The sequence below is a fragment of the Oncorhynchus gorbuscha genome, linkage group LG13, assembly GCF_021184085.1.
Source record: "Oncorhynchus gorbuscha isolate QuinsamMale2020 ecotype Even-year linkage group LG13, OgorEven_v1.0, whole genome shotgun sequence".
Taxonomy (NCBI): domain Eukaryota; kingdom Metazoa; phylum Chordata; class Actinopteri; order Salmoniformes; family Salmonidae; genus Oncorhynchus; species Oncorhynchus gorbuscha.
This window is the reverse complement of record NC_060185.1, coordinates 67,027,047-67,097,560: the sequence shown is the minus strand read 5'-3', so window position 1 is coordinate 67,097,560 and position 70,514 is coordinate 67,027,047. Positions and strand designations below refer to the sequence as shown.

At 41.8% G+C, this 70,514-nt stretch overlaps 5 protein-coding genes across 9 annotated transcripts; 4 read left to right on the top strand and 1 right to left on the bottom strand.

The window, feature by feature from the left end:
- The first annotated feature begins 12,984 nt into the window (after positions 1–12,984).
- On the top strand, positions 12,985–16,788 carry LOC123993380 (ras-related protein Rap-2c). 2 transcript variants are annotated; one of them, XM_046295478.1, is made up of 3 exons: positions 12,985–14,185; positions 14,570–14,888; positions 15,360–15,595. In XM_046295478.1, exons 1-2 carry the CDS (start codon positions 13,913–13,915, stop codon positions 14,846–14,848), a joined length of 552 nt encoding a protein of 183 aa, XP_046151434.1. In that variant the 5' UTR covers positions 12,985–13,912; the 3' UTR covers positions 14,849–14,888; positions 15,360–15,595. The 2 variants fall into 2 exon arrangements, with proteins under 2 accessions (XP_046151434.1, XP_046151433.1); XM_046295477.1 differs by lacking the exon at positions 15,360–15,595 and adding an exon at positions 15,637–16,788 and having other exon boundaries at positions 12,987–14,185.
- A 1,767-nt stretch (positions 16,789–18,555) lies between these two features.
- Positions 18,556–24,471, top strand: lg13hxorf65 (linkage group 13 CXorf65 homolog). 2 transcript variants are annotated; one of them, XM_046295480.1, is made up of 11 exons: positions 18,556–18,684; positions 18,868–18,923; positions 20,230–20,404; positions 20,512–20,644; positions 20,783–21,110; positions 21,661–21,731; positions 21,840–21,926; positions 22,514–22,636; positions 22,768–22,836; positions 22,974–23,086; positions 23,258–24,471. In XM_046295480.1, the coding sequence occupies exons 6-11, from the start codon at positions 21,707–21,709 to the stop codon at positions 23,345–23,347; spliced, it is 507 nt and encodes a 168-aa protein (XP_046151436.1). In that variant the 5' UTR covers positions 18,556–18,684; positions 18,868–18,923; positions 20,230–20,404; positions 20,512–20,644; positions 20,783–21,110; positions 21,661–21,706; the 3' UTR covers positions 23,348–24,471. The 2 variants fall into 2 exon arrangements, with proteins under 2 accessions (XP_046151436.1, XP_046151435.1); XM_046295479.1 differs by lacking the exons at positions 18,868–18,923; positions 20,230–20,404 and having other exon boundaries at positions 18,558–18,684; positions 20,783–21,731.
- Positions 24,472–29,834: 5,363 nt separating this feature from the next.
- LOC123993379 (sestrin-3-like) lies at positions 29,835–46,067 on the top strand. The gene is made up of 9 exons (XM_046295476.1): positions 29,835–30,042; positions 40,841–41,041; positions 41,266–41,448; positions 41,848–42,093; positions 42,204–42,315; positions 42,644–42,768; positions 42,975–43,141; positions 43,385–43,529; positions 43,745–46,067. Exons 1-9 carry the CDS (start codon positions 29,977–29,979, stop codon positions 43,832–43,834), a joined length of 1,335 nt encoding a protein of 444 aa, XP_046151432.1. The 5' UTR covers positions 29,835–29,976; the 3' UTR covers positions 43,835–46,067.
- A 4,334-nt stretch (positions 46,068–50,401) lies between these two features.
- On the bottom strand, positions 50,402–56,992 carry LOC123993378 (forkhead box protein O4-like). Its single transcript, XM_046295474.1, has 3 exons — positions 54,566–56,992; positions 52,889–54,339; positions 50,402–52,668 (listed from the first exon to the last, which is right to left on the bottom strand). The coding sequence occupies exons 1-2, from the start codon at positions 54,995–54,997 to the stop codon at positions 52,918–52,920; spliced, it is 1,854 nt and encodes a 617-aa protein (XP_046151430.1). The 5' UTR covers positions 54,998–56,992; the 3' UTR covers positions 50,402–52,668; positions 52,889–52,917.
- A 719-nt stretch (positions 56,993–57,711) lies between these two features.
- LOC123993377 (sorting nexin-12) lies at positions 57,712–69,883 on the top strand. 3 transcript variants are annotated; one of them, XM_046295473.1, is made up of 6 exons: positions 57,712–58,215; positions 59,333–59,428; positions 59,556–59,680; positions 59,846–59,936; positions 65,106–65,116; positions 67,756–69,883. In XM_046295473.1, exons 1-5 carry the CDS (start codon positions 58,051–58,053, stop codon positions 65,109–65,111), a joined length of 483 nt encoding a protein of 160 aa, XP_046151429.1. In that variant the 5' UTR covers positions 57,712–58,050; the 3' UTR covers positions 65,112–65,116; positions 67,756–69,883. The 3 variants fall into 3 exon arrangements, with proteins under 3 accessions (XP_046151429.1, XP_046151428.1, XP_046151427.1); XM_046295472.1 differs by having other exon boundaries at positions 67,753–69,883; XM_046295471.1 differs by lacking the exons at positions 65,106–65,116; positions 67,756–69,883 and having other exon boundaries at positions 59,846–59,948.
- The last annotated feature ends 631 nt before the right edge of the window (positions 69,884–70,514 follow it).

Below are 70,514 nucleotides of genomic sequence, written 5' to 3'. Positions count from 1 at the left end.
TGGAGGACAGAGGAGCCGCTTAAAGAAGAAGTTACAGGTCTGTGAGAGCCAGAAATCTTGCTTGTTTGTAGGTGACCAAATACTTATTTTCCACCATAATTTGCAAATAAATTCATTAAAAATCCTAGATCCTGGATTTCTTCTCATTTTGTCTGTCATAGTTGAAGTGTACCTATGATGAAAATTACAGGCCTCTCTCATCTTTTTAAGTGGGAGAACTTGCACAATTGGTGGCTGACTAAATACTTTTTTGCCCCAATGTAAATTGGGATTAGGTCAGGACTTTGACTAGGCCATTCCAAAACTTCAAATGTTTTGCTTTTTAGTGTTTTCATGCAGCCTTGATTGTGTGTTTTGGATCATTGTCTTGCTGCATGACCCAGCTAAGATTCAGCTCACACATGGATGGCCTGACATTCTGATACAGAGCAGAATTCATGGTTCCTTCTATTAAGAAAGCCAGAGGTTGATAACACAAGGTCGCAACCATCCAACTGCATTTGCCACAGTTCACACTCTAATGTGCTCCTTCCTGCAAGTTTCCATACAGCTGACTTCCTACAGATAGTAAAACCACGTAATGTGTCACATGCTGCGGTCACACCCAAACGGATATTAGCTTAAAAAAAACAGTATCTAACGAGATAATTCTCTCAGTAGTAAAAACAAGGGATAACATGACTAATTTTGTAACCCCCCCACACACATTTCCTCCCTTTTGAGACTAAGTCTCAACCTACTGGAAAATTACTTACAAGCATTTTCATCAAACATTAACATGATTTGGAAAGAGGGAAAATGAAATACTTTCTTACACTTAGAACATTACAATTTTAAGTGACCTCTGTTTTCATTGACCTCCAATGTCACATAGTGCAATTCATTCTTAGAATGGGGAAAAATGAACATTAATTAAACATCTGTACATGCTTCATCTCCGCACACAAGGCTATCGCTTCATTGACACTGTCTACATTGCCATGGGAGCACCCTTTACATGACCCGCTTTGTGGGCATGGCCTATGGACATGCTGCATCATTAACTCAATGTTTTTACCTTGGTGTTATGGATTATCATCATCTTCATCAGACGTAATCAGGCATAGGAAATAAATAATGTAAATAGGGTTCTGGGGCATCTCCTTCAGGGGTTAGTAATGGCATGGTGAGAAAAGTGTCAATGGTTTTGCTGTACAATTTCTTAACACAAGTTATAATAAACATTAATGCAAACAAGATAACTTAGCCATAAATCAACCAATTAAATATTGTAGCTCCCATAACACCAAACAATAACTGAACCCATCCTAATGGATTCTAATCGTAAATTCTATCCTAATCGATCTAAAAAAATGGCATTTTCCGATGCTCCATACCAAGGAATTAACCCGCGCCAAAACTTGTCAACTTCGATGATCGTCTTGACTCAACTGGAACGTCATTCAATTGTGAAATGCTTCTTCTAACCTGTCTTAATCTGCTTGGAATGGAGGAGTTGGTATTATGAATTACACAGCACCCAGTCCAATTTGTTGGTAAATAAAGATATGCCTTATCGCCACAGATCCAATAAATTATTGGTAAACGTGGTTGAGCCATATTGATGTGGAGAGTGAGTGTCTGTTTCAATAGTGGTGTGCCCTACATTCATTAACAGGAATGCTAGAAGTGCATGTTCAATTTATCCAGTTACATCCTATTGGGAAGACACTGTAATTAACACGTTTACATTCCCATTAATTGAGGTATTTTACCTTTATTTAACCGGGTAGGCAAGTTGAGAACAAGTTCTCATTTACAATTGCGACCTGGCCAAGATAAAGCAAAGCAGTTTGATACATACAACAACACAGAGTTACACATGGGGTAAAACAAACATGCAGTCAATAATAATAGAGTAGAAAAATAAGTATATATACAGTGTGAGCAAAAGATGTGAAACAAGGGAGATAAAGGCAAAAAAAGGCCATGGTGGCAAAGTAAATATAATATAGCAAGTACAACACCGGAATGGTAGATTTGCAGTGGAAGAATGTGCAAAGTAGAGATAGAAATAATGGGGTGCAAAGGAGCAAAATAAATACAGTAGAGGAGAGGTAGTTGTTTGGGCTAAATTATAGATGGGCTTTGTACAGGTGCAGTAATCTGTGGGCTGCTGTGACAGCTGGTGCTTAAAGCTAGTGAGGGAGATAAGTGGTTCCAGTTTCAGAGATTTTTGTAGTTTGTTCCAGTCATTGGCAGCAGAGAACTGGAAGGAGAGGCAGCCAAAGGAATAATTGGTTTTGGAGGTGACCAGAGAGATATACCTGCTGGAGCACGTGCTACAGGTGGGTGCTTCTATGGTGACCAGCGAGCTAAGGGGGGACTTTACCTAGCAGGGTCTTGTAGATGACCTGGAGCCAGTGGGTTTGGCGACGAGTATGAAGTGAGGGGCAGCCAACGAAAGCGTACAGGTCACAGTGGTGGGTAGAATATGGGGCTTTGGTGACAAAACGGATGGCACTGTGATAGACTGCATCCAATTTATTGAGTTGGATATTGGAGGCTATTTTGTAAATGACATTGCCGAAGTCGAGGATTGGTAGGTGGGTCAGTTTTACAAGGGTATGTTTGCAGCATGAGTGAAGGATGCTTTGTTGCGAAATAGGAAGCCAATTCTAGAATTAACTTTGGATTGGAGATGTTTGATGTGAGTCTGGAAGGAGAGTTTACAGTCTAACCACACCTAGGTATTTGTAGTTGTCCACATATTCTAAGTCAGAACCGTTCAGAGTAGTGATGTTGGACGGGCGAGCAGGTGCAGGCAGCGATCGGTTGAAGAGCATGCATTTAGTTTTACTTGAATTTAAAAGCAATTGGAGGTCACGGAAGGAGAGTTGTGCGGCATTGAAGCTCGTCTGGAGGGTTGTTAACACAGTGTCCAAAGAAGGGCCAGAAGTATACAGAATGGTGTCGTCTGCGTAGAGGTGGATCAGAGACTCACCAGCAGCAAGAGCGACATCATTGATGTATACAGAGAAGAGAGTCGGTCCAAGAATTGAACCCTGTGGCACCCCCATAGAGACTGCCAGAGGCCCGGACAACAGGCCCTCTGATTTGGCACACTGAACTCTATTAGAGAAGTAGTTGGTGAACCAGGCGAGGCAATCATTTGAGAAACCAAGGCTATCGAGTCTGCCGATGAGAATGTGGTGATTGACAGAGTCGAAAGCCTTGGCCAGGTCAATGATTACAGCTGCACAGTATTGTTTCTTATCAATGGCGGTTAAGATATCGTTTAGGACCTTGAGCGTGGCTGAGGTGCACCCATGTCCAGCTCTGAAACCAGATTGCATAGCAGAGAAGGAATGGAGGGATTCGAAATGGTCAGTAATCTGTTTGTTGACTTGGCTTTCGAAGACCTTAGAAAGACAGGGTAGGATAGATATAGGTCTGTAGCAGTTTGGGTCAAGAGTGCCCCCCCTTTGAAGAGGGGGATGACTGCAGCTGCTTTCCAATCTTTGGGAATCTCAGGTGACACGGAAGAGAGGTTGAACAGGCTAGTAATAGGGGTTGCAACAATTTCGGCAGATCATTTTAGAAAGAAAGGGTCCAGATTGTCTAGCCCGGCTGATTTGTAGGGGTCTAGATTTTGCAGCTCTTTCAGAACATCAGCTGACTGGATTTGGGAGAAGGAGAAATGGGGAAGGCTTGGGTGAGTTGCTTTGGGGGGTGCACTGCTGTTGACCGGGATAGGAGTAGCCAGGTAGAAAGGGTGGCAAGCCGTAGAAAAATGCTTATTGAAATTCTCAATTATAGTGGATTTATCGGTGGTGACAGTGTTTCCTATCCTCAGTGCAGTGGGCAGCTGGGAGGAGGTGTTCTTATTCTCCATGGACTTTACAGTGTCCCAGAACTTTTTGAGTTTGTGTTGCAGGAAGCAAATTTCTGCTTGAAATGCAATACAGCAGTACAACCCAAATCCCCCTCCCCTTGGGCAAAGACATGACTATACTTCAGTTGCAAAGTTTGTGATGCTTGTTCTTTGGTTGGTGTGAGGCCTGGCAGGGGTAGTTTCAACAGTTCATTAGCAATGGGGCTGGGGTCCGCAGTGTGGATGTGGACTGAAAACATTGTGTCCTATTTCCCCATCCTCTTCTAGGAACTCCTTCCTGTTTTCCCACTCAACTTCCTATTCTCCCACTACTTAAATTGGATTAAATGTTCTCAAGACTTACATAGGCTGAAGAGGTGCCCTCTTGGTTCCTACATTGACTATAGGGACCTGTGCTTTCCCATCCTTAACCCTTACCAATGTTTGGGACATCCGGAGGCCTTGGGCAAGTGCATATGATCCTGGCTGGAGTAGTGCGGTCCTAGCCGTGGCACAAAAATCTTGAGGGCTACTGACAGTGACAAATGTCAGACTACATGCAGGGATGTAGATGCTTGACTTCTGGTGCACCCTGACCTTCCTCTCTGTGATGCTGGTATGACTTTCCATGCTGTTGCAGAATGGTATTGTAAGCTTCTCGCCTGAGTAGGATTCCTGTGTAGGAGTGAACAATAACTCCCCTTTCTGGTCAAACAGTTCGTGATTCACCTTATGAAATGATGTCATAAGGTGAATGCACCAATTTGTAAGTCGCTCTGGATAAGAGCGTCTGCTAAATGACTTAAATGTAAATGTAAATAACACTCACTGATCTGGTCTTGGCTGTGTGCTGGGGCGTGGAGGGTCTCAGATTACCAATACTTCACATCTGGGGGTGTTTTGATTAAACACCTGAAAATCCAACTCGAGATAGCCAACATAGGGGATAACAAGACTGTTAGTCGCTTTGAGTGTTAACCACACACAATCATGAAGTGTGTGCAAACCCCAGGGCTTTAAATGTTGGTCAAAGATGGATTCTGTTACTGTGTTAACCATAGAGCCAGTATCTATCAAACAAGGGACAAACACTACCCCCATCAAAATGTCCATGACCAGACACTTGCCCCCTATCTGTTTGACTATGTTAGGACAGGCTACATCAATGGTAGTATTGTCATTAATAGTGGTCTCAATAGAGTTACTGGCAGTGGTTAAAGGATTTGTGTCCGTACCTGCTCTCTTTGGACTTATTTCCAATTGTAGCCTGTCCGATCTTGGGCGGTTGCCTTGGTAGCAATCTTAGATTATGTGGCCTTGTTTTCTTGCACTTGAGACAGATTGGGACACCATTCTCTGTGAGTTGAAGGTTAGCCATAGAGGAACCCCCTCATCCAATCTTTTACATATCATGTCTATTTAGGTTTGTTCTTTCAAAAAAATTCTATCAATGCATTCAAATAAAAAGGTTTTGGGGTTGTGACAGCATTACAGTTGCCCAAAGCTCTTTGCCATACATGCCATAGCAGTTACGTTCTGAGAATACACTACCGTTCAAAAGTATGGGGTCACTTAGACATTTCCTTGTTTTTGAAAGAAAAGCAAAAAATTTGTCCATTAAAATAACAGAAAATTGATCAGAAATACAGTGTAGACATTGTTAATGTTTTAAATGACTGTTGTAGCTGGAAACGGTAGATTTTTAATGGAACATCTACATAGGCCCATTATCAGCAACTGTCACTCCTGTGTTCCAATGGCACGTTGTGTTAGCTAATCCAAGTTTATCATTTTAAAAGGCTAATTGATCATTAGAAAAGCCTTTTGCAATTATGCTAGCACAGCTGAAAACTGTTGTCTGATTAAATAAGCAATAAAACTGGCCTTCTTTAGACTAGTTGAATATCTGGAGCATCAGCACTTGTGGGTTCGATATCAGGTTCAAAATGGCCAGAAACAAAGACCTTTCTTCTGAAACTCGTTAGTCTATTCTTGTTCTGACAAATTAAGGCTATTCCATTTCCATTGTCCATTTCCCTTGTGAAATGAAATATCAATCATACGTTCTGTTAAAGTAATGAAATACCAAGGTCGTGATTTATTTTGCATACAACCTTTCTGGGAATTGTGCAGGAGAGTTGCTTGGCTTTGGTCAATTTCCTTCAAATGTGCTGAGAATGTTCCAAAGCCAAGCAACTCTCCTGCACAATTCCCAGAAAGGTTGTATGCAAAATAAATCACCAAAGCACTAAGAAACATATGTTTCTCAAAATGTTATGTGCTAGTTGTGATTCTACTACAGGAGACATTCTACTACAGTCACATTCTACTACAGTCACATTCTATTATATTATACTAGTCACATTCTAGAATTTAGTCAGATAGAATAAGGGATGCAGAACATCCCCATTCTCTCACTACAGGACCTCCATCTCTCTGAGCCAAGGACAAAGTCCCCCAAAGCCTTATCTGAGTGAGTCAGGCAGGGCATTCCTCTGGGCTGAGGGAAAGGGCAGCTGGAGGGGAAAGGGCAGCGGTTCATATGGTCAGAAGGGCAGAGAGTGCGGGAGAGGGGTTGAAGGTGAGACCATGCCTGATGCTTGATGGTGGCACATAGCTGCCAAGTGTATTTGTCACGGTTATTATAGATGTGTGTTTTTATATTAGATTTAATATTTTTTTTGTATTTGAAATTCTGTTTAGTTTCAGTTAGTTTTCAGATGCACTTTCCTCGTTTTTATTAGGTTGAAGTTTTATAAACCCTTTTCCATTTCGTTTTTATATTATTTCGTTTCAGTTTTCGTTTTAGTGTTAGGGACAGAAAGAAGCCTGTGTGTGGGATGCTAGGGGCCAGTTTTTGTGTTTTTTTAAACCTAACCTATGACCTGACCCATCACCTGATGTATTACTGCCTCACAGTGGCAAGAAGTGACTCCGATCACACAGCCTCTGAGACAAAGAGACAATTCACAGAGATTTAACCCTATATAATTCTCTCTCTCTCTCTCTCTCTCAAACTATTGGGCATGGCGTTGGTGGCCATGTTACAGATTTAGAACCTTAATTTGAGCAAGTTTGCTACAGCATGAAAATAATCCTGCAGGAAATGTGGATTATAATTAAAACACATTTTGTATGGGTTGATACATTTTTCATTAGGGCAAATCAAGTCTGAAATTTAAAAATGGAAATGACAAACTTTAGAACCCTTTTAAAACTCAAATACACTACAAGTTTGCATTTCCTGCTTTGCAGCATAATTCTCAGCAACAAAAGTGTGATAAAATGAAGACCCTAAATCTGTAGTTATTAGTCTATTTGTCACACTCTGATCTGTTTCACCTGTCTTTGCGCTTGTCTCCACCCCCTCCAGTGTCGCCCATCTTCCCCATTATCCCCAGTGTATTTATACCTGTGTTCTCTGTTTGTCTGTTGCCAGTTTGTCTTGTCTTGTCAGGTCTTTCCCGTCTCCCTGCTTTCTCAAGTTCTGTTTCCTAGTTTCCCCGGTTCTGACTTTTCTGCCTGTCCTGATCCCGAGTCTGCCTGCCATTCTGTACCTTCCTAACTCTAACCTGTTTACGAACCTCTGCCTGTCCTGACCCAGAGCCTGCCTGCTGTTCTGTACCTTATTGACTTTCTTCTGGATTATGGACCTCTGCCTTCCCTTGACCTTACTATAATCTGCCTCTCAGTGTTCACTTCTTGCTCTCATGTGGGACATTTGATTTATGGTTCTGTGGCATTTCAAATCAAATCAAACTGTATTTGTCACATACACATGGTTAGCAGATGTTAATGCGAGTGTAGCGAAATGCTTGTGCTTCTAGTTCCGACCATGCAGTAATATCTAACAAGTAATCTAACCTAACAATTTCAAAACAGCTACCTTATACACACAAGTGTAAAGGAATGAATAAGAATATGTACATAAAAATATATGAATGAGGCGATGGCCGAACGGCATAGACAAGATGGAGTGGATGGTATAGAGGACAGTATATACATATGAAGTGAGTAATGTAGGGTATGTAAACATTATATAAAGTGGCATTGTTTAAAGTGGCTAGTGATACATTTTTTTCATTATTAAAGTCGCTAGAGATGAGTCAGTATGTTGACAGCAGCCCCTCAATGTTAGTGATGGCTGTTTAACAGTCTGATGGCCTTGACATACAGTGGGGCAAAAAAGTATTTAGTCAGCCACCAATTGTGCAAGTTCTCCCACTTAAAAAGATGAGAGAGGCCTGTAATTTTCATCATAGGTACACTTAAACTATGACAGACAAAATGAGAAAAAGAAAAAAAATCACATTGTTTTCACCAAGTTGTTTAGTCTGTCTGGGAGCAAGACATCGTGGTCCGCGACGGAGCTGGTTTTCCTTTTGTAGTCCGTGATTGACTGTAGACCCTGCTACATACCTCTCATGTCTGAGCCGTTGAACTGCGACTCTACTTTGTCTCTATATGAAAATGGTGTCACATATGAGACAAGCCCCTGACATTCTCACCTAACAACATCCAGCTGTCACTCACTTGTGTAAAAATGGGTGTGTCCTCGCCAATTGATTCATACACAAATGTGCGTGAGCACACACACACACATTCACGCACACACACACATTCTGCTACACTCGCAATAACACCGGCTAACAATGTGGATGTGACAAATACAATTTGATTTGACACATGTATACATAAACACACATATACACACAAACACCAAGGATGGGGGGACCGTCAGAGACATGACATAATACAGTCCCCGAGAGAGAGAGAGAGAGAGAGAGAGAGAGAGAGAGAGAGAGAGAGAGAGAGAGAGAGAGAGAGAGAGAGAGAGAGAGCGAGAGAGCGAGAGAGAGAGAGAGAGATTCAGGTTGGTTCTCCCCTAATATGCTTACTGTTTCCCTACTCACTATGGCCCTGTATCTAGACACACATGCGCGTGCGAGCACACACGAACACACACACACCGAGAAATGAAAAGAGAGAGAAAGGGAAGTGAAGTGAAGGAAAGAAGGAGTGAAAGGGTGATGGAGTGGAGAGGGCCAGAGGCTGAGGAGGATATCTCCCACAGTACACAGCTTAGGGTCTCTGTGGTTAATGGCTCCTGTGGGAGAGAGAGGGAATGAGGGAGCAAGGGGGAGAAAGAGGGGGAGAACATAGAGAGAGAAACACATTAGTGGTATGTTGCTCTTATCAAATACACAGCAATAATAAAGTCTACCTCAGAAGCAGCTCTCCCCCAACTTACATCTGGGGAATTACAGTGTGTGTGTGTGTGTGTGTGTGTGTGTGTGTGTGTGTGTGTGTGTGTGTGTGTGTGTGTGTGTGTGTGTGTGTGTGTGTGTGTGTGTGTGTGTGTGTGTGTGTGTGTGTGTGTGTGTGTGTGTGTGTGTGTGTGTGTGGATTTTAGCAAGGAGTAAAATATTTGTTTAGGAACTGTTACTGCATTGCTGCTAACTGTATGTACATGTAGGCCACTCAGCAAACTCAGCCGGTCATACCCATACCCCAGAGACAGAGGGGAAGAGAGAGAGGGGGGGGGGGGGGTGGAGAGAGAGAGGGAGAGAGAGAGTATAAGAGAACCTTCCTTGCCTTCTTAAATACACCTGCAGTGCAGACTGACTGACTATGCAAGCTCAGTCAGAGATGGAAAAACACAACATTTCACTAAGCAAAGTAGATCATGTGTGTGTGTGTGTGTGTGTGTGTGTGTGTGTGTGTGTGTGTGTGTGTGTGTGTGTGTGTGTGTGTGTGTGTGTGTGTGTGTGTGTGTGTGTGTGTGTGTGTGTGTGTGTGTGTGTGTGTGTGTGTGTGTGTGACCCAGCTGCTGTGTCAAGCTGCCCCTGCACTCCCCATGGAAATCTGAGGAGAGGCATAGTTCAATTCCATCCATTTAATTTCAAGTCTATTCAGAGAAATTAGGCAACTGAAATTCAATTAGTGAAGTAAATGTTTTTCAAAGAAAATGTACTGTATTTCTATTCGTTCCCTAAAGCAATAATATATACGTTTTAAATTAAAATGTCACTGTTAAAACGAGAAACCACGCAGACTATATTGAATGAGCTGCATGTCCTTTTTACTCCTTACTTGCCACTACTCATCAGTCTCTCCATTTATACTATCATAGGCAGGTCTCACCATCTAGTGGTGAAACTGAACAGTAACGCAGTACACGAAGGTGTTATAATTGCAAAAGAATACAATGCCAAAACAAGTCAATGGCGAATGGTAAGTAATCCTAATAAAACACTGCTTTAGCAATATGTCTGAAACTCAAAACAAATGGCAGCACAGAGTAGAAAACACTATTTAGCCAAAAATGTTATTAACGGCTACCAGCGCATTGCCTACCGGCATGCCTAAGAGCCTGTTTAAGCTTGATCCTAAAATGTTGTTGGAGGTTCCGTATGGAGGGTGTGACCCATTTGCGAAGCCTCCTGAGCACTGGCGATTTTAGCATGGAAATCTTGGTGGGCAAAAAATATAAAGGTTGAATGCATGCCAGCAAAGCCAGTATACAACACAACACTATACAATACATTAATTGCACTATAACGGTGACAAATGGTACCCACAAACTGTTAGTGCCTACATCAAGCTATCCCAACGGCAGTCCCAACATTTTAACAATTCTACACCTGGTTATCAGTAGAGCCTTGTCTGGCAGCGAAACAGTTCATTCAGCCTCATTTAATGCCTTAAAAAAACATAGCTGATATGGCTGAATTGCTTGACAATTGAGATGTACAAACTATGGCATAAGGGATTAGAGGCAATCCGTAATTTCGATTAAGACATTAATGAGTGAGCTACTATTTGTTTAGCACTTTTGAAATGTACAGTGACAGAATTCAGAACATGGGCAGTTGTTACAGTGTTCTCCCTGTACAGCAAGTCAGACCGTAGGATAAATAAAAAGGGCATATAAGCAGACGATGAAAGCGATGATTACATTTCTCTAAAACAGGTTATAGGCTACATGTGCACCACCAAGTCAGAACAGTAGGTAAATATAACAAATTATTAGGGTAAGGCACATGTGCTACTAACAGCTACATACACTTAGTATTATTTTCTTAGTTACTGTCATGTATTGTCATGTCTTGTCCCTGTGCTTTCTCTTCTCTTTGTTTCCCCCTGCTGGTCGTATTAGGTTTCTTTCTCTCTCTCTATCTCTCTCGCTCTCTATCGTTCCGTTCCTGCTCCCAGCTGTTCCTCATTCTCCTAACGACCTCGTTTACTCTCTCACACCTGTCCCCTCTTTTGCCCTCTGATTAGGTCTCTATTTCTCTCTCTGTTTCTGCTTCTGTCCTTGTCGGATTCTTGTTTGCTTTGCCCTTGTTCCGTCCTGTCGTGTTCTGCCTCTTCATCAGATGCTGTGTGTGAGCAGGTGTCTCTGTCCTCTACGGCCCGCGCCTACCCGAAGGGACCTGCAGTCTGTTGCCGCTAGTCCTGCAATTCTCCTCTACAAACTAGAGGATTTATGTTTTCCCTGTTTGGACATCTCCTGTAAAGATTGAGGATTTATGTTTTCCCTGTTTGGACATTAATAAACTCTGTTTCTGTTAAGTCGCTTTTGGGTCCTCACTCACCTGCATAACAGTTACAGTATACATATCTCCCTGGCATATAATATAATTTATGCTGCAGCATACAAGACATTTTTGGACTCACCTTGTTGTGCTGTGCTCACTTGAACAGGAAGGTGGTAATGTTGCTGTGTAATGTTGCTGTGTAATGTTAATGTCCAATGGCCGATGAGCACCGATATGTTTTATCTATCATTTCTCTTCATTATTTCTCTTAATGTGACAAGGATTAAAAAGGATTTGCCAGTAGATTGACGACTTGATTCATGATGATGGCTGCTAGCTAAGATTTTGGAAGTATGATGTTGACATGATCAGTCCAATCAAAGCTAATATACATATAACGTCATTTGACGTCATTTTACCTGTGGCCAATGACCTTGGGCCTTCATGGATGGGCATTTCTAATGTAACTCTATGGCAGCATCCAAAGGGTTAGAATTTTATAGGTCTACCCTTAGACTTGGCGGTGACGTAGTGTCCCCATGAGTGACAGAACACTGAGCAACTCACAGCACAACGCTCCATATTTTCTGCTGGCTTGCCCCACCACCACATAAAGCACTGAGCGAGGCTGAAACACCTTCCTTTTGGAGCTGTCTTACTCAAGAAAACAAAAAAAGAGACCATTTTTGAGACCATTATTAACTCAATGTTTGTTTGTTTTTTACATTGTTTGCAAACTAATATGTGACACATATAAATGCCAAAATGCCAAAATAACATTTAACTTTCTCTGTAACTTTCTCACTCATCACTATTCATGATTCATTCATGATTTTTCTTAATCATGGCATTATATGGATTGATTTTGAAAATTTCAGAAGCATCTTGTCTACTCACTTAGAAATAGAATTACTCCAGTCATCATTCACCATTCAGTTCCTATTGGACAAAATATATCCAAAACAAACTGCAAATACATCCAATTACTTTTTAAAAGTCACATGCTTGATGTAGTCATTGTGTGCTTGGAACATGGGACCAAATACTACATTTTTGACTACTTCAGTACCCTATAACTATAAATGAAATTTGTCCAAATACGTATTACATCTTCAAATGGGGGGACTATCTCTATGAAGTGCTTTAATTTATAAATGGTAAATCAGATATATATGAACAAAAATTATGCACAAGAATATGAGGTCCAAAAAAGCTGGAAAAAACACAAATTCACATCAGTGCTTTTGTTTGGAATCTCCTATTTATCTCGCTATGGAAAAGCTGAAGCACACTTAAAACACACACACAAATAGGACAAATCAGACAAATGATTTCTTGCCTATAACAATCTATAACATAGTTTATGTAAATAGCTCACTTAATGTTCACACTTCGATTATCAGCCATTATAAAGATGAATGTATTAATTTAATTACCACCCTCAGCTTGCAGCGAACTGAATCCTGTAAATTCCATTCTATGCAGCATATTTCTATGTGCAACGTTCAATACATTGCGCCCAACTGTCCCGCCTGAAGTTATATGTGAACCAATGGGAATGACAATAAATCTTCAAGGTGACCAATTACATTGCAGATTTTTCACGATGGTCTTTCCTTGACATATGGCCTGCATTTTGGACAACCATGTAGCGATTCAACGTCCCTGCAGAGGACTTAAATATATTAGTATTTGCACCAGCAAATTTGGTGCTCGTCATTTTATTAGATTTGTGAAAGAAAATAAGAGCTGGTTACTTACTAGGTTCCACAGGACATTGCAGCCCAGTGGTGGTCGCGAGGATGAGACAAAACGGATACTAGGGAGAGGCCGTGAGGACGAAATTAAGGAAGGGAGTGGGAGGTCTTTCCCTGTCGCGTACTAAACAGCAACCAAGCAGTGTACTGTGGACAGCATTGGAACTCCAACCCGAGGTTCCTAAACGCTATCTGGCTGCTGAAGTGCAGCTTGCCCGTGATAAGGCCAGGGACCAGCCGTGGTGGGAAGTGGCAGACGCTGGCATTGGGCTTTTGCGACACCGGTATGCTTTATGATGTGGTGTGAGCGAGCCACATTCACATGTTCTCCAAAAATGGAGACAATAAAAGTCATTATAATATTGTGCATCTTAACTAGCTAGCCACCAACTCCGGTAATGCACCGTTTTGGGGCAGATTACTGATACAAGCAACAGCCCATATTCATGTCAAGGTAACGTAGTTATGTTTACTGTCTGAAGGATTTGTCATAAGAAGGCTCCTTATCGACAGCGAGCATGGAGGGGCGTTGTGGATTTAGCCAACTTTGCTAGTTAGCTCAGTGCAACACTTCTGCTTTTAACTAGATTTTAAATTGTTTTAACTAAACGCATACATGTTAACATTTTAACTGGGAGGTTGATTTGTGCGGGTTTACAGAGTTGTGTTGTCAAGGTTTACTTGATTAATGTTGTCACGGGCTATAGCAATCCAGCTAGCTAACGTTAGCTAAATAACCCGGGTCAAACTCGTGCACCCTAATGAAGGAGTACAAAGTGGTTGTGCTGGGAAGCGGCGGCGTCGGCAAGTCCGCGCTGACTGTCCAGTTTGTCACGGGCACATTCATCGAGAAATATGACCCTACAATTGAGGACTTCTATCGGAAAGAGATCGAAGTGGACTCGTCGCCTTCGGTGCTGGAGATCCTTGACACGGCAGGGACAGAACAGTTCGCCTCCATGAGGGACCTGTACATCAAGAACGGCCAAGGTTTCATACTTGTCTACAGTCTCGTCAATCAACAGTCATTTCAGGTAAAGGGACTTTATCTGGTGTTACCTGCCAACATGTCAAGGAGCTTGCAACCTCTTGATAGAGTTGTAGCCATGTTTTAAATGGGCCTACTGAGCAATGCCTATTGTATTCATATCATTCTGAGTGCATCATTCCTAAAAACCATTGTTGACAGCCTAATCTCTACAATATAAATCCATAAACCTCTCTTCTACCCCATTTCCATACGTCCGTCCTCTACACACTGAAAGTTTAAGATCAACAGGTTAGAAGAGTGCTGCTACTTAACCCATTGATATACATTGAAGAGCAAGGCAGCAATAACTGTTGCGCAAACATTTCCCCACAGTTCCTGAGAATATCCTTATATCTATCCCAAAATTCCTCCCCCCTTTGCTCCCCAGGACATCAGGCCGATGCGAGACCAGATCGTGCGGGTGAAGCGCTTTGAGAAGGTGCCACTGATCCTGGTGGGGAACAAGGTGGACCTGGAGTCCGAGAGAGAAGTGGCAGGTGCAGACGGTCGGGCCCTGGCCCAGGAGTGGGGCTGCCCCTTCATCGAGACCTCAGCCAAGAGCAAGACCATGGTGGACGAGCTGTTTGCTGAGATCGTCCGTCAGATGAACTATGCCACACTGCCAGAGAAACAGGAGCAGTGCTGCACGGCCTGTGTGGTGCAGTGAGGAAGTAGGGGACACTGTCCCCTCTACACCTCTCCCCCAGGTAAGAGACTGGAGCACTACACTTTACCCTCCACACACATAGTAGGACAAAGAAGTGTAAATGCACAATAGGCTTGTCACTGACAACGGGCAAGAATTCACAGGTATGGTCATGGGTAGCAGAGGTGTAGAGTTCATAATGTGTGTACAGAAAATGTACTTGCGGAGGCAGGGAGATGAGAGGATCAGGGGTGGAACAAAATTACAGCTGTTAGATAAAGCAGACAGGGAAGGGGGTTTGCTTCTCAGATTGTTAAAACCATTGGTTTAGCCTGTTATCATTAGATCAGATGAAGAATGTGGTGTGAAGAACCCAACTGTCTGAGCAGTGAGCACAAGGGCAGAAAAGAAGAGTAAGAGAAGAGGCTGGCAGTGTAAAGGCAGAGGGACTAGACTTATGAGCCACAGAGAGGGTAGATCCCAGACAAAGGGAAACGCAGCATCCTGAATATAAATTGATGTTTCAAAACAGGAAGCAGATTTTCTGCACTGTGTGAGAACTACCCCCTGCCTTCCCCACACAAACTGCAGACACACATACACATTGAGGTATTGGTTGTTTTTAACTGGGTTTCACAGTTTACATATTGACGAAATGCTAATTTCCTTAACTGTGTAAAGGTCTTAATTTACACAAATATGAATATCTTCATACTGTCTCAACACCTAGTGGTGTCTTCAGTCTTTCCTTTCCTCTGTCAGTAAGTAAAATAGTACTTTTTTTGTTTTCCGTCATCATTATTTGGCAGGATCTCTCCCAACTGGTTCCTGCTTTGATGACCCAGGAACCACATCAGCTCGATCACATCTTTTGACCTCTCCAGCTGGCCGTGTTACCTACAGTACCAGAGAGCAGATTCTTGTCTGTCCATAATCTAATTCAAAGGAGTCTTGAGCCTGCCCAACCTTTGATATCCTGGAACACGTTCACCTGCAGACTCACTGGCCTTCATGGTGACCCGGCCCAGGGAAGACCCACTTTTCAATGTGTAGAGGATAACCTTTATGGGAATGAGGATGAAGGATTGTCTATGGATTTCTATTTTCTCATTTGGGGTTGGGGAGTGCTGGGGCAATGAGCAGCGATCTGTTCAGGACCACAGCAAAGCTTTTTGAAGCTGCTCCGTCATTAGTTCCCCTGGTTTTACTTTTTACTTGTATCGATTTATTAAATCTGGTATCTAATTTTAAAGTAATAACGGACATGCAGGTTGAGGACTCGGGTCAGAATTTAATCAAACCGTGGTAAATGTATGATTGCTGTGGTTTATAGGGCCTAAAACCAACTGTATGGTGGTTATAAAGCAGACCACCTTTCAACTTTCAATTTTTCGATGGGCATGGTCGAGCCAGGTCTCCAAGCATGAGACGTTCACGTTGAGCACTATGCATGTTTGTTTTCTGGTCACCGCTGTGTGGTTTGCTTTAAAGACAGGAGATACAGTTTCCTCTTAGTCATGCAAATGACTAATATGTTACATGGTTTGATCAAATTCTGACCCTAAACCATCTAACTTGCCCTGAACCACATGTTAAACATGATGTACTGAGGTCAGTGTCTGCAGGTTTGTATGCCACTCTTGTACTTTATTGATGAATTAATGTCAATGATTATTAAGGAACTCCACTCAACTGGTTGCCTTGGTCTTAATTGAAAGGAAAAACCTGCACACACTAGGCCCTCCATGGAATGAGTTTGACACCCCTGCCCTAAATGATCTAACTTACATTGTTACTTTTGTTTTTGCTTTTCTCATAGCCTATTTATTAAAATATCTAATTGCTTTGTTAGCCAATTATCAACTTTTTTTTTATATACTTGCTTTTGGGTTTGCTTTTGTGACTTTACAGTGTGTTTTTGAAGATGAGAATTAACAGAGCCTTAAATGATTTCAGTCTTACATTGGTTTCTGTGTGGTTATTGTCTTTCTTCCAACTTTTCAATGTAATTACTGCCATCATGTAGTACAAATCTGATACCAAGATTGAAGAACACTGGCCAGAGGGGTATCCTAAGAAGCAAGCTAGATCTACTCAGGGTTTTCTAAAGCTAACCAGCTTCAGTAAGCCTCACATTCCAGCTTCATCTGTACTAAGACAGTGGATGTAACTAGGAGGCTCGTAACTGCATGTCACACGTGGTTAGTCGAACGCCAAACTCTTCATTGAGACTGCTGAAACCTCAATGGATTGGGAAGTCTGACACATTTTCATTTGTGCTGAAATCAAAATGAAGGCAACGTTATCTTGCAAATTCAGCAAGTATATATGGAGATGACGCAATCTTTGTGTCTTCTCCTCTTAGTTCTGAAGGATTTGTTGCCGTAGAAATTTACCCGACTAAGGTACATTTGCATGACTGGTTACCTCGTTGAAGGATACCTCTCTGATCAAGTGTTCACACGTTTGGTGTCCTGAATCACTATTGGTAAGGACGTGTGCTTTTTTCTTGTTTAGACTTACATTATTACAGATGCTGTGATATACTATACCACTCAAAAGGTTGGACACCTACTCATTCAAGGGTTATTTTTTATTATATTGTAGAATAATAGTGAAGATATCAACTGTGGAATCATGTAGTAACCAAAAAAGTGTTAAACAAATCAAAAAAAGATTTGAGATTCTTCAACTAACCACCCTTTGCCTTGATGACAGCTTTGCACACGCTTGGCATTCTCTCAACCAGCTTCACCTGGAATGCTTTTCCAACAATTATTCTACAATGTCCAAACTTTTGACTGGTACTGTTTTGGGGTTTCAACTGGTACAAGGCTACCTTCGGAAGAGTCTTGTGAGGCTGGTGAGTGTCTTAGAGTAAGTAAGCCGAACTGTTCGGGCGGTACAGACAATTTCTTGAGAAGAATGAATTTTAGGATGTCTCATTGTCTGAAAAACACTGTTTAAACAGACTAATTTTAATTGGGACTTCTGTATTATGCTAATTTGATTTAGATGGGGGTGTGGACATCGACTCTAGGGGGATATTTACCATCCCTCCACATTGTAAATATGGCATTGGAATATGGCACTGGAACTGACCTTTATACAGTATTGTAATGAAACAGGCAGGGAGCAGGCCTCGAACCCTCGACATTCTAGTCCGAAGTCCAGCGCACCATCGGTGTGTCCCAAGAGCATGCTCAAGAATCAGAGTTGATATCCGTGCTTATAAACCCAGGGTCGTTACAGTATGTTATGCTTACTTACAGTACTTTCTCATGTTCTTATTTGTATTGTTTTTTGTTCTACGTTATGTTATTTTTAGTATTACTTTGCTATTGGATTACTACATCGTTTGGTTTAGAGCTTTCAAGAAAGCCATTTCACTGTACTTGTGCATGTGACATTAAAATGTGAAACTTGGTTTAATATTCAGATTAAACCACTCAAGTGGCCTTAAGGTTGGGCCATTTTGGCTGTGACGAGGCTACTTACTTTTACTTAGCTCAACATTCGTTTAGAATATGGTGTAGGACAGTTAAGATTTTCTATCATGTAGAAAGAATAGTGGCAGCTCTCTAATATACTGTATTTCTGTCTACAACGTTATGTGTGTTACACACAGTAAGGCCAAGTACTGTCACACAATCAGCCACGAGGGGGCAGCATTATCTTATTTGAAAGCAGATGTTCATCATAGTAGATTCTTCAGCATTTCAGGTGTCTAACAGATTTAAGTATTTTCACATCACTAGCGTAGTTTTCTAAATTGTCAGAGGGATACTACCACTGTTTCTACATTATTTCAATAATACCACACTTCTTATTCGGCGGAGAAAATGTCGAGGCTGCAGGTAAATCTCAAAATCTCCTTTAGGTGGCAGAGTGATGTATTATTGTGAGTTAAAAAAATGCGAACGTGACGTCAAGCTACTGACAGATGTAAACAAACAATCCATATATTTTGGTACAAGTACTGTAACATTTGATAACATTAGTTACATGCGTAACCATGAAGAGGGTATTTGTTACTGTAGGAACAACGAGCTTTGATGACCTATTTGAACGTGTTACTTCCCCTGAAGCTGTTCAAGTGAGTATGACCTGTGAAAATGGCTACGTAAGCTAGCCAGTTCAAATAGACGGTAAATGTTATTGAAGCAATAAGGCCTGAGGTGCCAGAATACAGCCCATAACCGTGGTATATTGGCCATATATCACAACCCCCTGAGGTGCCTTATTGCTATTATAAACTGGTTACCAAAGTAATTAGAGCAGTAAAAATAAATGTTTTGTCATACCCATGCTATATGGTTTGATATACTACGGCCAAGTACCCAATTGTCATAAATGAGTAAAAGTAAAGATACCTTTATAGAAAATGTGCTAAATATACTTAAGTTGTAAAAGTAGAAATAATTTCAAAATGCTTATATTAAGCAAACCAGATGGCATAATTTTTTATTTTTACAAATAGCAAGGGGCACACTTTCAGCACTCAGACATCATTTACAAATGAATCGTTTGAGTTCGACCAGATCAGAGGTAGTAGGGATGACCAGGGATGGATGTTCTCTTGATAATTGCAACCATTTTCCTGTCCTGCTAAGCATTCAAAATGTAACAAGTCATTTTGGGTGTCAGGGAAAATGTTTGTAGTAAAAAGTACATTATTTTCTTTAGGAATGTAGTGAAGTAAAAGTTGTCAAAAATATAAATAGTCAAGTAAAGTACAGATACCCTAAACAACTACTTAATTAGTGCTTTAAAGTATTTTAACTTAAATACTTTACACCACTGGCTCTAATGCTCTGACTCAACACAAATACCCTCTACTTTGCACACGATACAGTTTAGGAAACAATTGTAATATAAGCGAGAAATACTTGTTCAAATACAAAAGATACTTACTGTAAAAGCAGTTTAGGAAAGTTGCACCCAGTTGTATTTTGAGAAACACAGGAAATGTGGGATGGAATGGTCCAGTGGAAATGCGAGTGCACCGTAAGAGGATGTGTCTTAGCCAAGGCGCCGGGTGAAAACCGCCGGATGCAAGCAAGTGTATCTTTTGTATTTTAAAAAATTATTTCACGCTTATATGAAAGTTAAGTTCCAAAGGTTTGCAAAACTGTATCGCAAATTAGGAGTATTTCGGTTTAGACAGAGCTTTGAGATTAAACATATCATCGGGTTTGTAGTTCACTTGGGAGCCAGCTGTGATCAGTAACATCCGCTGAGAACCCAAGGGAGGGCCGGTTGTAAACTAGGTATACCCAACTTGGGTTCATGAGCTCTAGCTAGCCAGCTGGCCTCAAAAACTAGACAAGAATAAGTTGTGTAGATGTGCCATACCCTTTCATTGTTCTATTTATAGTAACGTTTCCTTATCTTTCTTGAAGGTGTTAAAAGCCCGCGGCTATCAACATTTGGTCCTGCAGGTTGGACGAAGCTCCATCTTCGCAGATTCAGACAGCTGTCACAAGCTCACGTTTAGAGGCCTTTAAATTCAAGGATTCCACTGCTGAAGATGTCAAATGTGCCGATCTGGATATCAGCCATGATGTTGTGTACAATGTCCGAAGAAATAAAAAAGCTAAACTACCAAGCCATTTTGCTGGTCTTTTAATGTTGATCATTTATGATAATTTCTAATAATGAAATTCCTCTTCTTGTATTCTCAGGGGAAGGTAGTTGTCTGGAGACCGTTGAGGCAGGCAAGCCACTATTAGTGGTGTTCAATGACAAACTTATGGACATTCACCAGCTAGAGCTGGCCAGACAGCTACACCAATAGCTACTGTACTTCACTGCCAGGTCAGTGTAAATCCTCATGTGCAACACTTTGTCAATCTAACATATTGTACATTTCTGCTAATGAAGTCCCAGAGTTGTCAAACTGATTAAAATTCATTGAGTCAACTTATAAATCTAATTTTGTCTCAAATTTCACAGCAATCTCACTGAGACCTTGAGGACGATGGACCTTTCGGTTCTCTCACCCTTCATACCTAGACAACCAAATAATTTTGCCACTTTCCTGGACAAGGCCCTTGGTGTTCAATGATTCCAGCGCAGGGAAATATCTGAGGTCGACTCTGTGTTCTTTTATGGTCTCTGGAGATGTTTTCACTCTGAAACTCTCCTCATCTTTGAGATGAACTGGCGGTGGGGTTGAACAGAGGGAAGCCTGGGCCCCAGGTTCTCCTATCAGCATGCAGAGCAAACGCCAGAATGCGACGTCAGTCTATGCAAGACTTTAAGATTAAGAGTTTGTTGAAAGGTCTGGCCATGTTCTATTTCATCTAGTTGAAGACAGGCTGATTAGGCATTAGATGCTGACTTTTTAATGTTGGAAGGGGTATGTTTTCAACTTCAAATGATAGGAAAGACACTCTCGGATGTAGATACAGGGTATTGTAACTCTAATTTCTATGATTTGTTATGAACAGAACAACTTAAAAATATGTATAATTTGATGTGCTGTTTGGTGTGCTGTTCATATATGCTGTTGTCTCGATTATACTGTTGTTGTTTGAAGTGTAATTAAGCTTCTCCTTCACTCCTCGTGACACTGGTCAGCACACTGTAATAAGGCTGGCATAGACAGCAGTGGGGTTGCACTCTGACATGAAAACAAACACCACATCCTGTTCAGATGGAGATTAGCACAGATGGAGAAAGCAGCCTCCAAAATTATAGGATCAAAGTTGTGAAGCCAACCAGAGAAGAGGGCACTCCTGTGAAATCACAATTCATATTATGACTTCATAACCATGTTTCCAATGATTCCAATCCATGGAATGTTTCTCAAAAAGCTTTCGTGACTTTAGGCTTCTCATTATCGCAAGTGACTCCGGTTCCTCAGCTTCCTGAGTGATGTTCATCTGTATTAAACATGGAGGTAAGGCCAAAGTTATAAAATGCATTCCGCTAGTGTCACATTTGATGTTTGCAGTGTTAGAAACTGTATTTCAAACCATTTCTTTATTCTCATCCTATCTCCTCACAGACAATGAGCAGTTTCTGGCCAACACCAACTGCCCCGTGGTTCTCCTGCTGCAGTACATGAGAGCTAAGATGGGCCTGCCGGAGACAGGTGGGAGTTCGGGGGGAAGGGGGTCATCAGGAAGGGTGGGATGGGGGGCCTTAATGATGACGACAGCTTCCTGATTGAAATGCTGCTGTGCCGATCGTCTCTTACAGACTAGGGGGGTCTTGAGTCTATCCTAAATTTAGTTTCACTGCTGTAACTAAAGCAGGGAATGTGGATGGAGAGCGCTGATGTGAGAGTCAGGGATTTGGTTGGGGGGGGGCAGCGGCATGTGAGTGGGGGTTCACCGGCTGGTGTTAAATATTTCACACTGCTCAACTCGAAGGGTGTCTGCTTACACCTGCTGGGTCCTGCCACACTTACCACTGTGTTGCCGCAAAGCCCAGAACCAGCGCCATGCACTAATGAAGCTATCTATCATTACCAATCTCATTAGCACTGAGATTAATGGGGCTTGCTGATGTGTGGGTTTGTCTACCGCAAGACTATCAGTAGTAAATCCTGCACTCTGGCTCTGCCCCTCATCAGCCATCTTTATGTTATGCTACATATTCAACCAGTTTTGGCTCTTTCTCTACATACAGATAGATTTGTCTTAAATGTGTGTGTTTGTGTGTGTGCGCGTGTTTCAGAGCTGGTGGATCTGTGTGATGACCGTGGGGCTCTGAAGCTTCTCTTTCTGTCCCAGCAGCCTCAGGAGTGTGCCAGCCGACTACTTCCTCCCCGCTGCTCCCTCACATTCTGCATTGTTAATCGTGAGTTCTATACATAATAGAAGTAGAACCAATGGAGTGGAGAAGGCCTCTATGAAACTATTCCTAGTTACCAAAAATATGTTTCTATACATGGCTCTTCTTTGTTTTGAAGTTTATGTTTATCTTATCAGGAAACCCAAAGGATGGTGCCTATATTTCTATCACCCCCTTAGTGGCCAACCCAGACCCTGCATTTCTGGGTAACAATAAACTATGCTTGTTAATTATGTGTGTGCATTCAGATAAAGTATTTCATGTGTGTCTTCTGGGGGATTGATTTGTTTACCCATTGTCTTAGCGTGTGTACATACGTTGTTCCTGTTTGTATGTGTATCAGAGACTCTGCAGACTCAGACTGACAGCCTGGAGAGGGCTCGTCTCAGACAGCTCCGCTCTCAGGAGGACCGCAGAGCCACGGAGGCGCCCTCTCAGACCCAACCCACACAAACCGTGAGTATGTGTGCTGTGTGTGCTGTGTGTGCTGTGTGTGCGTGTGTGCGTGTGTGCGTGTGTGCGTGTGTGCGTGTGTGCGTGTGTGTGTGTGTGTGTGTGGTGTGTGTGTGTGTGTACACTCCACCAATTATTTGGACAAATAGAAGATTTTTGTACTGTGTTCCACAGGCTAAGGGCCGGGGCCGTGCGGTACATATGGACACCCCTGATGATGAACCCTCCAATCGCCGAACTGGAGGCAGGAGGAGCAGGAACTGAAAGAACCTATCAATTTTACAATAATTGGTGTGCATATAAATTTTGAAATGTAATAAAGTGGACACTGAATCTATCTAAGTCTACGCCAGCCAATGGTCATTAGTGTTGAATAATACGGTGATCAAAATAGAAATATGACTAGATCTAAATAGAAATCTGTTATACAATCGCTACGCTCCCATGTCTAATACGCTTTATGTTCTGAAAGGAAGATAGTTTTAACATGGTCCCTTGAAGTTAAGCGATAGATGATGTCACCTTCTGCTTCTGTGATTGGTGGGTATGAATACCTGTTCCTTACCAAGCTTTACCAGTTGGGATAATTGGATGGAAATGACTGAATTGGGATAAATATATTTAGAAAGGGTGCGAAATCGTGACTGAAGCTCTGACATCAGTGTTTATTTTCCAAGAGTAAGAGTTATGTTATGTGTATTTTAATCTTGCTTTGCTCAACAGGTGTTGAGGTGTTGTTGCAATAATTATGTGTCTTGCAATATGTTCAACATGCACAATTTACTTTTGAAGGCTTTATCAGAATTTAATTTATCTTGAAATTAATTTCCCTTGACCAGTGAGGGATCTTAATTTAGAGGTGGTATTTTTGGGCTATCTGCCAGAGGGACTGAATGAGGGGTGTGACAGTGTGCCATTCTCTTTTCTGAAGGTTTATTTAGCCACCTCTGGTGGGTGGCCTGGCACTTTGAAACAGGACGTTGTGGGTTAAATGCCAGCAGGTGGTTCCTCCCAGTGTTTGTGGTGTACCATCTTCTAAATTATGTACAAAGCCTGGGTCAGATGGTTTTAATACCAGATAACTTCCCTTCCTAGAATCACTGGATTATTTTCTTAATGTATGTCTGTGGAAGGCCTAATAACGTTTGAGGAACAAAGGCCTTCGGGATTTTGTGATGAAGTTCCATTTGAAGTTTAGTTTTCATTTCATTTCAACTGGTTTTTACCCAAACTGAAACAAGTACTGTACTTGTTTGGTCCTTTCCAAAGTGATTACCTCAAGAAAAGGAAGAAGGAGGCATGTTATAAGTATTTGAATAGGGCCACTGTCAGGCCATACAGCTGTGTCTTGCAGATGGCCTAACCACTTGCTAAATACTGTGGACAAAATAGGGAAGAAAGAGAAACAGCTGAGCTGTTCTTGTAAAAGGTTACATTGAGAATCTAGACATCATTTAGAAAGTGGAATGCAATATAAAAAATACATTTTCCATGCCATTATCTAACTCGGAATGCTTGCTGTGTGATTCTTCTCTTTGATTGAGAATTGATTTACCCAATCTCTAGAACATCTACACTGTATATAAAAGAACGAGCAGTATACACTGAGTATAAAAAAAAACATATCGAGCACCCCCTTTTGCCCTCAGAAGAGCCTCAATTCATTACGGCATAGACTCTACAAGATGTTGAAAGTGTTCCACAGGGATGCTGGCCCATGTTGACTCCAATGCTTCCCACAGTTGTGTCAAGTTGGCTGGATGTCCTTTTGGTGGTGGACCATTCTTGATACACACTGGAACTGTTGACTGTGAAAAACCCAGCCTCTTTGCAGTTCTTGACACACTCAAATCAGTGCGTCTGACACCTACTACCATACCCCATTCAAAGGCACTATATATTTTGTCTTGCTCATTCACCATCTGAATGGCACACATACACAATCCATATCTCAAGGCTTAAACATCCTTATTTAACCTGTCTCCTCCCCTTCATCTACACAGATTTGAAGTGGATTTAATAAGTGACATGGATTCACCTGGTCAGTCTGTCATGGAAGAGCAGGTGTTCTTAATGTTTTGTACACTCAGTGTATATGCTATTTCACTTGTTATCCAGCAAATATCCATTCAATATTTCCATTAGCCTACTTTCTTGCTATAGTAAATCAGAACATTGTGTATGAAATCATGATTTAGCATGCCATGTAATAGTTACATCACTTCATGAATTTAGGAGATGAGATAATGGGGTTATTAACTATTCCAAGAAGTTTTAAAAGTCTTTGCCGTTTGCTGCAAAACAGCTTGGTCAGGTTCCTATCAGATTCGTTGAGACCACATGACAGCTTTATGCAGCCCTTTCACATCACAATCATTTAATATTTAGACTTGACCAATCATGGAATGTTCTAACGTTAAAAAAAATTAATGAAATTGCCCCTCCAGTTCAATTGTGGAAAGGTTGCCCTTTATTCTGATTATTTAGATTAGAGTTATCTGGTTCAGACTGGTCTTGCATGTCTGCCAAAATGGCTATCACATGATGTTTTTGTGGACATAACTGTGTGTTAATCTAGTATGTATTCAGGAGTTAGATTCTAGCAGCTCGGTTTTTCTCCTCTCGAGTTTCTCCAACAATTACAACTGTTATATCTTGCACATTCAAAGGATATTCAAACTTCTGAAAGTAAAGTCATATAAAATATGTCATGGTAGTTACATGTGCGAGGTTAAATAAATATTTCAGGCTGGTGCAATTTCAGTAACCAGCAGACCATAGCTCTAAGGGGTGTGCTGACAAGGCTGACTTGTCATTGCTCTGAGCTTGTTTTGTGTTTTTACCAGCTGTAGAATGAGAATGCTTGTACACCAGTCCCCTCTCCCAGTGGAACTGGGGCCACAATGACTGTAAGCTGTCATCATTAATGGGGGTGAATATTGGGTACTGTCTCCCTTGCCATTCACTGGCAGTTAATTGACTCCCTGAACAGATGACTCAGTCCATGGCAATAACTCCTGATATTATATAAGGCCCTAGACCTTAATCAACTCCTTGTTCTAGAAAAACAGGCGGACGCTGATGATATTGATATCGGTTCCCTTATGGGAGAATTAATATAGGCCTTCATGTGACAGCTAATGAACAAATGACAGTTAAACAGAGGTCCAGTGAAATGGGGTGGCCTCATCCTTCCAGAACATAAACCAAACAAAGGGCTAACTACAATTTCTAATGACTGTTGCAGTGACATACCTGGAAAATATTCAGACCTTGGATGTTTCCTTGGAAGTAAACGGTTGCCTTTCACACTCACACTCCCTGTAGGTCTCTCACCTCACTCTCTACCTCAGCCTTGTTGATTATGACGTATTGCTCCTGAGGGAGGCCAAGAGTGTGAGAAGCTACTTTTGGCAATAAAAACAAACCACATATAAAATATTTAGATTGAATTACATTTACCTAAATCAGAGTTTATTCCTTTTATGCACAGGATACGGCAGGTGTAGAAGGTACAATAAAATGCGACAATGACATACTTGCAAGCTCTCCTTTCAACATTGCAGTAACAGAAAACAAAAACTCAATTGTAGTCTTTTTTTTGTCTCAAAGGCCCACCTTTTTCTTTAAGACTGTGGAAATCTAATAGGAAGAATATTTTATCAACAGCAAATGTTACAGTGCATTAGGAGGGCATGTGTATGTCTGACAAATGGGTGTCTTTTGGGAATGAAAACATTGTACATTTTAGCAGGACATAATTGAATGATGGCCAGATGACTGTTTTAGGACAAAAGCACTATTCATTCAAGACCTGTGTGTGGACTGAGTTAGTCCAAGCTGAAAGCAACAGGGGGGCAGAAGGTCAATAAAATAATCATTAAATCAGAACGCAATAGTCATTAGTTGATATCACATGTTTGGGGAGAAAGCAACGATACTTGTTTTTTTCCAGACACCAACGGCAGGGAACAATGGAATGGCTGTGATTTAACCTGGCATTTACAGATGGGGCTCTCCCACTTCTTGGCCAAGTTGAAGAGGCAGGGAAAAAGTGTTCTAAGTCAGTGTTAGCTCTGTGGCTCTGATGACATATGTCAGAATCTTGGTCCACTCTCTCTCTCAAATGTGTTTACTTGAACAGGAAATATACATCGATTTTTTTACACAACAACCACTTTAAACTAGGCCTCTCATTCAGTTAAATGGATTGAGGACCTTGCTGCTGTAGAATCTTGATCTAGTTTGACAAAGATTGGCTCTTTTTAAGGGACTGATATAATTTATTGTCCGACCAAATAGTATAATCCCAGTGGTGCTCTAAGATATTGGTTTTCTCCAGGTTGGAGAGCACGTTGGGCTCTGAGACAAACTTCGTAACTACAGACAGGAAAGAGCACTCCTTGACTTGAGTCCCGCCTGGGGCCCTGCTGACAGTGCTATGAAATGGTGAGATTTTATGTAATAATTTAATATAAGAAATAAATGTATTACCCTGTCTATTGTTTTCTCAGCCTGTTTTGTTTCTCCAGGCATTTCCTGGGGGTTTGAATTATGCCAGCCATTATGGAGTTCTGGGCCAGAGTGAACCATTTCATGTTTCGGCTTCTGTACATTGTATACTGTATGTTTCCTCAGATGAAGGCTATTCTACTGTCAGTTAGATGGTTTGTTATTTTTCTATATCGCAAATATATTAAATTGTGTAGGAGGATAAATAATGATCTTCCTGGCACATTTGTATTGAGTCAGTGTGTATGAGGCAACTTCTACAGACAATGTTAGTCTATAAGATTTCCAGGCAAGCAAAAGGGGTTTGGTATCAGATTCCCCACAAGAGTAACATCGTTCCCTGGTCCTTTGCCCAAATACATTACCACCAATGAACCTATTAGACTTTGAAGCATCAGAATCTTGTAGTTTTCAAGTTACTGTATATCATATTGTCACAAGTGCAATCTCAAATGTGTTTCATTACTGCTTTTTAACCACTTTTGTGTTGCTCATTGTCTGTTTCTGTGACGTGGATTCTACGTGGAAAATAGTTTTGATTTGAAAAAAGTCAACTGTTGTTTTAAGGGTGATATTTCTACCACAGGGATTATGTCAGCATGGTAACCAAATTTGAGACAAACCTTGTATAAAATATAAAAAATGTGTACCTTTGAAACAATGTCAGTTCTTTACAGTTATGTACGTCGGATAAAAATAGTCCTCCTACTGGAGAGTTGATTTATCTGCAGCTACCCTTTGGTCTCCCATCAGGGTTTTAACCAAGCCCAGCTTTGATATTTGTCACTGACTATTACCAATGTGCTATCGTGAGAATGATTGTTGAGAGCTCTCCACTTAAAAACCAAATGTACACTGTTGCTATCAAAGTCATTTCAAAAAGGTAGGTTTAACAGAGCAAATGAAATGTGACCATACTTTTTATTTAACATATCATTAATGCTAGTCAGGCCTATATAGCATTTGCAACTTAAAAATAGGCAATACTATAGGCCTAAGGTTTCAAGCTCTGGATGTATCACGTTTCAGGTATGACCCTGATGCAAACAGTGTCCAAGAAACAAAAGTTTATTTCTAAAACAGGGGCAGGCAAATGACAGGTCAAAGGCGAGCAGGGGTCATTAATCCAGAGAGGGTGTAAAGGGTCCAGAACGGCAGGCAGTCGGGTCAATAATCCAGTTAGGTGGGCGTAAGGTATAAAAACGGTAGGCAGGCTCAGGGCAGGCAGAAGGTTCAAAACCACAAAGGACTAGGACCAAGAACCATTCAGGGGAACAACATGCTGGTATGTTTCAAAAACAAAACAAACTGGCAACAGACAAACAGAGAACTCAGGTATAAATACTCAGGGGATAATAGGAAAGATGGGCGACACCTGGAGGGGGGTGGATACAAGCACAAAGACAGGTGAAACAGATCAGGGTGTGACAGGATGATTTCAAAAGTAGTGATATTGAATTGTGTTTGATTGTCAACACAACCAAATATCCACATTTGAAGGACATATATCTTATGATTGAATAGTTCCATATTAATTTGTAGAAAAACTGGAATTAAAACCAGATTTAGGCAAGTTAACATGTTACAGATGCAGCGGAGAGCTTGTGTTTATAACTTGGTGATTATAACTTGTTTGCTTTCCTTTTCCTCAGAAGTGTCAGGGAATCGTTCCGTATGACGTTATCTGATGTATGCACATGTTCCCTTTTTAGTACAATCTTCTGTTCCTCTATTTTGTTTCCTACAAACACTATTTTTTTCTGATGAATTACTAGTAATCAAGTATCAGGATGGACATTTTTCAATTAAGGTATCTTTACTTTTACTCAAGTATGACCATTGGGTACTTTTTTACCACTGCACTCACCTACAAACACACCTGCTGATATACCCATACATATACCCATACACCACTTGCGTTTCTTTTTTTTTAGGGCCCTATATGAGAAAAATGTATTTTGGACCCAGTAGGTACTGGAGTAAGTCCTGTGAGAGGTAATTTTGTTGTGTGGCTTTCCTCTCTGTGGACTGTGGAAAAATAAAGAAAAACACTGCAAATTGATCTCAACGTTGAATGGATCAAATGTTTTTTCCCCCACCAGACCATAGCTAGCAGTAATTGAATTTCATATCAGGCTTTCAGTGAGAGTTGAAGCCTTAAATGCCATCTCTGTAAGTTGATTGGTCTTTAGCATTTGCACGGCCCCTACTCTCTACTCCGCCCCTTTATGATTTGATTGGACACACTGTTACTGGAGCTGTCAGTCCACTGCGAGTTTTTTTTTCACCTCAAGCCAAATGCCCAGACTTGTAGTGGCTCCGCTTTGTCAGGTGGACATCAGGAGAGACAGAGCCGTATCCATGCACTAATTAGTTGGAAAATGATCATCTTTATGGAAGAAATGGACTACCCTCTCAGAAACCAATGTCAGCGCGTCCAGAACCAGGTATTTGTCTTGACTTAACTACGAAAAAGCCAGTCAGCGTTCCAATTTATGAATAACGTTAGCTGGCTACTAATAAAGTTCCATCGACTGTCGTTCATTCATTTTGTCCTGAAAAACTTGTGGCAGGTTTTGTCTCTCTCGAAACTGTTAACTCCAGAACTACGTTAACTACTTCTACTTCTATCCCTTGATAATGGTGGGGGGGTTTTGTCTCGAGATTTGCTTTAGCTAGCTAACAAATGTAATGTCCGAGCTAGTTTGTCGCCCTCTAATGGCTAGGTAAGCTAACGTTAACTGCCTTGGTAACTCATTCAGACAACTGACTTGATAACCAGCTAGCTAACGTTAGATGACAGTTGACAAGGGGCAGGTGAGCAGCTACGTTAACTACCTTAACAGGTGGCTATTCAGTTAGCTAACAAGCTAGCTTGTTTACTAGCCAAGGCAAGTAACGTTAGCTAGATAACTACCGGTTATTCTGAGCCAACTGACCAAATAAATGGCCAACTAACGTTACCTAACTATTGGTTGTCATCTCTGAAATAGCTAGGTAAATCACGTTAACTAACTAGCCAAAGTACCAACAAAGCAATGCCAATGGTCATCGATTGTCATTTAATTTATATAGCTAGGGGCTTCTTGAAGGGACGGTAACGAGCTGTCAATAATTTTGATCTGTCAGTCAGTCAATGAATGAACATTTGCTGTTGTTGAAAAATGGTTTAGACATCTATTCAACTAAACTAATGGTGTTGAACGGTAACCTAGTCCTAGAATGTTGCCATAATGGATTGACAACTAGCTAACGTTAACTGGATAGTAAAAATGAATATGTTAATCTGCAAACTAGGCTGTACTTTTCTTCGTGATGTATTTGCATTATGATTTTAGCTATATTTGCAGCCTAGGTTTGATGGCCATCAGCCGCCTACTCTTTTCTCTTTTTGTGGGAGAAGGCAATAATGACAATCTCTAGCGATTTGCACGTACAGAAAAAGTGTCTGCTAATGCAATGTCATTCCATCATTTTGGCAGTCTCAGTGTGTTCTGACCAGCTGCAAAGAATCTAGTTGGCTTGCTAACAAACAAAGACCGTCGTTGACAGAGTTCAAGGAGCAGTTTTCCTGTTCTGTTTCAATCGGCCTAATGCATTGTCCTCTGTCATAATGTCAAACGTTTGATAAAGATATTTGTTTTGTGTGTATTTTTTCACTAAGATTTAGACCTTGTGTGCAGTGATGCTGGGTGCACTGCCAATCAAAGTTGTTTTTCTCATTTCTGTGCTGTTTTTCCATGTACAGCCGAGAGGGGGCAGTGCGGATAGGATAACTTGTTTACTGCGATTCAACATTCAGAAAGAAGTAGCTAGAACAATAGCGGAATGTGGTCAGTGACATGCATTCCTTAATATTTGATGTAAAATTATATTTGACTTGTACTTGCATATAGGGGTTTAGACCTAGGCTTTCTTCAATGCATGTCAGATGTGTCACATTTAAAGCCTGCACCAAACCTGTCATACATACAAATGTGAATAGTCATCCTTATGAGATTTGCACCAGGCGTTTGCAGATTTGACTAGACAGAAGCATAGGATGTATATTTTTAATTTGAATAAACAAGATCCTTTCTGAGGTTTACAGTTTTGGACATTTGTTGCAGCTCTGGTTAGAAAACAACAGGCATATTGTTGCATCATGCTTTTTGTTTGTTCTTTGTGCAGACCCCAAAGTAGGGCCCCCTCCGAGACTATTGCTCCCTTACCACTGTATATCCTGTCAATAAAAGTGCCATAGATAAATGTCAGGTGTTTAAAAACTGTCTTATCTGCTGGCATTGATATTAATTAGCAATTCTTACATGCACACATGTTGTGTGTGTGAGTGTTGCAAAATAAATGTACACAAGTGTTTCAATCATTTCACCCGCACCGCTCGATCACGTCTGCGTAGGACAGCGCTAAAATAGAACTTGGTTCTATTTGATACACGCAACACACTGAAAGTCCCTTCCTGTTGTATTCGGCGCATGTGAAAAAAATAAAGTTTGATTTGATTATTGAATATCAGGAAGCTACAAACCCTGGATGCTTGAAAGATAAAGGAGGAGAGATTAAAGAAAGCTAAAATCTAATTAGCGTAGAAACATAACATTTTGTATGACTGGGTCAAAATTCTGTGAACCAACAAACAAGAGGACCGTGTGCATGATGGGTAAAATAACAACCCAATGTTTATCTCCCAAGACAAACGAGCTCTCTGAATGTCCATGAATGTTTCATTTGTGTTTCGACCTGCCCCCAAATTATTAAAGTTGGTTTTGATATTTTAACCCGCGTGTCATGATCTCTGGACTGGTGTGTGCGGACAAAATCAACATGCGTGCAATCACTGCGATGGCGCATGTGTCTGTGGCCTGGTGTAGTCAGCATATTAGGCATGCTTCTAGTTTGAAAAAGAGTCAGAGAGAAGTTTGAAAAGGGGGTATTGTGAATGTAACTAACCAGGTTACAAAAGATGACTAGATCAAGCAAATAATGTAACCTGAATTCTGAAACACCTTGTGTGCATTAGCACTTGTTTCTTGTCTATGCTCAGCTGTCTGTCTCATGTCACCATATAATCTGGTTCTACCTGCCTGTCATGTTTTTTCTTGTTATACTTGCATGTCTCCATATGTAGCATGGTATGTTTGTGTGGGTCGTCCATGGCTGCTGTCCTGCCCAGCTCCCCACCCCCTACCCGTCCTGTGGGCTGCAGCTGGTTGTTTAGCACACCTCCCCCTGCAGAGCCAAAAACAAAGCTTGCTGTTTGTTTCCGATGAGGGACGAGTGTGTTAATGGTACGCAGCCGGGACTCGACACTAGCAGAGCAGCTAATGTCAAGGACAGACCCCTTCAGGCTCACTTGAAATGCAGATAGAATATCCCTTTATCTCCTCCTTCATCTGCAGCTAACCCGCTCCCTTGCAGCCCCCTGCACTACCTTATCCGCTCCCTCCCTCCCTGTCACATTTACCCTTTGAACCACTACTTGCATCATTTTTCTAGTCTTTGTTCTCCTTTGCTTGGTCATCTCTGCATACTTCCCATTTCTTATTTTCTACTCCACAATTTATCGGCCATTGTCTATTTAAGCAATAAGGCACCTCAGGTTTGTGGTGTATTGCCAAAATACCATGGCTAAGGGCTGTTCTTATGCACGATGCATCACAGTGTGCCTGGATACAGCCCTTAGCAGTGGAATATTGGCCATATACCACAAACCCACGAGGTGCCTTATTGCGATCATAAACTGGTTACCAATGTAATTGTAGTACAAATAAATTAGTATGTCATACCCGTGGTATACGGTCTGATATACCACAGCTGTCAGCCAATCAGCATTCAGGGCTGATTTGTTTCTTCTACCCCTCTTTCCCTCCCCTCACCACTGCCACTATGCTTTTTGCATCTCGTTTTTACCTTGTGACGTTCTCAGATCAATAAACAAATTGGTTTCCCTGTGCAGCAGAGAGGCAGGGACCAGGGTCAGGGTGGATGATGTGGTAAATCAATGGTGCTTTTGCATTTCAAATCATGTTAACCTCTGGGAGGGAGTTACAGGCCTTCGTCAGGACAATACTTTATTGAAAGGCTTTCAGCTGATTTACAGCCTCTCAACCTTCCTCACTTAATAGAATATAGCAGTCTGCTCTTGGAAACACTCTCAGTAATCCCTGTGCATGTTATTAGTCTCAGCCTTTACACTTTGATATTATATGCTGTTGCAATCAGTATGGCATGTCTCTATATAGGCCTACAGTTGAAGTCGGTTGGGATGGTGTTCTTCGGCTTGCAAGCCTCCCCCTTTTTCCTCAAAACATAAGTGGTCATTATGGCCAAACAGTTCTATTTTTGTTTCATCAGACCAGAGGACATTTCTCCAAAAAGTACTGTCTTTGTCCCCATGTGCAGTTGCAAACCGTAGTCTGGCTTTATTATGGCAGTTTTGGAGCAGTGGCCTCTTCCTTGCTGAGCGGCCTTTCAGGTTATGTCGATATAGGACTTGTTTTACTGTGTATATCGATACTTTTGTACCTGTTTCCTCCAGCATCTTCACAGGGTCCTTTGCTGTTGTTCTGGGATTGATTTGCACTTTTCGCACCAAGGTACGTTCATCTCTAGGAGACTTCCTGAGCGGTATGACAGCTGCGTGGTCCCATGGTGTTTATACTTGCGTACTATTGTTTTTACAGATGAACGTGGTACCTTAGGCATTTGGAAATTGCTCCCAAGGAAGAACCAGACTTGTGGATGTGTACAATTTTCTTTTCTGATATCTTGGCTGATTTCTATTGATTTTCTGAGATCTTTTATTTCAACTCAAGAAACATGGGACCAGCACTTTACATGTTGCATTTATATACATATTTTTTAAATGTAGTTTGTACATTAGCTACGTATTTTTATTTCGTGCCAACTTGTTAGTTGGGCTATACGTACACAAATACAAATGTGTTAAGAGTCAGCAGATTTAATGTGTGACTCATTGTGTCATTTCCTGCTTGGGACTGATGAAAGGATGTTGGTTCCTGTTTTAGTTTGACTAGGCTACTTCTTAAAATGGAACATGTTGGAGATTAATTTCCCTATTTGAGCATGTCAAGATGTCTGGGGAAACTAATTGTACCGTATAGAAAATGTATGCTGTTGTGATAGTTTAAAGTGTCTGACATTTTCTCGTCTGGTTTGAATTATTAGTGAACAATTGCACAATTCCAACCACGGTGAACAGAATGACTAGTTCCATGTCTTCTTAAGCAGGTCACTCACCCTACCTGTACGTGTGCCAGTGACACCTTCCATACAGGTTCTCTCATACTGTAACTTAAAGGGATACTTATGGATTTTGCCAATGAGGCCCTTTATCATCTTCCCCAGATTCAGATTAAGTTGTGGATACCATGTTTCTGTCTAGTATGATGGAAGTAAAGGTAGTTTTGCAAGCCATTGTTAACTAGCCTGTTGAGAGGTGCTGAACACATTTGTATTTTACTGCCACTCTGAGCCTGTTTTCTATCGGGCCCTGATGAACTACTATATATTTACAGGGCGAGTGGGACGTGGCCTCTGAGGCTCGTAGCATCTTGGTTGGGAATAGGGTACCATCTGGCTGACTGGTCTGGAGCATTGGCATTCCAGCTTTAACGCATCGGTCTGACACGTTAATAACACACACTAATAGCCAGGATGTTTATGATACAGCCTTTAAAGCCTGACTGAGCCCTGACTGAAATTTTAACTCTTGTTTAATTTCGCTTGTATGGAACTTGATTCCCAGAAAGACCGAGTTCCTGGAGAGTGGGACTTTGATTGCTCTCCAACATGGAAAATGTGGGGCCACAAATCAGCAGGCACAGAGTTGTGGGGGCATACATGTAGGGTTGTGTGAGTGACGTATGCCAGTGTCAAACACCTTTGCTAGACCAATGAGGCGCGTGTCGTAGAGTTGAGCTCCCGTGTTCCTTGAAAGTAGACAAGTGGGTCAGGATCCAAGTCTGCATGACTAGAGCTTTCTCTCCTGTTTGCTGCGGTCTCTGTCACTGAACCACTTACATGTTTTTCTCTCTTCAAAGGCCACACTTGACCATGCATGCTCAATATAGGATTACCATGACTATGACACATTGCAGTCAATATCTGTTGCATGGTGATTTAAAAAAGGACTAAAGTCATTGTGATTGAGGACTCGTGTATTGGAAGGCCATAGAAATAAAATGTCACATTTAGACAATGAATTCCATGGGCTGTCAGCTGAGTGGTTAAACCCCCTAGGCCTGTCCTGTTCCCCTTCTTGACATCCACCAAAATGTTGGAGATGTGTATTAATTTTAATATTGGAAAGTCTTTGTACCTAATGTTGGAGGAAGAGCAGCACCACCTGCTGGGTAAGGTGTGAAGTGAAGCGTTTTTGAGCCACAGAGAAGCCAGTGAGATATGCTAACACGTGGCTAAATGCCAAGGAGCTATTACGTGAGGTGTTACAGCTACATAACGATCATCGCAAATCACCATCGCTGCCACACACCCGTTGATATAGATACACCTTTGGTATGAGGGGAGCCATAACTAGTGGCTGTGGCAGTCAAGAAATTGTCAGCGGGGGATTGTCAAGCAAATAACTGTCAGTCTCACGGTAATTGACCAAAACACATTTAGGATCTCCTGGCTTCAACAAGCCATTTTTTAAAAGTCCATGTAATATAGCATACATTTAATATAGCCTACACCTTCACAATAAATCCATGATTTATTTTAGACAGGTCTAAAGAAGCATGATATGAAGAAAATGTAGTCTGTTTCAGAAGAGAAGAATAGTGTACTCTGAGTTGTCCTGATGTGGTTATACCAAATGGCTGTGGGTTACACTATTTCATTTAACAGACAAGATTTGCTTATAATTCCGTGGCATTATTTTAGAGTATGAAGAATACAATTTGAACAAGGCTGAATAAAATATAAATATAGTCTCCAAGCAATTTGAGGGAGTGCCCACATGCGACTATTCTGTTTTGAGCGGTTAACAAAGAAGTGGGTACTTCTGTATGCTTAATTAAGAGTGTATGGAACTTCAATTGTTATACAAAAGTTGGCCTTTGTGTTTTTTTGTGGGTTTTTTTTGTACATTGTAAGGTTGCATGATTAGACTTTAAAGTCATGAGCTCTGCTTTTGTACACACTCCAATAGTCTCTCATTCACAATTTGATTAGCACTTGATAATGCCTTGCATTTTTATGGTGGCATCCCCTTTGTGGCCGTAATGCACCCTAAAAAATCCATGCCTTTTTGCATCCTGGAGTGCTGTGTTGTTCTCTTCTCCCGGAGTGTGCTGTGCCCTCTCACTCACATGACTCTCTGTCCTTATCCAATTCAGAGGTGCATGTTGGAAGAACTGTTCACGTTTACTTTTCCGTCAGCCAACAAGAGGAGTAGGCTTAACAAACAGCAAAAGCACTAGCCTATGTCAATCTACTATCCCCCATAGTACATTAGTTGACCTATTCTGTGTGAGAAATAAATATTCCAAACATAGTCTAGGACAGTTGTGGGATGTGATAGATCCCAAATGAATACAACCACTAGCATCAAAACATGTTTTATGCAATGTGGCTGATGCAACAAATCAGAATGTTTAGCTTAAAATAGTTATTTCTTCCCATAAGCGCAGCAATGCATGAATGGTAGTAGGCTAGTGGGGCAAAAAAAGTATTTAGTCATCCACCAGTTGTGCAAGTTCTCCCACTTAAAAAGATGAGAGGCCTGTAATTTTCATCATAGGTACACTTCAACTATGACAGACCAAATGAGAGGGAAAAAATCCTGAATCACATTGTAGGATTTTTTAAAAAGGAATTTATTTGCAAATTTTGGTGGAAAATAAGTATTTGGTCAATAACAACAAAAGTTTAGCTCAATACTTTGTCATTGCCAACAAAGGGTATATAACAGAGGTCAAATGTTTTCTGTAAGTCTTCACGAGCTTTTCACACACTTGCTGGTATTTTGGCCCATTCCTCCATGCAGATCTCCTCTAGAGCAGTGATGTTTTGGGGATGTTGCTGGGCAACATGGACTTTCAACTCCTTCCAAAGATTTTCTATGGGGTTGAGATCTGGAGACTGGCTAGGCCACTCCAGGACCTTGAAATGCTTCTTACGAAGCCAATCCTTCGTTGCCCGGGCGGTGTGTTTGGGATCATTGTCATGCTGAAAGACCCAGCCACGTTTCATCTTCAATGCCCTTGCTGATGGAAGGAGGTTTTCACTCAAAATCTCACAATACATGGCCCCATTCATTCTTTCCTTTACACAGATCAGTCGTCCTGGTCCCTTTGCAGAAAAACAGCCCCAAAGCATGATTTTTCCACCCCCATGCTTCACAGTACGTATGGTTTTCTTTGGATGCAACTCAGCATTCTTTGTCCTCCAAACACGATGAGTTTTTACCAAAAAGTTATATTTTGGTTTCATCTGACCATATGACATTCTCCCAATCTTCTTCTGGATCATCCAAATGCTCTCTAGCAAACTAGAGACGTGCCTGGACATGTACTGGCTTAAGCAGGGGGACACGTCTAGCACTGCAGGATTTGAGTCCCTGGCGGCGTAGTGTGTTACTGATGGTAGGCTTTGTTACTTTGGTCCCGGCTCTCTGCAGGTCATTCACTAGGTAGTTCCCCCATGTGGTTCTGGGATTTTTGCTCACCGTTCTTGTGATCATTTTGACCCCACTGGGTGAGATCTTGCATGGAGCCCCAGATTGAGGGAGATTATCAGTGGTCTTGTATGTCTTCCATTTCCTAATAATTGCTGCCACAGTTGATTTCTTCAAACCAAGCTGCTTACCTATTGCAGATTCAGTATTCCCAGCCTGGTGCAGGTCTACAATTTTGTTTCTGGTGTCCTTTGACAGCTCTTTGGTCTTGGCCATAGTGGAGTTTGGAGTGTGACTGTTTGAGGTTGTGGACAGGTGTCCTTTATACTGATAACAAGTTCAAACAGGTGGCATTAATACAGGTAACGAGTAGAGGACAGAGGAGGACAGAGGAGCCTCTTAAAGAAGAAGTTACAGGTCTGTGAGAGCCAGAAATCTTGCTTGTTTGTAGGTGACCAAATACTTATTTTCCACCATAATTTGCAAATGAATTCATAAAAAATCCTACGATGTGATTTTCATAGTTTAAGTGTACCTATGATGAAAATTACAGGCCTCTCTCCTCTTAAGTGGGAGAACTTGCACAATTGGTGGCTGACTAAATACTTTTTTGCCCCACTGTTTAAGTGCAAATGTTCCATTAGTGGAAAACACCATTATCAAGTGACCGCAAATGCAATTATGCATTTAATGCTTTTATTATAAAGGGAATTTTTTTATGGTGAAAATGATCTTCCCCAAACTTGAAAGTCACGTGCTGCTTATGTCTGTCAGTTAGGCTCTACACCCTTTGTAAAGCGGATTAACGTACTTCATTTTAAGAAGTTATTTGGCCACTTGTGAAACAAACCTCGTCAAAATATATAGGCCTATGGGCAAGGCTACATGAGGTGTGCGACTAGGATTCCAAAAAGTCACATTGTGAATGATGCCCAGCATAAGAAACAAAGGGATAATATATAATTCACAAGTGATAAGCTAATATTGTCACCCATCACACTTTCCTTGATTTAATCTAGTCTTTACATATACTAAATAATGTGACATTTTGTTTTGATTTAGAATGGACCATTATCATGCACCTGTATCAAAAACAGGGGCAGCAGGAAGAAATACATGTCATCTATGTACTTAAAGTAGCGAATGGAGGACGTTTTTCCCTGTGGTTTATTTTCATGCAAGCCAGTTAGGCTATACCCCTGTTGGAAATATAAGTGCTGTGCTTAATATTAGGAAAGTTGAGAAATAGATCTTGTAGGCCGAGCCTATAGAAAGCTGATGGGATCCTTATATTTTTAAGAGGCCATCACTCTGTTTTCTCCTGCATTTGCAAAGCCTATAGAAATGTTGCGCAACATGAGTTCATGGGCTCTCGTGAAGGGTCTGATTTAGGGTTTTGAAAACATTTGCATTGATATCAGTGATTAGAGGGACAATAGAGTGCTGAGTACCAGGCAGTTAGCGAGTTTAGTAGGCTACTAATGACCAGCAGCAGCATCAGAGCTTGGAAAAGCCTAATTACCTCGACTTAAATGGTCATGTGGAATTTGACTGGCTTCATCACTCGTGACCGCCGGTGTGGCGGTAATAAGTTCACCACAACAGCCCTAGCCTTAACTGAGAACACCAGGCTCTGCCAACAGAGGCTGCTTAGCCACTTGGATCCTAGGTAAGCTGCCCTGGCCTCTCACATTTCACACACTGGGGAACTGAGTCTAGACCCGCTCTCTTCAGCCCGGTGCCAACACCTTTTCCTAGAAGCCGTTGAGAGTGAGGTAATAAATCCCTTTAGCCTTTAGAAGACCAGTCTCTCTCTGAGTCCAAGTTTCTCTTGGCCTGTGGCTCTCCTCCTCCCCAGACAGTTTCTCTCTGAGTCCAAGTTTCTCTTGGCCTGTGACTCTCCCCAGCCAGCCTCTCCCTGTCGGTTTGGACTTTCCTACTTCTTTACTGTGGTTCTTCCCTCAATGAGGCCTCATTCAGGTCCAGCCTCACAATCCCCCATACACCCAAGTTCCTCTACATGTATCTGCTCTACTAATTTTATCATAGTAAAGTGGAGGACTTTGAGCAGTTAATTCAGGGTAGTCTCATTGCATCCTCCTATGACTATTGATCTGTTTTGTCTTTTGGTTGATCCTCTCTGGTACTGTGAATGTGTTGGATGCTGAGCTCTTTTCCCTACCAGAAAGTCTCTGCCTGAAAAGTGTGCAGAGCGGCCTTGTTTGTGTTTTGCAGGGGAATATTGTGAGGAATGTCTAGTGGTAAAATATCTCTGCTGCGGTTATAAGAAGTCTCCTGTCGACGGTTGGTTCAAAACCCACAGTCCTGACCTGCCTGCAATTCACATACTGATCTCACTGTAGGCTGACACCACAGGGACCATCAAAACTGAGGCTATCTGTCAGCATATCTGCTACCATAAGCAATCTGCACTAAATAAGGCTTGTGGAAAAACTGGCATTTAATCTATTCCCCATTTTGTTATAAAACATTGATTTTCACCTGGGATGAATCATTGCATATACCTAGTTGCTGTGTGCATTGTCAGTGACATATTGTCTCTGCCACCTGTCTCACCATCCTCTTCCTCTGGTCCTGTCCAGGTGACGAAGGTGAACGCTGAGAAGGAGCGGGTGTCGCTGCGGTGCATGAAGTCTCTGGCCAGCAGGTGGGGTGTGGACGCCGTGTCCCAGCAGATGGCCTCTCACCCCCAGTACCTGGAGAGCTTCCTCCGCACCCAGCACTACATCCTCCACATGGACGGCCCCCTGCCCCTGCAGTACCGCCACTACATCGCCATTATGGTGAGGCTACTGGACACGCACAGAAATGCGTATTGTATTTGCGCCAATCACCCACTCACAGTTGCGTACACTTGCACTGACCCCACTTTCATGTACATAAACATTTACACCGACACAAACTCGCCACATCCCACCCACGCACATTGACACAAACGTGGTCAACATCCTGGAGTCAAGCCTACTTGTATTGAAGTGTGCGTCTCTGTCCCTCCCATCTCTCCCAGGCTGCAGCGCAGCATCACTGTGGCTACCTGGTGTCTCTGCACTCGGCCCAGTTCCTCAGGGTGGGGGGCGACCCGCTGTGGCTACAGGGGCTGGAGGCCGTCCCCCCTCGCCTGCAACACCTTGACCAACTCAACAAGGTTCTGGCCCACCAACCCTGGCTCACCGCCCGCTCACACATACAGGTACCACAAAAACCAGCTCCTTGAAAAAGTTACGGGCTCTTATAAAAAATATCTAATGTGCCAAAAAATAATGTTTTGATGCCTAAATTTGGATTTAGATTGATTCTTATCTTATTCTTATTGCAAGAAAATTAGCTTTAAAACAGCAACATTTTCTCTGCACCCCATGACAAAATGTGTATAATTGCAGGAAATGTACTTTAAACCTGCAAAATGTTCCCTCCACCCACAAGAGGGGGTGTGAACAGCGGGACGTTCCCAATGTTGGAAGGGGGACCTGAGTGAAAAAAGTTTGGGAACCGCTGGTTTAGAGGGTCATATCCCTGATCAGTAGAGTTCTCCACCCCTGTCTAATCTCCACCATGAGGATCACTCTCTGCTGTGTCCTTCCCCCACCAGGCGTTGCTGAAGACGGGGGAGCAGTGCTGGTCTCTGGCTGAGCTTGTTCAGGCTGTGGTGCTGCTGGCCCACTGCCACTCTCTTTCTAGCTTTGTGTTTGGCTCTGGCACCGACGCCGACCCCGTCCCCCTCCACATAGCCCCCAACGGCACCCCCCCGGGCTACTGCCTCTGTGACGCTGCCAACGGCAATGTCAGCGCGCCTCCGCCTCTCACCACACCCTCAGAGCACACCACACGACGACGGGTAAGGGTTGTGTGCTGTATCAGACTGAATATGACATCGGCGCTATTCCACAACAGATTATATCATGTTGTTCAACTTCATGTCTTTTATCATTTCATCTGTCTTGGCAGTCTCTGGACTCCAGTTGTGAGATGGTGTGTCTGAAAGAGAGGATACAGAAATCCCAGGAGGAGAAAGAGAGGGGGGAGTGCGTCCTACACACCCAGACACTCCAGCACACAGGTACACACACACACACACAGCTGTCCCCGCTCACATTCACACCTGACATTGTGAAGCTGCGAGGGCTAAACTTATCCTCATGTGTGAACCAGTGGAGGCTGGTGGGAGGAGCTATAGGAGGACGGGCCCTTTGTAATTGCTGGAATGGAATCAATGGAACGGTATAACAAAAATATGTAAACCACATGTTTGACTCTGCTCCATTGATTCTATTCCAGCCTTTACAATGAGCCCGTCCTCCTATAGCTCCTCCCACCAGCCTCCACTGGTGTGAACGTTGAGTGACTGATCGACTATATTTATTTATCCTCTCACTGTTTCCTCTCAGATGGGGAAGATGAGGAGGAGATGATCTACTCAGCAGACCCCTCTCGTTTCATAACAGACCCTGAGTTCGGCTACCAGGAGTTTGCCCGCAGGGAGGAAGACCACTTCCAAGTATTCCGGGTGCAGGTAAGAACATGGTTTACGTTCATGTTGGAATACGTTATGCCCTCCCTAGGAGATGACCGGAGTCCATGTCAGTAAAGTAATAAATCAGCTTTTGTAGAATGTGAGTAGCATATGCTGCATCGTATGTCTGTGGGCATATAGTTAGCTGAGGTGTTACAGGAACCATGCGAGTATTTCAGGTTTGTTTGTGTGGTCTGTCTGGGCAGGACTACTCCTGGGAGGACCACGGCTTCTCCCTGGTCAACCGGCTGTACTCGGACATCGGGCACCTGCTGGATGACCGTTTCCGCAGCGTCACGGCGCTCCCCTCGTCCCACGGGCCTGACCTGAAGAGAGCCATCTGGAACTATATCCACTGTATGTTGGGAATTAGGTGAGGTCATTCTATTGGTCTGCACACAAACACACACACACACGTATACATACATAGGAACCAGCACAAATTGTATGAACACTGGGTACATAGTTTGAGTTCTTGTAAAGTGAGATGCTATCGTGATCACATGCATTGCAGCCAGGTTAGTCATATAATTCAACGCTTGGGATTCGCTGCAAAGGCCCCGCTTGGATAGCGTTCATGTTTGCATGACATGTGACACTTGGTGTGGGTCTCCAGGTATGACGATTATGACTACGGGGAGGTAAACCAGTTGCTGGAGAGGGAGATGAAGCTTTATATCAAGTCTGTGGCCTGCTACCCTGACGCCACCAAGACCCCGCTGTGTCCCCTGCCCTGCGCACCACTCAAACCTTCCGAGAGGGTACGCACCCCACCGCATACCAATACATACTGCATCCACATAAAGCTGAACTATATACTGGAACTAAATCTACTGGAGAATGATAGTTTTGTCCAATTAATGTGGTCAAATGGGATGCAAAGTGGTCATTTGTGTTCTGTTTCCCCCTCAACCCCATTCCATCTCTTGCTCTCTTATGATATCATCCTCTTCTTTTTTTCTCTCTCTTCTCTTAGATCCATGTGAACTTGCTTATAATGGAGGCTCGGTTACAGGCTGAGCTTCTGTATGCTCTGAGAGCCATCACCCAGTACATGATAGCTTAGGTCGGTTGGAGGGAGGGAGGCACAAAGTTAATCACCAACGGTACAGAAAGACCAAGCTAGAAGGCTGCAGGGTGGGAACCCCCTTACAGCAGGCAGGGATATGGGGAAGAGACTGGCAATTCTGAGGAGGAAGCGTTGTGCAACTATCTGTCCTATTTCTCAGTTAAAAATGGGACAAAAAATATAATGCAATCATTTAACATCTAGTGGAAAGCTATTTTCCAAAGTCAAAACACACAACGCAATTCCTCTCTTCCCTTCACTCTGCCTGCTCATTTTCCACTGTGTAAGGGTGGTCTGTCCACTTCTCATTTAATGTGTTTTCCTCTTACAAAATTTATCTGCTCTTGATGGTTAACGTGCAATTATATTACTATTATTACAATAGATATGAATTATTTTCATTTTTATCAATGTTTGTCTCAATTCTGGGATGAAAGCAGACGGTTGGTTCTGCATTGTAGCAACGAGATACGTACCCATGGCCGTCACACTAAAACCCATTTCTTGGTTTGTGATTAGTCTTTAGAACTTTACATTTGTTCTAAACAAATTGTTTATCCTTTTTGGATTGAGTGGATGTTTTGGAGATATTGCCATAATTTGTCTTGTTAGTCCCTGCCAGTGTTGGTGTAGGTAGTTGGTGAGGGTGATGGACAGTTGTTCATTGTAGCTCTCTTAACATTTTGCGTTAGTACTGTAAGGTCAAGAACAAAACCAAGACACTGCAAGATGATATCACACAACTATAGTTTATTTTAAAAAGCACTTTATTTATATATAAAATATGAAATAAAACAAGGTAGCTCAGTGGCAGAGATGGAGGCCAAAGTTGGTCCGAGTCTTTCCTTTCCGCTGTATGGCGTCTGATAGAAAGGATCCTTCTTGGGTCCCTCTGTAGTTAGATCAGCTGATCTCCTTTCCTACAGTCACTACATAGTCCCAGAGCATTCTTGTGTAGGTGGAGTAGTGCAGGGCTACACAGGGTCCTAACAGAGGCCATGGCCCCAGACCTGAAGGAGATCACAATTCACTTCAGTATCTTAGATAAATCTGAAATTGCTACAACTATTTAAAATCAGATTTTAACTTTAATATACACAGGGGTGGCCAAAGTAATGTTTTGTAGAGTGACGCTCAGCCGTATGACTATCAGTTGTTATATTGATGTGCTCTGGCATAGAGCAAATTAAGGAATCTCCATTTCAAGGAAACCTCAACCATCCCTAAAACGGCATTGGTCAGCAGCACTCTAAACTGGAATATTGCAACAAAAAAAGTCCCCAAAAGTGACCTGCACTGGGTTTTGAATTGCTGTTAAACATACTCTAATAAGCTACAGAAGATGTAGACTACAGATCAAATGTCATCAGTGGTCTGTGTATGATCTTGTGCATGTGAAAAGTAGGTTTGTCTTTCAATTATTTATTTGGTGAGCTTTATGACCTAAAATAAAGATGCTGATGCATGGTACAATTTGCAGAGCAGAACAATATGGGTATTAAACTAGATTTTCACCTTTATTGATTTTTTTTTAAACACTTTTTGTAAACTTTGCATCACAGTACTATGATTGTTGAGCCCTTTGTTCAGTTGCTGGGTTCGCTGCTATATCCTGCCTGTTGTGCTGCACCCTGAATATTTCAGAGGCAGTGAGGTTGACGACTCTTAATGGGCTCGACCGTTTTTAATTGACAGAGGGAAATAAAGAAAGAAGGAAGTGCATATCAATAGATGCAAAAGAAGTGCTTTCTAGTGCAGGTGCCTTTTAGGCCAAACTGGACTGGTGCTTGAGTGGACAGGCTAGTCTACTCTGTTGAGTGTGGGCCTCATTCGAGCAGACTGCCACTCTGACTCCTCTGGAACAGTGTTCTGTGGCCCATATAACTCCCTGTGCCATCGCCGCTGGACACATGGACGGTTACTCTACTTGGAAGTACTACAGTCCTCATTGGCTCCTTGTCAACACCTCTATGACATCGTTATGGCTCCAAATGCAGGAGCGAAAGAGTTTTGTGTTCCTGTCTGTCTGAAGCTTCTGACCACCTGGCCAAGGAACTAAACGATAGAGCCACTGACACAAAGTTGGATGTTACAGTTGTTCAATATTTACCACGTAAATGAATGGACAATAAATAAAAATGTCAAACGTAAGTGGGGGAAAAAAAGCAAAAAAAAATGTTTTGGGGAAATGTGAAGTTATTTTTTTCTATAAAGATGTTCTATCAAGTGAGTGTTTCCACTGTTTTATTTACTGTGGTTGCCTAATATAGTGCTTTCACATTCGCCATATGCTGTAGTCAATTCCAAATCAACTTGTCAGTGTGTACAACTGAGGGACTCGACAACAAGCAAACCAGTTTAGTTGAATCTTTCACAGTACTATTGGAATAAGTGCAATTCAGAAACATATTATACACTGAGTATACACCTTTCTAATATTGAGTTGCACCCCCCCCCCCCCCCCGGCCTACAAAACAGCCTCAATTCGTCAGGGCATGGACTCTACGTGGTGTCAAGTGTCCCACAGCAATTCTGGCCCAAGATGTTGTTTTGGATGGTGGACCATTCTTGATACACAGGAAACTGTTGACTGTGAAAAATCCAACGGTGCTACAGTTCTTGACACAAACCGGCGATCCTGTTCAAAGGAACTTAAATATTTTGTTTTGCTCATTCACCCTCTGAATGGCACACATACACCGTCCATGTCTCAAGGCTTAAAAATCCTTGGACCTTTCTCCTCCCATTCATCTACACTGATTTGAAGTGGATTTAACAAGTGATGTCAATAAGGGTTCATAGCTTTAACCTGGTCAGTCTATGTCATGGAAATAGCAGATGTTCTTAATGTTTTGTATACTCACTGTATATCATTGAAGCATATTTACAAAAATCTGAAATAAATGGGGGTGAAGGTCCTTGCAGTTAAAAGTTAAAAAGATGGTTGTCTTATGTCATTGAGGCAGAGTAAGGGTGAGGCTAGCCTGGATCCATAACAGCATCTGAGACCGAAGACAGATGGTAGGGTGATTTGAGCATGTCTGCAATCAACTCATCGCGGATCCCTGACCGTAGGCCAAGTTCCCTTCTTATCCCTCACCCCTGTGATCACTTTACTGAGAAATCCACATTTAACCTATCATGTTGTTGTGTAATATGAAACAAACAAGCAGTTGTGCTCATGCATATTGCTAATAGTTGGCAAAAATACTTTGATTTCATTTAAATTGTCACTAAAATAGAGCAGTCAGTATGATTTATTTTAAGGGGCTAACTGATTCCAGCTATGATAAATGACAGCATGAAAGATAAAGGAATTGGGTTCAGCTTTTTTCTGATTCTCCATTCCAGTCCCACCAGTCCTCGCTTGCTCCCATTCTCTGATTCTTAGGAACATAGGCCAACAGGTTGCAACAGAGGCCTGAATTAATTCATAAGGTAATGTCCTACATACATCTGTAATTACTTTGAAAGGCCTCCCTCCCTCGTGACATGATTAAAACATGGTAGCTGCTATTGGATAACATATGTTAATCCATTATTGGACTTGCGTCTGAGAATCCTTTTTCTATATACGTACTCCCTCTAGTGGCATATATTAAGCATTGTGAATCAATGTTAAAACGTTTTAAAAATTACGTCCCAGTGTTATATTCTTTGATACCATTAAGTTCATGAACAATATACATGTGAATATTAGTGAACCAATGACATGTTGAAATAAAATAATTACTTGGCGAAATGAGTTAAACAGAGTTTAAAGTTTATTTCCACTTTCCAGAACCGTATTCAACGTTATCTCTGGCTGACTTTACAACATGTAAAGTACGATTGGGAGAGAAATATATGGATGTCCAGAGAGCAAACATATCAATCATTATTTTTTTCCCCCTCGTTATGTTGAGATCACAACATATTTATCTCATGATCATGACATAACAAAGGTTGTTTTGTCGAGATCACGAGAAACTCTATAAATAGGAGTGGACCTATTAATGATTGACAGTATGGTTGAAGCGGCAGAGCCCACGGTGGATCAGCGCATATGTTTTAAAGGAAAACTACACCCAGAAATGTTTTGCTTGTCAGCAATGAAATTTTCAAGATGTAACTTTCAAAATACAGAAATCATCCTGTATGATGCAAAATGTAATGATTTCTCTATTTTGAAAGTTACATAGCTTAAAACGATTGCTGACAGGCAAAACATTTTGGACTATGTCCACAATGGACTAATGAAACAAATACCAAAATAACAACGCAGCTAACTTTGCTAGTATTGTGAGCGAGTAAAAACATATAAATAATCTATGCTGATTGTTATCTTGCATAACTGATGTGTATAATTGTAAAGGGACACTTCATGTTTTATGGATAATAAACATTTACAGTGGGTGAGCTCCATTCCTGACAGGCTGATCAGATTTAATTTCAGCCTCAGAACTTGATCAGATTCAATAGCAGCCTCAGAGCTTGATCAGATTCAATAGCAGCCTCAGAGAGTGATAAGTCAGGATGCTGCCTTGTTGGCTGTCTGCAAGGAGCCTTCCTTTGAAACAGCCTACAAGGCAACATCCTGTTTTATCAGCCTCTAAGGCTGCTATTGAATCTAATCAGCCTGCCAGGAATAGAGCTCAGCCCCTGGATCAGATATTAATTTGCCTATAAAGCACCTTGACAGCTAATCTGCCTAATCAGCCTACAAGGCAGCATCCTGACTTATCATCCTTTGAGGCTGAAATTGCATCTGATCAGCCTGTTAGGAATGGAGCTCACCCACTGTAAATGTGTCCCTTAAAATGATACACATCAGTTATGCATGCTAACAACCTGCATAGATAACAAGCTAGCTAGCTAATAAGACTACTTAGCTAGCTCACAAGACTGGCCAAGTTAGCCGTGTTGTTCCTTGCATGCAATTGGCTGTGGTCTTGGGGTGCGCAGCCTGAGAGAAAGTGCTGCCTGTCAGACATCGTTCAGGGCTTAAATTCAGCCACAGGGCTCCTCAATGGTGGTTATCGTGCATCTGAACAAAGGAATGGATGATGTGTGGTACTTTTGATTATCTCGTGATCTCGACAAAACAACTTTTGTTACGTAGTGATCATGAGATAAATCATTTGTGATCAACATATGGGATTTTTAAAAACATTTTATTCAAATGTCCTCTTGTAGTGATAAGACAAAACTAATCAAAGTAAATCAACCCATATTGGCTATGCACAACTTATCAACACCTGACCCCCCCCTTAAAAAGAAAATACTTACTCAACCCTGTCCACATACTAAAATGCTGTACTGTCAAAAAGTGGGGCAATTTTTTATTTCAAAATAAGAAAATGTAAGTCGCTCTGGATAAGAGCGTCTGCTAAATGACTTAAATGTAAATGTAAAATTACTAACTGCTACTTTTATTATAAGAAAATTAGTATTAAAGAAATGTAAGAAACATATTGAGAGGAAATATTACAGGGACTAGGGGATACGAAGTAAAAAGCCCATAAATTGTAGGTGACAGTGGCTGAAACTCCAGCAGATTACTCAAGGCATGACCGAGCAAATAAAGTCTATGAGAAGGATGTCCTCTATACCCTGTGCTTTTACAAACAGTCACCAACACACAAGTTACACTACTGTCCAACACTGACACATTCACTTTCATACAGTCCTATCAAACACACACCCATCCTAAGATGCATAAGCAGAAGACATGTCTCAAAGACCCGGACGATAATGGTAACAATAGTATGACCCTGTGGAATCCATCACAGCAACCAAGTTGATTTGTTGTACATCAATGGGACCAGTAAATTAATTTCCTTTTGCTTACATTTCATACATCATTACTAAAATACCTCAAACTACATGGTATTCACTTTAATTTCAAAACTATTTGTAAGTGACAACGTTTGGGGATCACAATACAGAAAAATAAAAGGTTTGTTTCTTGAAAGATGCACTATGCAGAAATCGCTCCGCCATTTCCTGGTTGCTAAAATTCTAATAGCTTGCCTAATTTCAGTTTATGTGACAAAACAATCACGCATATTGTAGAGAATTATTGTACCATCTAAATATGTTTTTCCATAACCGAAAATTATATTTTCAGATGGTGTATAAAATCAAAAGTAAAAGACAAAAATTAAACTTAAAAACGGGAAGCATAGAAATAGTGCACATAGAACAGATCTACCGCTTCTTAGACTTGCTTACAATGACGACAATTTTGTCAGGTTGCCCAAAAAGTTACATATTTCAGATTGAACTAATCACAACCTCACTCAAAATGTCCTTGTGCTGCATACAAATGATTCAAGGCCCTGAAATAATCGAAATATGCACCCATTGCATTATGGCCCTCTTAGGGTATGTCATAAATGACAACTAGCACCGGTCAATAGAAAAATCTGTGCGAAAGAGAGTGCTTTATACAAATGAAAAGCTAAAGTATTCACATGGTTACAGTGAAATTATCAATAATGGATGTCAAACTCCATCTAGGATGCATTTCAGATGAAAAACTGGTCAACACAAAACACATTTACAATAAATGAAACCTATTTAAATACAAACTTCCTCTTACAAAACTCATCTTCAAAAGGAAAAAAACATGAAAAATGACATGGTGCATCTTGCTATTGAATAACATGCTATAGTGTTCAATATTGGCAGTTTAACAACCTCGAACAAGACTATTGTTATGATATACATGACTAAAGATCTCTTGTTTATTTCCATCTTAGAAAGTAAAATTAGAATTTATATTTTTAAGTGTTAAATTGAGAGTGGTATGGTTCAAAGACCCTTGTGTCAAGGATGCCTCGCGATCAAGAAAATGGCAAAACACGAGGGGCTGATGGTTTCCAGTCTTGTATTTTAACATATAAATTCACCTAAAATAAATGTAATTCTGATGATTATCTGATTACTCACTTAAGGAAGATGTTTCCATTATTATTTTTGAATGACCCTGAGATTTGATCGCCGCATCATTTGAGATGTGAATTCAGCATCACTGCTGTAAGCAAAATGTCCTCCATTGTGTAAATAACATGTGCAGGTTTTTACTTGGATTTCAATTTCACAATAATCAAGTCAAATGAACTAAGTGGCAAGTCAATTTGGAAAATCAAGTTATTATTCTTTCTTTCTTTGGCTCCACTTGCGAAGCTTATCTACACTCAGATGTTTTTTTGTCCCAAGCACCCCCTATCTGCCATGTAATTCTTAGTGTTATTTTGATTATGTATAAAATCTACATGCATCTCATCTTTTACAAAAAATAAAAGAATATATAGAAAATGACCGTTCAAAATGATCTGAAATTGTTTTTCTCCATAACGTCCGATTAGTAGTAGAAATATATTCATATATGTTAATATTTCACATATAACCTCCATCTAAATTGTATATTAAACTAGTCAAATATTTTACTTCTCACGTGTTGTATTAATTTAATGAAAAAAAAACATGAATAACAAAGTTATCAGTGAGAAAATATTTCCACGTGAAGCCCCAGTTTCCCTTACTTTAAGGGATAGAACATTGCAGGAAAACTTTAAATGCAAAACCCTTCAAGAGGAGATCTTAACAATTTCCTTCAAGATTTCTTTTGAATTCTCCTGATTGATCTGCATAGCATGACATGTCTATTTACATAGCATGTATACAACCTTGCCTCTTTTCTTTGATGAAATGATTCAACCGAACTTGGTTTAGTCTCTTATTTTGCCATTAGAGTACAGGAGCCACACGACAAGAATACTCCCAAGTGCCGTGAAACACAACCCAGTTCCGCAAAACCTTCAAACGGCCCTTAAAGCAGTGGAGGAAAACTGCTTTCAATGATATAACACTTTGTCAACCAAATAATTTGTTGGCAAATACAATTACCTTTGAATGCCCCCTGTAAAAAGCTCACAAATCACTTTTCTTCACATTGTTAGTGTAACTGCACAGCAGGAAAATAAAAAACTCCACCAAAGTGTTTTCTACCCTGCTCTTTAGCACACACTGAGCGGAGTCATGAATGCCAAGCGGTAAATGCATATCACATACCCTGTACTGTTAAATGACTACGGACATAACTCCTAGTTACTTTGCAGCTCCGGTCTCGTCAATGAAAAAGAAACAGAAGCACATGTTTCGTACCACCAAGCGACCAAATGTTAGACTACGTTCGGTCAACATGCGGAGTCCAATGTGAAATCATATCTACTTGGTCTCATCCAATGACTTAACATCATCAGCCTTTGCTCGTGTCATCTTCTCAATATTTGAATTGAGGAAAGTCCAGAGGAGTGTGTTGGAACTTCATTCCCTCCATAAAGATGCAGCAGCGTCATTTCATGTCCAAGTTGGCGGTTGTCGGTAATAGTTAACCACCTACAATTTACATGAAAACTGGCAATTTCTTCCTGTGTGCACTGTCCATTTCACCTTCAATATCAAAGACATCAAGGAAGTGTACCATATCAATCCTAAAACTACTTTGGTATAGTAATAATAGTCATTGTGATATTAACTTAAGAGTTGTTAGTTGTGCTTCATCTTTTCACTCCAAATAAATTCTGTCATACTTTTCTCAAACACTCATAAAAATACGGCAAAGTCCCCAAAAGTTGCAACTGTTACTAGGGGGAGGGACATGGATGGCCCCTGACATGGATGTCTGAGGTCTGGTTTCATCAAAAGTACAAGCACAAAGGTTTAAAAAATTGCTTCGGAATTGGATCTTCAGCCAATAGGGAGATGAGGATTAGGAATGCATGCACCAGGTGTGTTCTTTGTTGTAGGTGTCATTGAGTTTGTGTGTGATTGGGGATCCTTACCTGCAACAACAAGTAAAAGACAAATGTTAAAATTGTAGTTCATGATGTTCTTGATTAATCTCCAGAACAAAGCAGAGGATACAGGAAGTGTGAGGGTGAGAGGGAAACAAGGGTAATCATGAAGAGGATAAAGAAAGCAATGGGTAAAGAAAAGGGTGGTTTAGTTGTGGAGTGCAAAACTACTGCGAGGTTAGAACCTGAAAGTATAATTTCAGCATACCTGGCTAACACTGCAAGGTTGCTGAGAAGTTAGCTGGGTACCCAGTTGTGGGTGGCGCTCTGCGTAGTTGCAGGGCCAGAGTAGCTTTGCCCACCTATGGGGTCAAAGTTGAAATCAATGCCCTCTCCATCCATGAGGTCACTGTTGATGATGTAGTCCACGTCACAGTCCAAGTTCTCTGTGAACATCTCAATGTCCAAGTCGGTGGGCAAGCGGTCTTGACCTGGTAGGAAGGAGCTCGGCGTTCCGAACTGGCCCATCCCTGGCAGACCTCCTCCTATATTGGATAGGCCCCCTCCGTGGTGAGGCCCCAAACCTGGCAGCTGTGCATGCTGAGCTTTGAGGGCTGAGAGCTGTGGAGAGTCTTGGGCCATGCCTGACAGGATCATGCCCAGGCCCAGCTGAGAGTGCTGCTGTTGGAGCTGGGACTGCATCCTCATGGATGCCACATTGTTTGACTCAAGCCCCTTCCCCAGCAACAGCTGGTTTGGTTTGGGCCGCCCTCCCACCATGGGCCCCCCCATGCCCATCATCCCCACGACACCAGGACTGGGCATAAGGGGGTCCACCTGGGTCATCATGAAATCACTGGGAGGCGGGGAGTCCGAGGTGAGCAACGCCTCCAAGCTGGAGGGAACATGAGTGCCATAGAGACCAGTCCCACGGGAGCCAGGGCTGGGCATGGGGTTAAAGAGAGAGTTACCATAGTTTAATGGTTTGGAGTTGTTATTGTTGCCACATTGTGTGCCTGAGGACTGTCCCCCAGTCTGGTTGGGGGCCTGGGAGATGTTGGATGGCTGTAGCTGGCGGAAGGAGGGGAACCCGGAGCCCCGGGGAAGCAGTGTTGAGGCAGAGGGCAGAGGGGTGGGGGGAGCCGGTGGGGCTGTGCTGGGACTAGCCCCTCTCTGCTGCTCGGTCATCAGTGTCAGGCCATCGATCAGGTCCAGCTCCTCCATTAGTGTCTCAGTGAGGGTGGGGGGCAGGTTGCCCGTGGAGTAGCCCAGTAGACCTTGCTCAGGCAGGTCATCCTCATCCTCCTGGCCGGGGCCGATGGGGGACAGCCGGCCACTCAGGGTGCTGGCATTGGAGCTGGTGCGTGGACGGAAGCTGGTCCACATGTCAGGTTCGTCTAGGCTACCACGGGATGAGGGGCTGCCGCTGTTTACCCCCCATTTGGGGAACTGCTGGGAGGAGTTGGGACTGTCTGCGCCCCCGTCGCCATCTCCCCCAGTGGTCCCGCCCAGGCCTGCTGCTGCCTTCTTGGTCTGCTTGGCTCGCATCCGGCTTTTCAGCAGTTTGCTGCTGTTGTCCATGGAGGCAGCACGGCGACGGGGGGCTTTCCCAGTCTTGCCCCCCTCTGGGTTGAGCATCCACCAAGAACTCTTGCCTGTGGACTCATTGTGAACTCTCAGGAACTTGTTGTGGAGTGATAAGTTGTGGCGAATTGAATTCTGAGTTAGAAGAAAGGGGAGGTGGCAAGAAAAAGGGTTTTAAGATTGGTTCCTTGTTAAATTTTCAGAAAACATTCAACTTGGTTTGACGATAGATTTCAAGCAATAACTTCCATTATTCACTAATTAATGCAGTGTAATAATGTATCATGTGTTCACAGCAAATTGGCTGTATAACATGGTTCTCACAATGTGAATAACAATAATGATGAGCATGTTTTTTTACCTTCCACCCTGCTGAGCTGTTGCTATCTCCTTTATCTTTGAAGTAAGGCACAGTTTTCACCATCCAGTCATATATCTGTGCCAAGGTTAGACGCTTCTCTGGAGAGTTCTCAATAGCCTGACTAATCAGGTCCGCGTAAGACTGGTTCCCCCATGCATTGCGCCGGGATGATCCCTTTCGGGGTGTGGCTCCACCTACTCCGGCTACGACTCCTCCCTCTGTGACCACAACTTTCTCAGGCTCGGATATGATTTGCTGTTGCTCCTGCTTATCGTCGTCGGCGGGCGGGGTTCCCGCAGAAGATTCAGGGCCATCCGCCCCCTCCGGTTTGACAGCTGAGATGTCGGGTCTGGGGAGCGGCCATGTGCACGACCTAGGTCTGCTTTGCGGCTCAAAATCTGGGTCAATCTTGGGTACCGTCGAACCCTCCATTGTAAAAGTTTTGTTTGCTACAACTATCCTAAATGTAGACAACTAAGAGATGCTACATAAAATAAATTGTCAAGGTAAATAATAGTGAGACAGATATTGAAACAATTTTTTTTTTAAAGCAAAATAACAATATTGTATTTTTGTAGGGTCGCAGGTAGCCTAGTGGTGAAGAACGTTAGGCAAGTAACTGAAGGGATGAATCCCTGAGACGACTATGTGAATCTGTTGATGTGCCCTTGAGCAAGGCACTTAACCCTAGTTGCTCCTCTAAACCGCTCTGGATAAGTGCATCCGCTAAATGACTAAAATGTCATCTGGGGACATGTATTTGTAATAGGCACAAAATGTAGGCCTATTCTTATCTAAGAAGGGGTCTATGTTCAAAATTAGACTATATTGTCTAATGTAATTATTGTATAACCAAAAGTTCTATATAAACCTCAACTATCTACACAAAAACGCTATGTTCCATTCTCTATTAAGGGGACTAGTAGAAGAGAGAAACAATAATCTGGATAGACCAGTATAGCGGTGTTAATCCTGAGATTGGAGATTAGGGGACCCAAATAATCCCTTTAATAGTAACTATCATAAACCTTCCGATTTACATGGAGCAGAGGAGGGCTGGGATGACGGTTCCTTTGTTTGTATAAAAGAACAAAGAGAACTCGGGGAGGAATGCACACCAAAACATCTGGATTGAAATCAAAGACCAATGCAATTTATGGCCCACATAACGTGTTACTGTGGGGTATATACTTAAAATATATATATATATAAACGTTTGTCTCGGTGGTTTGTTGTGAAAAATGTAAATATATTCGATGTTTATGAAGGTAAAAGTAACGTTAGCTATAAAAGTATTGCTCTCACAACACTATAAATTGAACTGACTTATATCGCGTATTTCTTTTAGCTTTAACATTATAACATAAAAGTTACCCTCAAACACATATACTTTTCAAATAACCCACAAATGAGGATTACCACAGTGGGTCTCTGTTACAAAAGAGCCGACTAGGTTTGCGGTGCCTCCGTCTGCACTTGTAAACAACGTGCTGTCTCGCTCCTTCGTTCGTAGAAATAACCTCCCGCTTCAATAGAATACTGGAGTTGATATAATATTAGTTTGAACATTGATATCAAAATTCAAAGCAATTTAGTAAACAACAACTTTTTGATTTCAACATACAACTAACTGTCACTGCTCCCGTGAAACAATATTACTTAGAGTGAACACAAAATCTGGATTCGTGGAGCTTGCAATAAAATAGTCAATGTTTCAAGTAAAAGAAATCTGCAATATTTGATTATCTAAGCAATGACACTTTTACTTCTGATGTCAAAACAGTAATGTTATGCTGGCTGTCACTTCTTTGGCTACAATACTAAGTAATTTTAGTCGACTGACAAAAATAAAATGTTGAGCGCAAAACCTTACTGAACAGTTTGATCATGGTGGTCTGTAAAACAAAATTAGAAGAAACAAATTGATCAGAAAGTCCGTGGTTTTCTGATTCAAGTTTTCACGCTCCTCCACATTGCGGGCAAGCGCGTGTCACCATCTGCCATGTTTCTTGACACGCAGCAGCACACGATGCTCGCGCGAGCACAAACCTTCAGTGTGCCTAAAATTGGATCAGTCCGCGTCTTGTGGCCAATTTAAAGCACGGTTCGTAATCCACGGTTTATTGGAGTTTAGGCTCTCCCACCTCGGCTCGACTCCATACACCAAACGTAGTTTTTTTAAATAGCGTGATAGCCACTTAAAGTTAGCTGCTGGCTAACTCCAGTTATTTTCGGAGTTTAAAATCCTTTCAAAAGTCGGAAAAAAAGGCTTCAGTACCTTCCTTTGGAATTCTCCCCCTTTCATTCGTTAGTTTCGCTTGACTTGTGGCTATTCTGGATGTCCAAATATTCATTCATCGTATATCTTTTTTTGTTTATTTTTGACTCGAGGCGAAGACTCCCTTTGACGTCTGTTTACCACTGCCAGAAAACGTGTACTGCGCATGCGTGGTGAGGACTGCTGGGAAATGCAGTCAGTCATGTGACTTCTTAAGCACGAATGTAAACAACGAACGTCTGTCGAGCTAAAATACCCAGGATTGTGTAACATTTCCTAAAGTGTACACACACCACCTACACACCTAAACCAAAGCTGGAAAGTTACCCGACAATGGTCCATCATATTTCAATTGCCCATGTAGCCCAGACTTCTAGGCTACAGATCTATTCAGCTCCAATCTAGTCAAGAAGCACATGCATCCCTCTTTCATTTGACACTCAAACTTTCACCAATAGTCCCAGTCTATCGGTATACTGTCATAAAAAAGTAGGTCGTAGTCAGGTTACTTTAAAATTGCCATTGTTGTAAAGTGACATTCAAAAATAATGATTTGTGTCCAGAAAGATCTGTGAAGATGATTCATTTCAGTGTGATATTCTTTTTTCAAGAATATCGGTCCCAACCTAGAAAAGCATAGGAATGTTAGATGTGTTCTATGCAACACGTTTCATTTGACTTTAAGATCAGCCTAAATCAGCATGGTACGGTGTGTTTATTTAAACAATAATCTGACAGTGTGCACAACAACTACAATTCCCAGTGTATTTCAGAGTATAACTTTGTTTGGGGAGTGTTTATCGAATGCAGCGCGTGATGTAAGCAGAATAATAATACACATTAGAGCTAGACCTATGGACAACAAAAATATACATCTGGTCTGATTTAAACTCCTGAAAGTCTTTATTTTGGAAACATTTATTTATTTTACAACATAATAGGCCGTCCTGTAAATTTGTAATACTTTCAAATTCTAAACAGTCGTTCTCTTCATTGATAATATTTTAATCACATTTTGTCTGTATGATTATTGTTTTACACTCGTTTAATTTTGGCACAATTGTTTCATTCTCTTCTGCAATTGGTCAAGGTTAACGCCGGTAAATACTTGGGGAAAGAGGAATGCGTTTCCTCTGTTTCGATTGGCTGCGGAACAAGAACCTTCGCAATTGTGTCGTCTTGAGATCAGCCGCCGCTGAAGCCGAACATGTCGGATCCCACTGTTGCAGATACTCGCCGATTAAACTCTAAACCACAGGATCTCACAGATGCGTATGGCCCCCCAAGCAATTTTCTTGAAATCGACGTTTATGACCCACAAACAATTGGAGTTGGCCGGAACAGATTCACCACCTATGAAGTGCGAATGCGGGTGAGTGTTCTAGGTTTGTACTAGCTTGCAGTATTGAAATCGGGGCCGGTGATTTTAGCAGGGCCTAGTTTAGGTGACGCTAGTATGATGAGGGAACATGGGTGGGACGGTTTTTCGAGAGACTGGACTTTTTGCTGTTCAAATGCTTCGTCTTTCACTTCTTTGTCATTTGAAATAATTGGTATATACAAATTCCTGATGCAGTCGTTACTAAGATGGCTACCACCAACATCAAATAGCCAGTATGTGAAATAACTGTGTTAATTTGGTAGCAGTGCTTCTGCCAGATAACATAGTGACTAGCATGGGCTATAGCTCTTTTATTAAACTCTGTTGATTTCTGTAGGATGTATAAGCTTTTTCTCCAACTCAGAATAAAAGCCTGCACACCCTTGGAATCCCCAGGACCAAGATGGGAGAATACTGGGCCAGCTAACGCTCTAGTTATGAGATAGGCAACCAGCCACTAGGGTGTTAAACCTTCATGGTATTAGAAAGATCTGTTTGTACATGGGCTAGTCTCTTAAATCCCAGATCTAGGGCATACTGGCATGCTGAACAGAGACTACATGTGCTGAGGGATAGACACAATTTGCACAGTGTCTAAGGCACTTCATCTCAGTGCTTGAGGCGTCACTACAGACACCCTGGTTCGAATCCAGGCTGTATCACAGCCGGCCGTGATTGGGAGTCCCTTTAGTGCGGCGCACAGTGTCGTCCGGGTTTCGCCGGTGTAGGCCGTCATTGTAAATAACAATTTGTTCATAACTGACTTGCCTAGTAAAATAAATGCAAATATCTACTGTATACCCTTACTTACTACTACAAATCTCAACATATTAATGCAACAATCTCTCTGTGTTTTCCTACTCTAAAGATGTGGTTGCATTATAAACCATCTATTATCACTAGACACAGCACCACACACCAGTGTCACAAAACTGAAGTGTTTTTCACAGATTCAGAGACAAGATGCTGATCAAATGATTCATCAGTGAAGGGTTCTGGTGTAAGCACTGATGTCTGACCATGTCACTGTGGATTCTGTACTGGAAATGCCACTCCTGGATTTCTGTCATTTAATGTAGTGATTTCATATACATTTTTTCACATGCAGACAAATCTTCCCATCTTCAAACTTAAGGACTCTGTTGTGCGGAGAAGGTACAGTGATTTTGAGTGGCTGAAGAATGAGCTGGAGAGAGACAGTAAGGTAGTTACACACTGCATAACTAATTGCTAGCATGTTGGACCGGTATAATACTAATCTAAACAGAAATGTTTAATACATTAAAGTTTGTATGTGACTAAGTTACTGATAAGTTGTGTGCTTTCTAAAGATTGTGGTGCCCCCTCTCCCTGGGAAAGCTTTAAAAAGACAGCTGCCCTTCCGAGGAGATGAGGGTATCTTTGAGGAGTCCTTCATTGAGGAGCGGAGGGTAGGCTTGGAGCAGTTCATCAACAGGTGTGTATCATTTCTGTCTACCGTTATATTATTTCTCTCTGTATCGCTGTGTCTCCATTTCAGGTCATTATCAAATTAACTCCCAGCCATCTGCCTTTGACTCCACTAATAATCAACTATGATTGCTATTTAACTGAAACTTGCTACTCTCTCCTCTATCACCAGACTTGCAGGTCATCCCCTGGCCCAGAATGAGCGCTGTCTTCACATGTTCCTTCAAGATGAGTCCATTGACCGGAACTATATTCCTGGAAAAGTACGCAAGTAGGATGGGCATGGTTGGGGTTCTGACTGGATGGGTGTGGTGAAGAGGCTGGTGGCAGTAGGTGGGAGGGACTGGCTGATCCTTAATGGTTTCTATCCATCTCTCCCAGCAAGGAAATAGCATTTTATTTTTTACATTAAAGAATATAAATACTGTGTGTATATGTATGTAAAAAAAAGTATTCAGACCCCCCCTTTTCCAAATTTTGTTACGTTACAGCCTTATTCTAAAATGGATTACATTTTTTTAAACCTCATTGATCTTTAGACAATAGCCCATAATGACAAATCGAAAACAGGTTTTTAGACATTTTTGCAGATCTATTAAAAAAAACGTATACCTTATTTACATAGTTATTTATACTCTTTCCTTTGAGACTAAAAATTGAGCTCTGGTGCATCCTCTTTCCATTGATCATCCTTAAGGTGTTTCTACAACTTTATTGGAGTCCACCTGTGTTAAATTCAATTGATTGGACATGATTTGGAAAGGCACACATCTGTCTATATAAGGTCCCACAGTTAGCAATGCATGTCAGAGCAAAAAACAAGCCATGAGGTCAAAATAATTGTCCGTAGAGCTCCGAGACAGGATTGTGTCAAGACACAGATCTGGAGAAGGGTACCAAAAAATGTCTGCAGCATTAAAGGTCCCCAAGAACAGTGGCGTTATTCTTAAATGTTATAAGTTTGGAACAATTAAGACTCTTTGTAAAGCTGGGCGCCCAGCCAAACTGAACAATCAGGGGAGAAGGGCCATGGTCAGAGAGGTTACCAAGAACCCGATGGTCACTGACAGAGCTCCAGATTTCCTCTGGAGAAGAACCTTCCAGAAGGACAACCATCTCTGCAGCACTCCACCAATCAGGCCTTCATGGTAGTGGCCAGATGGAAGCCACTCTTCAGTAAAAGGCACATGACAGCCCGCTTGGAGTTTGCCTAAAGGACTCCGACCATGAGAAACAAGATTCTCTGGTCTGATGAAACCAAGATTGAACTGTTTGGCCTGAATGCCAAGCGTCACGTCTGGAGGAAACCTGGTACCATCCCTATGGTGAAGTATGGTGGTGGCAACATCATGCTGTGGGCATGTTTTTTAGTGGCGGGGACTAGGAGACTAGCTCGGATCGAGGGGAAGATGAACAGAGCAAAGTACAGAGAGATCCTTGATGAAAACCTGCTCAGGAAGGTTCACCTTCCAATAGGACAACGACCCTAAGCACACAGCCAAGACAATGCAGAAGTGGCAATGGGACAAGTCTCAATGTCCTTGAGTGGCCCTGCCAGAGCCTGGACTTGAACCCGATTACATTTACATTTAAGTCATTTAGCAGATGCTCTTATCCAGAGCGACTTACAAATTGGTGCATTCACCTTATGACATCCAGTGGAACAGTCACTTTACAATAGTGCATCTAAATCTTAAAGGGGGGTGAGAGGGATACTTATCCTATCCTAGGTATTCCTTAAAGAGGTGGGGTTTCAGGTGTCTCCGGAAGGTGGTGATTGACTCCGCTGTCCTGGCGTCGTGAGGGAGTTTGTTCCACCATTGGGGAGCCAGAGCAGCGAACAGTTTTGACTGGGCTGAGCGGGAGCTGTACTTCCTCAGTGGTAGGGAGGCGAGCAGGCCAGAGGTGGATGAACGCAGTGCCCTTGTTTGGGTGTAGGGCCTGATCAGAGCCTGGAGGTACTGAGGTGCCGTTCCCCTCACAGCTCCGTAGGCAAGCACCATGGTCTTGTAGCGGATGCGAGCTTCAACTGGAAGCCAGTGGAGAGAACGGAGGAGCGGGGTGACGTGAGAGAACTTGGGAAGGTTGAACACCAGGCGGGCTGCGGCGTTCTGGATGAGTTGAAGGGGTTTAATGGCACAGGCAGGGAGCCCAGCCATCAGCGAGTTGCAGTAATCCAGACGGGAGATGACAAGTGCCTGGATTAGGACCTGCGCCGCTTCCTGTGTGAGGCAGGGTTGTACTCTGCGGATGTTGTAGAGCATGAACCTACAGGAACGGGCCACCGCCTTGATGTAGGTTGAGAACGACAGGGTGTTGTCCAGGATCACGCCAAGGTTCTTAGCGCTCTGGGAGGAGGACACAATGGAGTTGTCAACCTCTGGAGAGGCCTGAAAATAGCTGTGCAGCAACGCTCCCCATCCAACCTGACAGATCTTGAGGATCTACAGAGAAGAATGGAAGAAACTCCCCAAATACAGGTGTGTCAAGCTTTTAGCGTCATACCCAAGATGACTCGAGGCTGCCAAAGGTGCGTCAAAGTACTGAGTAAAAAGTCTGAATACTTATGTAAATGTGATTTCAGTTTATTTATAATAAATTAGCCAACGTATAGAACATATTTTTTGCTTTGTCATTATGGGGTATTGTGTGTAGATTGAGGAAGAAGGAAAAAAATATTTAATCAATTATAGAATTATGCTATGATGTAACAAAATGTGGAAAAAGTCAAGGGTTCTGAATACTTTCCAAATGCAAAGTACATGTATTTACACTACAGTTCATAAGTTTGGGATCACTTAGAAATGTCTTCGTTTTTAAAAGAAAAGCAAAAACAATTATCCATTGAAATAACATCAAGTTTGTCGGAAATATTGTGTAGACATTGTTAATGTTGTAAATGACTTGTAGCTGGAAACTGCTTATTTTTAATGGAACATCTACATAGATGTACAGAGGCCCATTTATCAGCAACCATCACTCCTGTGTTCCAATGGCATGTTGTTAGCTAATCCAAGTTTATCATTTTAAAAGGCTAATTGATCATTAGAACATCCTTTTGCAATTTTCTTAGGTCAGTTGAAAACTGCTCTCATTAAAGAAGAAATAAAACTGTCCTTCTTTAGACTAGTTGAGTATCTGGAGCATCAGCATTTGTTTCGATTCCAGACTCAAAATGGCCAGAAACAAGACCTTTCTTCTGAAACTCGTCAGTCTATTCTTGTTCTGAGAAATGAAGGCTGTTCCATTTGAGAAATTGCCAAGAAACTGAAGATCTCGTACAACGGCGTGTACTACTCCCTTCACAGAACAGTGCAAACTGGCCCTAACTAGAATAGAAAGGAGTGGGGGGCCCCGGTGCACAACTGAGCAAGAGGACAAGTACATTAGTGTCTAGTTTGAGAAACGGACGCCTCACAAGTCCTGAACTGGCAGCTTCATTAAATAGTACCCGCAAAACAGCAGTCACAATGTCAACCGTGAACTGTGTTGTTGGTTAGGGGCTTGTAAGTAAGCATTTCACTGTAAGGTCTACACCTGCTGTGTTCGGCACATGTGACTTATACAATTTGATTTAAAAAGGCGACTCCTGGATGCTGGCCTTCTAGGCGGAGTTGCAAAGAAAAAGCCATATCTCAGACTGGCCAATAAAAAGAAAAGATTAAGATGGGCAAAAGAACACAGACACTGGACAGAGGACGATTTGAAAAAAAGTGTTATGGACAGACAAATCTAAGTTTGAGGTGTTCAGATCACAAATAAGAACATTCGTGAGATGCAGAAAAAATGAAAATATGCTGGAGGAGTGCTGGACGCCATCTGTCACGCATGGTGGAGGCAATGTGATTGTCTTTGGGTGGTGAAGTGGGACATTTGTACAGGGTAAAAGGGATCTTGAAGAAGGAAGGCTTTCACTCCATTTTGCAATGCCATGCCATACCTTGTGGATGGCGCTTAATTGGAGCCAATTTCCTCCTACAACAGGACAATGACCCAAAGCACAGCTCAACTATGCATAACTTTTTCGGGAAGAAGCAGTCGGTTGGTTTTCGGTATCATGGAGTGGCCAGCACAGTCACCGGATCTCAACCCTATTGAGCTGTTGTGGGAGCAGCTTGACCGTATGGTACGTAAGAAGTGCCCATCAAGCCAATCCAACTTGTGGGAGGTGCTTCAGGAAGCATGGGGTGAAATCTCTTCAGATTACCTCCACAAATTGACAACTAGAATGCCAAAGGTCTGCAAGGCTGTAATTGCTGCAAATTGAGAATTATTTGATGAAAGCAAAGTTTGAAGGACACAATTATTATTTAAATGAAAAAAAATCTTTTATAACCATGTCAACGTCTTGACTATATTTCCTGTACATTTTGAAACTAATTTCATGTATGTTTTCATGGAGAACAAGGATATTTCTAAGTGACCCCAGACTTTTGAACGGTAGTGTATGTGTGTATATACATATCTATCTATACAAAAGTATGTGGACACCTGCTTGTCGAACATCTCATTCCAAAATCATGGGCATTAATATGGAGTCGGCCCCCCCTTTGCTGCTGTAACAGCCTCCACTCTTCTGGGAAGACTTTCCACTAGATTCTGGAACATTGCTGCAGGGACCTGCTTCCATTCAGCCACAAGAGCATTAGTGAGGTCGGGCACTGATGTTGGGTGATTAGGCCAGGCTCGCAGTCAGTGTTCCAATTCATTGCAAAGTTGTTTGATGGGGTTGAGACCAGGGCTCTGTGCAGGCTAGTCAAATTCTTCCACACTGATCTTGACAAAACATTTCTGTATGGACCTCAGTTTGTGCACGCGGGCATTGTCATGCTGATTTTAATACACCTGTCAGCAACGGGTGTGGCTGAAAATAGCCAAATCCACTCATTTGAAGGGATGTCCACATACCTGTCTGTGTGTGTGTGTGTGTGTGTGTGTGTGTGTGTGTGTGTGTGCATGCATACACACAGTCTGTCTGTCTGTCTGTCTGTGTGTGTGTGTGTGTGTGTGTGTGTGTGTGTGTGTGTGTGTGTGTGTGCGCATGCATGCATGCATACACACAGTCTGTCTGTCTCTGTCTGTCTGTCTGTCTGTCTGTCTGTCTGTCTGTCTGTCTGTCTAAATGCAAGTATGACCTCTGCTTTCCAGTCTTGACCTCTATCAATATTTTATAAATGTTGTGCTTACTTGAAGCATAATTGTGTAGAATTATATGATAATTATGCATAACATACATGCAAGATATTTCTTGTGTATATGTGTGTGATTTGTTTAATCAATTTTAAAAGTAAAAATGAAGGAATACTGTATGAAAGGGTTGTTCTGAAATGTCAGAGAACATTTTTCAGTGGTTTAAGGTACCTGAAATCACTGTTCTGTGTCACACGTTTTTGTGTCTTACAATGTCTTTCCCCTTTTTCCCCTTTTCTTAGGTGTGAATAAGGTAAGGTTGCTTTTTATTCGTACTAATACCATTGTGATAATCCCCCCCCCCCCCCCCATAAAACAAAAATAGAGTGGGACAAAAAAGTATTTAGTCAGCCACCAATTGTGCAAGTTCTCCCACTTAAAAATATGAGAGGCCTGTAATTTTCATCATAGATACACGTCAACTATGACAGACAACATTAGAAAAAACAATCCAGAAAATCACATTGTAGGATTTTTAATGAATTTATTTGCAAATTATGGGTGGAAAATAAGTGTTTCACCTACAAACAAGCAAGTTTTCTGGCTCTCACAAACCTGTAACTTCTTCTTTAAGAGACTCCTCTGTCCTCCACTCGTTACCTGTATTAATGGCACCTGTTTGAACTTATCAGTATAAAAGATACCTGTCCACAACCTCAAACAGTCACACTCCAAACTCCACTATGGCCAAGATCAAAAAGCTGTCAAAGGACACCAGAAACACAATTGTAGACCTGCACCAGGCTGGGAAGACTGAATCTGCAATAGGTAAGCAGCTTGGTTTGAAGAAATCAACTGTGGGAGTAATTATTAGGAAATGGAAGACATACAAGACCACTGATAATCTCCCTCGATCTGGGGCTCCACGCAAGATCTCCCCGTGGGATCAAAATGATCACAAGAACGGTGAGCAAAAATCCCAGAACCACACGGGGGGGACCTAGTGAATGACCTGCAGAGAGCTGGGACCAAATTAACAAAGCCTACCATCAGGTACACACTACGCTACCAGGGACTCAAATCATGCAGTGCCAGACCTGTCCCCCTGCTTAAGCCAGTACATGTCCAGGCCCGTCTGAAGTTTGCTAGAGAGCAGTTGGATGATCCAGAAGAAGATTGAGAGAATGTCATCTGGTCAGATGAAACCAAAATATAACTTTTTGGTTAAAAACTCAACTCGGCGTGTTTGGAGGACAAAGAATGCTGAGTTGCATCCAAAGAACACCATACCTACTGTGAAGCATGGGGGTGGAAACATCATACTTTGGGGCTGTTTTTCTGCAAAGGGACCAGAACGACTGATCCGTGTAAAGGAAAGAATGAATGGGGTCATGTATCGTGATCTTTTGAGTGTGAACCTCCTTCCATCAGCAAGGGCATTGAAGATGAAACATGGCTAGGTCTTTCAGCATGACACTTATCCCAAACACACCACCCGGGCAACGAAGGAGTAGCTTCGTAAGAAGCATTTCAAGGTCCTGGAGTGGCCTAGCCAGTCTCCAGATCTCAACCCCATAGAAAATATTTGGAGGGAGTTGAAAGTCTGTGTTACCCAGCAACAGCCCCAAAACATCACTGCTCTAGAGGAGATCTGCATGGGGGAATGGGCCAAAATTCCAGCAACAGTGTGTGAAAACCTTGTGAAGACTTACAGAAAACGTTTGACCTCTATCATTGCCAACAAAGGGTATATAACAAGGTATTGAGAAACTTTTTTTTTATTGACCAAATACTTATTTTCCACCATAATTTGCAAATTAATTCATTTAAAATCCTACGTGATTTTCTGGATTTTTTTTCTTCTCATTTGGTCTGTCATAGTTGAAGTGTACCTATGATGAAAATTACAGGCCTCATCTTTTTAAGTGGGAGAACTTGCACAATTGGTGACTGACTAAATACTTTTTTTGCCCCACTGTATCGGTCTTCGCGTCACCTACTTTATCAATCAGCACCTGTCCAACGTTCTCCTTTGTTCATTTTCTCTGCGTAAATGCAAGTGTAACTGTTGGCATGATCTGGTTGCATGCATGGGGTAATCTTCACAATTCATCTTTAGTAGAGTTAACTTAATTACTTCCCCTTTTGACTCAAACCAGTCATGCAGGCTTTCAAGGGGGCACTAAGTAAGACCTAGAGGGCGGTATCTAACATGCTGTATATCATGCAGACCTTTTCATTGTTTTGCTAACCATGGTTGGTATCTCGCCCATAGTTTAAATTTTTTTTTATGACACAATACATTGAAGTAGCAGTGTACATCAACTGCTCTCATCTCCAGCGCCCTGAAGTCTGCGTCTAATACAGTACACCGATACTGGTAACGCAATTGCTCTATTTTATTTTATCTTTAACTAGTCAAGTCTGTTAAGAACAAATTCTTATTCACAATGACGGCCTATCCTGGCCAAACCCTAACCCGGACGATGCTGGGCCAATTGTGCGCCGCCCTATGGGACTCCCAATCACGTCCAGTTGTGATACAGCCTATGAATCACTGACTAGTTTTTCAATCGTGATTTTTCTTTTTAAGTATTGATTTCAAACGGCCAATACTTCGTCATTAATGGGTCAAATGGAACATACCCTAAAATCATATCACTTATTTTTCTTTGATAGATTGTTAACCCAGCTATAGCATTGGAGCCTAAAACTAACCGACACACACCGACCCTACTCTAATTATTTTTTTCTCTTCCTTGTAGCTACTATGTTATAGGCTTTACTTGTTGAACAGTAATGTTCTATGTGCCTTTTTTTTGTTTAGACTTTTTAAAGACTTGGTCTACAGAGTGTAGCAAGGCTATAAAGGTGACTGTAGAAATGGCAACTAATGTTCAGATGCTAATGAGGCCATGAATTACCTGTGAATTGTTTTCCTTTCTATAGCAGCCCGGGGATGAAAATGATGATCTACTCAGCCCAGCCCCCCCTTCCCCCTACACCCCCTGGCTGTTTGGCTTTATCACTAGAGCTCACGTTGCCTCTTCCACAGGGGGCCTCCCCTCACATCCTCCTTAACACCTGCATCTGTGTTGGAACGCTCTGTAAATATGATGTACATATATACATATCTTATTTGTAATCTATGTCTGGGGAAGCTGTCAGGATACTTACATACAGAGCATTTAACTTGTAGCAGATGTTTGAGGGAGGAGAAGGTGAATTCATGAAACGAGTGAGTTAGTAAGCTACCTTTTGAAACAAGAACATTTTCTACTTGACTTTAGGCTGAGTCATTAAGGCTAATGATTTAGTAATAGTTAACACCAAATTAGAGAGTACTGTGTTGTTTCAGTAACAGAAGTTTGCTTCCTAACTCATGAATTTTGCTTGGTGAAGTAGCATTTGGTGTAAATTTCTCATATGAAAATGTCAAAGGCTCTGAATACTTATTTGAGAGTCCCTAGTTTTTCTTAGTTATAGAGATTGATCCCTAGTTTTTCTTAGTTATAGAGATTGATCCCTAGTTTTTCTTAGTTATAGAGATTGATCCCTAGTTTTTCTTAGTTATAGAGATTGATCCCTAGTTTTTCTTAGTTATAGAGATTGATCTCTAGATTTTCAAAGGGAAACCTGGCCCACCTGACTTGCCAAACACAAAGAAAACAATTTATATTACGTTCCATTAAAAACACTTTTATTAATGTATATGTACTTGACAATTCATTCGTGAATCTTGATTGAGGAATGATTCCACACTAGAATTGTATTTTTGCGAATAATTATGATTGAGTTTTCGGGGACAAATATTCATACAATCTCAATTGTCATCAAAGATTTCCATGGCACTTGCTGCAATAGCAGGGATGTTAACCCCGATCTTCTTGGGAAAACTCCCAACCTAGCTTCTCACCACCGTGGCCACATAATCATTCTAAACATCTCCTCTCTACTGCAACACTATTGTAGTTTTTTTTTTTTTTTTACTTGTGAAATAAAGGTTGATCGATGGCAAAAAAAAAGAATGTCCAGCAGGATACATTTTTACACTTGCTGATCCAGGGTTGTGTCTCAGAAGGAAATGTATGCAGTGTTTTGGTGCAACTGTTCACTCTGATCTGATGAATGTGTGGGGTGAGGCTGATTGTACAAAGATCGGCCCTCTCAGTCTGATTGCCCTGCAGCCCTGACAATCACCCTTCACACTGCTGTTTATCCAACCAATCGGCGCTTGGATGCGAGAAGAATTATAGGGGCCTCTAGTGGCCAAAAGGCCGTATTGGCATGGGCAGCTCGATTGAGGGTTTCCATCATTTTAATGTAGTCAATTGGGTGGGACTTCCAACTTCATTTGCTGATCCCTCTTGGTACTTTTGCTGGAGTCATGTCTTACCGGGTCCTCAAGAGTGATCAGCTAATCGTGAAGAAGATTGACATCTTCAAAATGGAGATCCCCTCAATGGAACTGCCCATGCTGTGACAGAAGACACTAACAGAGATGAGTCCATCTATCTATGGTAATGACAGACTCCCACATGATATTTTCCAATCTTAAAGGTGTTGCTCATCCATTGTACCTAACCACACAACCATAAAGAACTATCTCTAATGGAAACAGCTGTGTGTTGGTGACAAGACAAGTGCTCAGTATGGGCCTGAACATCTACCCTGACAGCACTATAGTGGGCAAACCAAAACCAATCAGCATTAAATGTACATGCATAGCCAACCGCTCAGAAAAGCTCCAGCCAAACTTTTTTTTTCATGGTCCTAGTTCTTGCTGGATATAGCGAGCAACAATTTTTTTCACTGATGCAGCCGGACATTTTTGGTAATCAAGCAACAAAGACAGTCCCTGCTGCCCTGTGATTGTACTGTGCCTTCTTCCTCGGACATCCTCGGCCTCACCTCAACAAAATGAATGGCTACTCGCCAAACATTTAATTGGGGTTTTATATGTTCATGTGTATTTTCCCGACATTCAAATACATAAAGGCTGATTGTTGCTTATTGTTTTTTTTATTAACGTTATTGGCCACAGTGTAATGTTAGTTTATTAAACCATTATGAAAATATATCAGCACTGGTTTTCTCATTTAACAAATATTCTGTTATGGCTAGTCTCGATTACCAATTTAGTGGAAATGACTTTCACCAATTAGTAGTCTTTCAATTATCAAGACCTACCATTGGTCAAGAAGAGAAAGAGAAAAGGCAAGGAAGCGACCAGCCTGGAGGGAAAGAGCCTAGCCCAATATGGCAGAGTTAAGAACTGATGTAATTGGTCAAAATACCAATTAGTGGGAAAAAATCCAGACTTGGGTTTCCTGTGTAAATGCAACCTCTAATAAATGAATGAGACAAAGTCTAAAGACATTTGCATACATAGGTTAGGTTTGCTCCTGGCAGATCTAGGCTAGGCGAACGTCTGTGTTTATACTCCCTAAAAACCTTTTAATTTGAAAAACAAGGAAAAAGCGGCAATATTATTGTTTGTTCATCTTGAGCCACCGTAGCAACAACATAGTCGAAAACACTTCTTCGAAATAGTCTGAATTAATCTAAAGTAAATCAAGAAATCTGTCATTCATTTTTACATTTTTGCTGAGGTCTTAGTCGAGCAATTTTACATCTACCTCAGATCTTTGGTGCAGTATTTCTTAAGTGAAATATGTGTGAAAACTAGTCGTCTCTCATTGAAGGACAAC

Excerpts from the sequence above, each read along its gene's own strand:
- LOC123993380 (XM_046295477.1), top strand. The coding sequence starts at position 13,913 with ATGAAGGAGTACAAAGTGGTTGTGCTGGGAAGCGGCGGCGTCGGCAAG. Across the intron at positions 14,186-14,569 it reads TCAATCAACAGTCATTTCAG|GACATCAGGCCGATGCGAGA; the intron begins GTAAAGGGACTT and ends TTTGCTCCCCAG.
- lg13hxorf65 (XM_046295480.1), top strand. The coding sequence starts at position 21,707 with ATGTTCATCTGTATTAAACATGGAG. Across the intron at positions 22,637-22,767 it reads CACATTCTGCATTGTTAATC|GAAACCCAAAGGATGGTGCC; the intron begins GTGAGTTCTATA and ends TTATCTTATCAG. Across the intron at positions 22,837-22,973 it reads CCCAGACCCTGCATTTCTGG|AGACTCTGCAGACTCAGACT; the intron begins GTAACAATAAAC and ends TATGTGTATCAG.
- LOC123993379 (XM_046295476.1), top strand. The coding sequence starts at position 29,977 with ATGATCATCTTTATGGAAGAAATGGACTACCCTCTCAGAAACCAATGT. Across the intron at positions 41,042-41,265 it reads GCCACTACATCGCCATTATG|GCTGCAGCGCAGCATCACTG; the intron begins GTGAGGCTACTG and ends CATCTCTCCCAG. Across the intron at positions 42,316-42,643 it reads CCAGACACTCCAGCACACAG|ATGGGGAAGATGAGGAGGAG; the intron begins GTACACACACAC and ends GTTTCCTCTCAG.
- LOC123993378 (XM_046295474.1), bottom strand. The coding sequence starts at position 54,997 with ATGGAGGGTTCGACGGTACCCAAGATTGACCCAGATTTTGAGCCGCAA. Across the intron at positions 54,340-54,565 it reads ACAGCTCAGCAGGGTGGAAG|AATTCAATTCGCCACAACTT; the intron begins GTAAAAAAACAT and ends CTTCTAACTCAG.
- LOC123993377 (XM_046295471.1), top strand. The coding sequence starts at position 58,051 with ATGTCGGATCCCACTGTTGCAGATACTCGCCGATTAAACTCTAAACCA. Across the intron at positions 58,216-59,332 it reads CCTATGAAGTGCGAATGCGG|ACAAATCTTCCCATCTTCAA; the intron begins GTGAGTGTTCTA and ends TTTCACATGCAG. Across the intron at positions 59,681-59,845 it reads TTGGAGCAGTTCATCAACAG|ACTTGCAGGTCATCCCCTGG; the intron begins GTGTGTATCATT and ends CTCTATCACCAG.